Raw genomic sequence first — 60,948 nt, 5'->3', positions numbered from 1 at the left:
AAGTTTTCATTGCTACCATTTTGAGGACTGTGCAACATTTTGATCAATTTTTATTCCATTTTTTATGTGATGTAAAATGGTGCAAAGGTTTCTGACATTTGGGCGCTGTTTTCCGTTATGGGGGTCACCGGCAGCAATAACCGTTTTTATATTTTGATAGATCGGGCATTTTGGGAAGCAGCAATACCTATTATGTCTGTGATTTTATACTGTTTATTATGTTTTATATCAGTTCTAGGGAAAGGGGGGTGATTTGAACTTTTAGGTTTTTTTTTTAACCTTTTTTTGCCACAATACCACCTAACAATAAGACAAATAATGCTGCCATATCATGCTGCCACCTTTACAACCACATAAATAGCATCATTCTGGTAATAAAGACTATAGAAAGGCCAATGTTACCAATAGTATTGCTATACAAATATAGCGATGAATATCATATTACTGCCATATACTGATTATCATTACCCCCATACGGTGACAGTAGTCCTGAGTACATGCAGGGACTGGGGGACTGTGATAATTTAGCTTGCTCATGGACCAAATATTGCCATCTTTACCCCCATTTTTTACTCCCCACCGTGAAAGAGCTCTGCGTAAAAAATTGCACTTTATAGTGATGGTATTTAATATCCAATTCCCTGTACTGGGAAGTGGTAAAAAATTCCAAATGCAGTAAAATTGGTTAAAAAAATGCCTTTGTGACATATTCTTGTGGGCTTGGATTTTACAGCTTCCACTGTGCACCCCAAACGACATGTCTACTTTTTTCTGTAGGTCAGTACGATCACAGGGATAACATATTTATACAGGCGGTCCCCTACTTAAGGACACCCGACTTACAGACAACCCATAGTTACAGACAGACCCCTCTGACCTCTGGTGAAGCTTTCTGAATGCTTTACTATAGTCCCAGACTACAATAATCAGCTGTAAGGTGTCTGTAATGAAGCTTTATGGATAATCCTTGGTCCCATTACAGCAAAAAATGTTTAAACTCCAATTGTCACTGGGGCCAAAATTTTTTTTGTCTGGATCTACAATTATAAAATATACAGTTTCGACTTACATACAAATTCAACTTAAGAACAAACCTCCAGACCCTATCTTGTACGTAACCCGGGGACTGCCTGTATAGGTTTAATAATGTTTGTATACATTTACAAAAATTAAAACCTCATGTACTAAAAAAAAAAAAAAAAAAAAAAGTCATTTTGCCATCTTCTGGTGCAAATTTTTTGGGCGCTTTTTCATACTTTGGTGTGCGGAGCTGTGTGTGGTGTAATTTTTTGTGATATGAGATGCGCTTTCAGTGCTACAATTTTGAGGACTGTACACCCATTTGACCACTTTTCATAACTTTTTATTACATGTTGCAAAATGGCAAAAAAGTGGCATTTTGGGAGGTGGTTTGTAGGGCAAAGTGGTTGTTGTGAGGTGGATGTGCAACATCCCCCACCGGGGCCTAGCCTTTTCTTGGGGCCTGGAGTCAGCCGGGGCCCGCAGTACCTGAGTTGCTGGCGGTTGCGGCCTAGGCACACTAGTGTCACAGTGCTTGGTATGGGGAACCAGAGGGCTGTCCTACAGCCTGGCAGGTCTCCAGTAGGTGGTGTTGGCAAGAAATGATGAGGGAGAGGCTGCTATAGCGGATCTCCTTGGGGCAACCCTTTGGTGTCTAGAGTATTGGTCTCTGTGTGGTGGACAGGGTGCCGTGATGGTGACAGCCGTAGAAGCAGGGACCAGACGGAGGCAGACGTTGAACAAAAACAACTTACAGTTCTTTATTGGAACCGACAGGAACATCAGCAACGTGCCTTAACAGGATGGTGGAATGCTGGAGATGTAGTTGGAGGGAGCCACAGGATGTAGATCACCAGCCTGGATGCAAAGGGCAGGCTGGGAGGTAGCTGTGTCCTAATAGGAAGCTTCAGCTTTATCCTGGATTGCTCCAGGTATCACCCTTGAAGGTAGGATGATACCCCTTTCCTCACTAACTAGCTATTAGCTCCACTCTTCAGGCAGGGGCTAGGCTCACCTGCTCTGGTCTGGTGTGCTAGCTGCACAGACTCCTCAGAGTCTCTCATCTGAGAGAGTGAACTCTCTCCTCACACTGCACTCTCTTCTGAGAGAGAACTGACTTCTTCCAGAAGTTTCCTGAACAGGGATCTTGTTACTCCCCCTGGTCAGGTGGTGGCTACTCCTCCAATTACATCTCAGCTCACAGAAACAGAGTGTAACACATGTGATTGGCTGACACATATTACATCACAGGAAACAATTAACTCCTGCCTTACCAGGCAGGGTCTACCACTGCAGAGTTCATCTGTGTTATCTAGTGTTATGTAGTGACATGCTGTGAGGCTAATCAGACCCTACACAGGCTGCAAGCTACATGGTGGGACGTATTCGCAACCACTCCTCTGCCTTGCATCGGCGAGGGTGTTGCAGATGCACAGGTGGATTTGGGATCACCCATATGACAGCTGTCCGTGGCCACATATACACTTGCCTCTGTCCACAGCGCTCATCACCTGCACGACCCGGCCAGTGAGGCAGCATAGAACCCGGTTACATTGTGCATAGGGTGCTTACTGTGGGGTTATCCTGGCTTCACTGGCCGCCTTGTGCAGGTGATGAGCACTTCAGATACAGGCAATGTGGCCACAGACAGCTGTCATACAGGGGGATTTGGGACACTAAACCACAAGTATTTATAGTTGGTTTAGTGTCACCTGCCAGGACCTCTGTAAGTGTGCACATGTGTGTGAGCAGCCCCAGCAGCTCCTGACCTCGTATCACTGCTCTGCTGCTGTCAGCTCCGTTCTGTGAGCTGCCTCACCCCGTTCTCTTCCCACTGTTTCCCGGGCTGAAGAGGAGGAGGGGCAGGCACTGACACTGATCGGCTGCTCTTGAGAGCAGAGCCGATCAGCTTCAGGCTGCTGGAGCTCCGACTTTGATGAGACCAGGGAGATGGTACGCGTGCCGGCAGAGAGGGCTCTGCGTGCTCTCTCTGGCACGCGTGCCATAGGTTCGCCACCGCTGCTCTAGGGTATATTAACCCTAGATGTTCTGATTGTTCCTACCATATACTGCAATACTACTGGCTCATTGTAACATATCTGCAGAAACCATACGGCCTCGGTTCTGACCCGAAGACCCGAGGCTGTTATGGCAACCAATCGCCCCCCCCTTTCCTGGGCTCCTCCTAAGGGTGAAGACACACGTGGCGTTTTTAGGCCGTTTTTAGTTCGTTAAAAAACGCATCCGTTTTTTAAAAACACATCCGTTTTTTGAAAACACATGCGGTTTTGTCCACTAACTAAAAACGGCCCAAAAACGGCCTAAAAACGCCACGTGTGTCTTCACCCTAAGGGTGATGGCACAAGTGGCGTTTTGAATGTGTTTTTGGGACGTTTTTAAGCAGTCTGTCAAAAAACGCATGCGTTTTTGACCAGTTTGAATTAAGATAATAGGTCAAACCTGTCAAAAACGTGTGCATTTTTTAAATTTTTTTTTAAAAAAGGTCCAAAAACGCGTTCACGACGCCTTGTGTGCCATCACCCTAATGCAGGACAATGCTAGACCTCATGTGGCTGGAGTATATTAGCAATTTCTGCAAGGTGACGGCATTGAAGCTATGGACTGCCTCCTCGTTCCCCAGACCTGAATCTGATTGACCATGCCGAGGAGTTGTAGGGAGGTCATACACGTGGAGGCCACACACAATACTGAGCCTCATTTTGAATTGTTTTAAGGACATTACATCAAAGATGGATCAGCCTGTAGAGGGTTTTTCAACTTTAATTTTGTGGGCGAGTCCAAATCCAGGCCTCCATTGGTTTATAAATTTGATTTCCATTGATGATTTTTTGTGATTTTGCAGTCAGCACACTCAACTTTCTACAGAACAAAATATTCAGTGAGAATGTTTCATTCATTTAGATCTAGGATGTGTTATCTGAGTGCTCCCTAAAATTACGTTTTAAAATGCATTGTAAATGTCACGTGTGACCGCACCCTCGGGCCACGCTTGCGTGTTGTGTTTTTTATGCATTTTGCTTACAATCCAAAGGCTACAACCGTGATTACATATTCAGGTAACATTGTGTTTGCTAAACGTGATCGAACCATAGGGGCAGATTTACTTACCCGGTCCAGTTGCGATCCCACGGCGCGTTGTCTGACACTGATTCGGGTCTGCTGGGATTCACTAAGGTCCGTGTACCCGTGGCGCTGCTGCGCTGAAGTCCGCCGGAGTTCACCTTCTTCGTCCTGGTGCATGTAAGTGCTGATCTTGCGACACAATTTATTTTTTAAATTCCGCGTTTTTTCCGAATCCGTCGGGTTGTCCGACGGCCACGCCCCCTTTTCTGTTGCGTGAAAGCTGGCGCTGATGCGACACAATCCGATTGCGTGCGCCAAAATGACGAAAGTGCGGTGTTCAGATCCTTAGTAAATGAGCCCCATAACGTTACTTCAACATGTGATCACGGGGGAAGCCCTTGGATTGCGTCTCATAACTGAGGGTACGGCGACACGTGGCGTTTACATAGCATTTATAAATGCAATGCAAGCGCCCCTGGCCAGAGTCGGCCCAATCGCATATATTTCCATGGAAATGCATGCAATTAGTATCCAGCACTCTGTGTTTAAATACAAGCGCCATGTGTATGGTGCTTACATTGCGCTTTGAAATGCGCTAAAACAGCTGAGAAGAGGAGATTTACCTAATTACATTACTGTTAACATCTGTATTTACACATGTGTTAGCATTGCATTAGCATTTACGTAATGCAATGTAATTAGGCAAATGGTGGAGAACGTGTGTGAACGTAGTCTGACAGGTCTGAGAGAGCCAAATTATTGATAGTTCCATCAGATGCTTATTTTATGCAAAAAAATGGTAATTGGCTATTAAAAAATCAGACCTTTTTACTCCTTCATTCTATGAAAATGTACAAAATCGTCAGTGTCATATACAGGCAGTCCCCGGGTTACTTACAGGATAGGTTCTTTATACTTAAAGGCGCTGGCCACTTTACCCCTGGTTTTTTTGTATTGTGTGTGGGGGAAGGGGAGGATATTATACATCTATTAAAAATTGTGTTCCGCTTTCTTGATATTATCCCACATCATGACACTAGGCTCCCTGAAAGTCATGCATTGATGTAAAGGGAGGTCTAGGACAAAAGTTTTCCCTATCACACCTTGGAAGACATATTGCCCTTTTTTCCCAGAATCCCTAGCAAAGCATGTATGGCCTTTAAAGGGGTTGTCCACTTTCAGCAAATAATTGATATTGTTTGTGTAAGGAAAAGTTTGACAGTTTTCCAATATACTTTCTGTATCAGATTGCTCTCCTGGTACGTTTACTTCCAGTGGATTGAAATCTGTCCCTGTGTGTCCATCACATGACAAGGGGCGAATTTGTATCCAATGGAAGTATTTATGTAGAGAGACAGCAAGCAGAGATCTAGAAAACTGTGAAGAAAGTATATTTGAAAATTATATACCTTTTTATTACACAAACATTAATTATTTGCTGAAAGTGGACAACCCATTTAGGTCTCTGTACAGAAGCAAAGGAAAAATCTCCATGGGTAGAGATTAGCGGACCCAAACTTTAGGTTCAGCGTCCTTCATTCAGCAGCTTCGCCTTATCCGGAGCCACATGGAATCCACTTGCGTGTCTATCTCTACACCCCTAGCAGCTAGGCATAATTGTGATTGTACTGGAGGACACCTAGTGGACACACCTGCCATGAACAGCCAGGGCTTGTGCCAGGGGTGTAAAGCTGCCTAATTGGCCATCAAGCAACAAGTCTGGGTTAGGGTGCTGTCACAGAATCAAAGCACACAGGCCAGTTGCATATGCATTTGAATGCAAATGCATGTGATCCACAATCAGCTCCCGGTGTCTTGTATTATTGATCACATCCGTTTGCATTTTTAACGCATATGCGATCCGCCGTGGCAGCCCATGTGCGTTTTGATTCAGTTTCAAAACTGAATCAAAACGCTAACGTATGAGAGTACCCTTAGGCAGAGTAGGCAAACAGAGGATGCCCAAGGGTGGATTTAGACTGCCATGAGCTCTGGGCTGTATGAATATTATAGCCAGGGGCGTAACTTGAGGGGGTGCAAAGGGGGCGCAACAGGCTTAGGGGGCCCATAAGCTGTCACTTTCCCATATGAGAAGACTAGTACTATAAACCATACATTATAGTCGGGGGGGCCTGGCACAGACTTTTCACTGGGGTCCATCAGCTTCAAGTTACACCACTGATTATAGCCCCTACAAGTCTGGAATCACTCCCTACATATGGTACTAGAATCAGCTTTTTGGGGAATGGAGGATGTGTCCCTTCCAACTGCTTTCAATCTTCGGTTTCGAAACTGTTGGAGGACCTTTGAAGGTCCTGAAATGGCTCTTGTTGACATGTGTATTGAGAGCAGGTGCAACAACCCCCACTGGGGCATAGCCTTTTCTTGGGGCCTGGAGGCATCCGGGGCCCAGAATACCGGAGTGGCTGGCGGTTGCAGCATAGGCACGCTGTGGTCACGGTGCTTGGTATGGGGACTGTAGGGCTGTCCTACAGCCTGGCAGGTCTCCAGCAGGTGGTGTGTGCAAAAAATTGTAAAGAAGGAGAGGCTGATATACTGAATCTCCCTGGGGGCAACCCCTTTTACTGTCTGTAGTAGGAGTCCCTGGGTAATGTATGGGGAAGCCATCGGTGGTACAGCCGTATTTAGGGACCAGACGGAGGCAACGTTGTGCAAAAGTAACTCACAGTTCTTTATTGGAACAACTGCAGGCAACAAGCCAAAGGCCTGGGGTCAGAGCATGTGCTCTAAGGTCTCTCTGGTAAGACAGCTAGCTGGCAAGAGGTGCTCCTCAGTCAGGAGCTGGGGACTAAGAGGCTTGCCCCTTCCTGTCCAGCGGTTTTGTTATTCCCTGGTCAGGTGGTGGCTCACTCTCCAATCACACTCCAGCTTACAGATTGGAATACAATTGGATGACAGTAAATCAAAACACATACCTAGTTAACCCTTGCTATACAGGCATGGTCTACCACTGCTAATTGCCTTACAAGAACTGTCTTACCCTAAAAGTGAGTTGATCAGACTCCTCTAAAGGGATACTACAGGTAGAGGGCCTCAATCGCACTTCCTTGCCTACACGTTGGCAGGGGTGTTGCAGAGGAACAGATGTCCAAGGATTTCATGGGTGAAAACTATCCTCAGTATAAAATTTGGTGGGGGGTTTGGGTGTCCAAGGGCTTTTATAATCCAGTACTGAGGACACCGAACCTAAAGTACGGGTCCACTCATCTCTGAGTTTAGTTTCTTCCCTTCTATGTGTAACCTTCCCTATAATAATTATTTTTTACTTTAATTGGGTCATATTCTGCAGAACTGCGGTCTGTATTAGTATTATACAACACCTCTAGCCCTAGGACCCAGCACAGAGATGTGAGGGGCCGGTCAAGCAGTACTTGGTGCTGAAAGCATGTGTGTTTGAGTCTGTTTTCTAGTGCTCTATTTTAAGACTCCCCTTAGTCAGGAGAATAGAAGCCAGTGACTGCTCCTGTTGCTGCAATGACACCAGTCTCTCCAGGGAGATCAGGAGAGACTTGATCTTGGGGAACCCGTCAGCACCCCACTGAATAAGTGGCCACATAAGAATGGAAGGTTTGTGTCCTGCTGAATCCGATAGGGCTTCTGAAGTCTCCTTGTGTCTGGAGGATGTCTCTCCCGAATCCGTCCTAAATAGGGAAGAAGCTGAAGATCTTACACAGAGGTAACGCTGATCTAGGTGCCCATTGGTGGACGTGATTGTGGGGAGCTCTGTACCTGATAGAGTAGTAGCACAAACCTTATAGATGCCATTAACATACAACCGCCTGAATGTGAACGCTGTTACTACACAGCTTGTTCTGTCTGTGCAATGGGTTTTTTTTTCTATTTAAAGATGCATCAGAAGTGACAGCTGGAGAATATTTGGCTGCCCCTCCCCTGCCATTCTGGAAGCTGGTCACATTATGATCCCATGCCGTCATGTGTGGATGTGCCAGCTGTGTGTAATACATGCAGACGAGATTTTGGTGACATCATTTACGCTATGCACATATCCGGCATCGTGTCATAGTTATGTATTTGACCTTTCATCTATCTATCTATCCTTGAAAAAGGCTCAAACACGAGCCGAAATGTCGCTACTGCACATGGATCACTTTTTGTTTGACCTGGGCATCTAGAGTGCTGCTTATTTTGGACATCTATCTATCTATCTATCTCCTATCTATCTAGATGGAGTAAAGTCCAAGTCAGCACAATCTTATAGACTCTTAATAAGGAGGGGTGCAGCGCCCCCAAAGGTTCTGGCTTGATCCTCTTGTAGATAAATAAAGTAGAAAGCGGGCAGCACTCAATGGTTCAAATTTCAAAATAAAAGGTGAACTTTATCGAACAAGTGGCAACGTTTCGGTGTGTAACACCTTTATCAAGCCAAAGGTGTTACACACCGAAACTTTGTCACTCGTTCAATAAATTTGACCTTTTATTTTGAAATTTGAACCATGGAGTGCTGCCCCCTTTCTATCTATCTATCTATCTATCTATCTATCTATCTATCTATCTATCTATCTATCTATCTCATATCTATCTATCTCATATCTATCTATCTACCATCATCTATTTATTTATCTAATTATCTATCTATAAATGCAAGAGAATGACCAAATGTGGTCCTTTTATTCCATCCTAAGTGACAGTAGCGACATTTCGGCCCTGGAAGAGCCTTTTTCAAGTTATTTACGGAAATATATACAAATATACATGGTCACATGACCTACAAGGATCCACCCATCATATTTACATAATATTGTTTACAATGAGTAAAATACACCAAAATACATACAATATTAAAGTATCAACAGTAAAAACTGTGCTAGTGCACTTTAGCACTTTAGATGTAGAAGTTAGTTCACATTGTATACGCTGGTACAGCAAATCCATTCAATATAGGTATTTGCACATTGATATATATTATATGAATGTTTTCACTGCTGATACTTTAATATTGTATGTATTTTGATGTATTTTACTCATTGTAAACACTAATATGTAAATATGATGGGTGGATCCTTGTAGGTCATGTGACCATGTATATTTGTATATATTTCCACTGATTTTACCATGTAAGTAGCTTGAAAAAGGCTCTTCCAGGGCCGAAACGTCGCTACTGTCACTTATGATGGAATAAAAAGACCACATTTGGTTTACACTACAATAGGAGTGCTGCTCATTCTCTTGCATTTATGGTTGGAGGACTTGAGGCCTAGTCCTGTGATGCCTGCACTCACCTGGACAACACGTTGAATGTGCTGCTTTTATTTTCTTATCATAATTATCTATCTATTGATGGGGGAGATTTATCAGAAGTCTCTTAGAGCAGAACTGTACTAGTTGTCTATGGTAACCAATCAAAGCTCAGCTTTCATTTTCCCACAGCTGTTTATAAAATGAAAGCTAAACACTGATTGGCTTCCATGGACAACTAGAACAGTTTTATCTCAGAAACTTGATCTCCCTCTTTGTATCCATCTATCTATCTCATATCTATCTATCTATCAATCTCATATCTATCTATCTATCTATCTATCTATCTATCTATCTATCTATCTATCAATTTCATATCTATCTATCTATCTATCTATCTATCTCATATCTATCTATCTATCAATCTCATATCTATCTATCTAGCTATAAGAAGTAAAAATCGGGCAGCATGCTTTTTTTCAAGCCAGAACCTGTGGGGCGCTACATCTATCTATCTATCTATCTATCTATCTGATATCTATATGATAGATTTCTGATATCTATGTGAAGAATTCTACACGTCCAAGTCAGAGTCTACAAAAAGCACAGTCAAAATGTAGCACCAGACCGTATCACGTTTTCCACCAAAATTACAGAAATTATACCATTATTAAATATATTGATCTTCGGATCACGGAAGGCAATAGAAGTCTATGGGTCAGCTAAAAAATACTAATGATGAGGCTGAAAAACCAGGTGTGATATTTTCAAAGCAATGTTAAACCTTCAGTTTTTTTGCGTACACACAGACAAAAAACGGAAGTGAAAATGGAGACAAAACTGATCCGTTATCAGCACACACACACAACGCCAATGTAAAGGAGGAAAGTGGAGAAAGCAGTGGATTGATGAACCTGGATAATTTAACATTTCCCATCGGTAGACAATTCTGAGAACGCTTAAAGTGATTTTGATGAATGTTCCAGACAAATTTGTAACAAATTTTAATAGGATATGTAAAATATAAATAAGATGTTAATATATATAGAACCCTAAACATATTCCTATGCATTGGTATGAGAACTCTTGACATACAGCATGGCCAAAAACACAGCAGAACCCCTTTAAATATGGTTTTGCATCATTTTTTTATTTTTACATTGATTGTTACATTTTTGATTGTTTATAGAGTATCAAATTTCCTTCACTAATGGACTTAAAATAAATGTGAGGGTTTCTAAATATGGTTCTTTATTCTATCTTAAATTTTCCAGAAATGCTAAATTTTCTAATAATGTTGACTTTGTTCCAGTTTGAAGGAAGCAGTCAACACAGACGAGGTGAAACCCAAGCTCCAATGTCTTATGTCAAATCCAGCCTTCTCTATGGTCACAGTTCAGTGTGAAGACAGTGGGATACATTGGGAGACCACCTCAAGCCGATGCTCCACACCATGGGCATCAGAAGCCAGCACTACTTCAGATGTCTTCAGCATGGAAAGTTCATCTGCAGGAACCCCTCCTGGAAAGGTCATCTTCATAATGGATGAAGGCAAGCTGCGGAGGAAGAGGGTCAGGCCTTCAACTTCGGCAAAGTTTGCCCGGCAGTCGTCACATCATAAAAAGAACATTGAAAATCCCAAAGCATCTGCTGATAATATGGGGGAATCTTTTAAGCAAGCCTTGGAAAAAGCCAAACGTCATCTGTCCACCCACACAGAAGAATCTGGCACTGCTGATCCTGCCAAGGATACTGAAGACTGTAATGTACCCGAAACGGACTCAAGTTCAGATAATAAACCACCAGAAGAAAAAACAGAACCTTCTGCAACTGAGGCTTCAAACATTGTACCAGACAAGGTGGCAGAGGAGCCAACACCTGCTGCTGACCCCGGTAAGTGAAGGCCAACATGGTCGAAATTAAATTCTTTTAAAATTATCCATCAGTTTTGGAAGAGCAGATGGGGTGATCATAATGTCTCCTTTAAATGACATGGTAAATGACCTGTCAAAGCAGAACACTGTGGTCTTGTCTTATCTCATTAATCAAGTCTAGGAGTAAACACTTTTAGCCTTTCTCATCAGACACTGCAAATTGGGTGTCAGTCCTAAGATGGCTTCATTTCTCAAATTCTGGTAACCTCAGACTAATAGCCTGTTCCTTTGATGTACGTCATGTCTGTTGTGTTTTCACTGCAATTATAGAAGTCCCTAATTTTTACGTTTTTAAGGTACAAAAACATGAAACCTAAAACATTTATTTATAGGAAAGACCTTTTTTATTTCGATTTTTGGAGCAATTTTGCTTTGCAATAATTGCTGCAAGTGATATCAATATGTGTAGCTATATCTCAGATATAATGTGATTTGTCTGTAGTCTACCAGATATGCAGCTGATTTTCTCAATAAATTACTAAATAGTATCAGGGACCATAAGGTTAAGTTGTGGCAATGGATAGATGATTCATAGATGATTCATGACTATATGCTCCTGGTTGAAAACAATAACACCTCCACCTGATGTGACTGATATATCTGATGAAATACAGACGTCATACACTTATATTATGGTTAGTAATCCATCTTCTGTGGAACCCTTAGTATTGATTCATCTACATCGCATACAAGAATGACAGGATTACAATAGAAGAACACACCACAAAAGAAAGCCCCACTACTGACTACTGATGATGTCACAGCTTATCTCCTCCCCCTCCATGTACAATGTCCTCTATATAGATAACAATGACCTATCATTACATCACTACTGACAATAGATGATGTCACAGCTTATCTCCTCCCCCTCCATGTACAATGTCCTCTATATAGATAACACTGACCTATCATTACATCACTACTGACAATAGATGATGTCACAGATTATCTCCTCCCCCTCCCTGTACAATGGCCTCTATATAGATAATACTGACCCATCATTACATCACTACTGACAATAGATGATGTCACAGCTTATCCCCTCCCCCTCCCTGCACAATGTCCTCTATATAGATAACAATGACCTATCATTACATCACTACTGACAATAGATGATGTCACAGCTTATCTCCTCCCCTCCCTGTACAATGGCCTCTATATAGATAACACTTACCCATCATTACCTCACTACTGACAATAGATGATGTCACAGGTTATCTCCTCCCCCTCCCTGTACAATGACCTCTATATAGATAACACTGACCCATCATTACATTACTACTGACAATAGATGATGTCACAGCTTATCTCCTCCCCTCCCTGTACAACGACCTCTATATAGATAACACTGACCCATCATTACATCACTACTGACAATAGATGATGTCACAGCTTATCTCCTCCCCTCCCTGTACAATGACCTCTATATAGATAACACTGACCCATCATTACATCACTACTGACAATAGATGATGTCACAGCTTATCTCCTCCCCCTCCTCCCTGTACAATGACCTCTATATAGATAACACTGACCCATCATTACATCACTACTGACAATAGATGATGTCACAGCTTATCTCCTCCCCCTCCCTGTACAATGACCTCTATATAGATAACACTGACCCATCATTACATCCCGCACAAAACCCAGCGCTGCTGAAATTAGCAGGTGTACCATTCATGTAATTTGGAGCTGAGCTGCAGCAGCTCAGCTCGGACACTACATAGTGCATGATGGTGCAGATCCTAGTTTCCCCAGCAGCTAATATTACCTGTAGGAGTGCAAGACAGTGTTGGTCTGGCCCATTAGAATACCAGAGGAACATTTACCACGTTTTGTGTGTTACTAATATTGAACCACAAAGGTCCAGCCGATGAAAACCCAATTTTATTTCCAAGGGGGTTGATGGAGGTTGGGACCCCAGAATAATTTTGTAAGGTAGGCCCAGGGAACCCTAGTTATAAATATTTCAAGCCCCTTTTGGCCAACAAGCCAACATAAATTTATCTCAACCAGGAGAAATCCTGCTGATTTATGCCATTGAAAATGGTGCGTATTGCCTTTTTTCTTATACTGTAATTAATTTATTTCTAATTAATCTTCCAGAACCTGACAAGAAACCAACTCCATCAGAATTAAACGGTGACTGTGGAGATTCAGACATGTGTCCTACAAAGAGTGAGCCAGAAAAGCAAAAAGTGCCGGAGACATTAAAGCGACCTCCACAAAAAAAGATCACAAATCCCACAAAACCAAGGGGACGAATCCCAGAATCATTAGTAGAAAGTAAAACTGAAATCATATCAAGTAAGCATGATATTGACAGCTACCCACCATTCGTCCTTGTTGAGTTAAGCACTGTTTTAGAAAACATCAATAAATTATGTAATCCCCAAAAAGATGCTTTACCAGAAAATGAAAATAAGCCTCCCACCACACAATCAAACGTGTTTAGTATAGTTTCAGATGGGTCGGAAATACTAAACATCTTGGCACCAGATCTTATATCTACTGTAGACCAGGAGGCAAGTAAGGAGATGGAAGATAAACTAGAGTACTTGGAGGAGAACCCACTACTTATACCTAAACCGATCTGTACTGAGAATGTGTCGTCAGCCAATACTTATGAAGAACCTGCCCAAAATTTTAATATGTTAGCAGAAGAGAGCACTGAAAGTCTGCAAAATCGAAAAGTCGATAGATCTGTTAGCGATATAGATTATTTTGAAAAATTTACTTTAGTTGACAGCAAAGTATCAGTCAAGCCTTCCTTTAAGGCTCAAGACCAAGAAGACGTCACAGTTAAAGAAGGAGAACATGGTCCTCCAATCAAAAGTGAATCATCCGCTGATGATGATCATTACCTATTACAAAGCTTGGATGAATCATTCTATGGTGTATCATTGGACGATGACGCCAATATATTAAAGCAAGAGCCTCCTAATCTAGAAAAATCTATTACAGATGAGGATTTGGAAAAAAAAGATAAGGACGCAAAGACTAGAGAGTCTTTATTTAGTTCTGAAGAAGGAGTTTTGGCCAAATCATTTTTTTTCCCAACGTCTTATCCCGTGAACCCCGAGCTCCTACAAGAACCTCCCGCCTTGGCTTTTCTTTACACAGATCTTTATGAAGAAGCCAGAGGAGGTAAAAACAAAGAGGAACAGGACCTATCAGATGCCGAAAGTACCACTTCTGTACAGACTTTCCACAGCAGGATTTCAGATGATGATGGCACAGGAATTTATTTTGAAAAGTTCAACCTAAAGGATGAGATTCCACCGGGAGGTGAAAAATCAGATGATGAAGAATTCTACAGCGACGAAGGCAGTGAGGACGAATATTTAAGTTACGAAGCTTTGTCACAAGGGTCACTGGCTGATAAAGATACAAACCAGAAAGAGCTTCTTCTGGAAGATAAGATATCACCTTCTCTACCCGATAATGTAGATCACGTGAAAAACGTTAATGTCGATCTCAAAAAATCACTGGGTGATAAGCAAGAAGTGTTTGAATATAAAGAGCCACCAACAGATAATGGGCCTGTATCGGATGACAACGCTGAGGATTTAGATTATGTCGTTGTCTCTCCAGATGACCTTGATGAAGATGATATTTCCTTAAAGGAAATAACATTTGAAGATCAGGAATCAGTAGAGCATGAGAGTGATATGTTTTTGGATGCTGTGCAACACACAACACCTGAACACGAAGAATCTTGTTTCGAGATGGTAGAACATGAGCAGAAATCTGAAGATACAGTAGAGCCTCCTCTGTCTGAGGAAAGAAAGGCTCAGATTGATACTTACTGCAAAACATGTAAAATTCCAATAGTTGCTATCGATAAGATCTTTGGCGAGCACAAGACTCATGACGTCACTGCTTTAGACACTACGGTGAATGACATGACGGTGAGTGTTTGATCTTTTTTGGTTTGTGCTTGTTAAGTATTACAATTTTTTTTCCATGTTTGTTTTGTATATATTTATTAGTTGTTTGTGCTGAAGATTCTATAGACTGGTCTGGTGCATCTTTGTATTGTCTAGTCTCATCTTGTGGCATACGGTTATCCAGTGTCACATATTTAGTCATTGTTCCTCGTCAAGCTGTTATGAAGGATTGTACGGAAAACAGGGCATAGAACCTATATATATTTAAGGTTGTATCGCTTAAATCTATTAAATAGATAACATCCGGTAGCATTTGATTAAAATTACACACACATATATGTATGTATGTATATGTATATGTACGTATGTATATATGTATATGTATCTATGTATGTATATATATATATATATATATATATGTATGTATATATATATGTATGCAAAATGCACTTTGACCATAAGATGAGAAACTTCCAACCTTCCAAAAGATAACGTCCTCCGTGTTGTTCAACGGTAGGAAAGTCACTTCCAAAATGTACTTGTATGATAAAAGTTACTAAAGTATATGACAAATGTTAGTAAAAATTTTTTCTAAACAAAAAACTTTTACTAACTTTTATCACGTAGTTGCTTTTTTATTTTTTATACATTCCAAGCATTTCAAAATCAAGCATGATAAACCAACTACCAACCAATTACTCATAGATCCAGACACCGTAACTATGGTAATTTCGTTATATTGGCTTCCTTAGCCCATCTTTGATCTGGCTTTACAGACTGTTACACTGTCTCACCCTACTCATACTGCCTCAACAGAAAGTGCTCAAACTGCACAAGTACTTAGGGATCAGGAGGAAGGGTGAGACAGTGAAACGGCCCGCGAAGCTGCAGCACGGAAGAGCTCTGTTAACACCCCCAAGTAGCCCTTCTGACTCATTAGCATATTTTAAAAGTTGATTTTAGCGGGAAGGAGGCCACGGATAACAAATATAAGAAGATTTCCACATTCATGGTACCTGGATCTATGATTTAGATGGTGGATTTCCTTTTACCTGATTCTGGAGCCAAACAATAACTGAATGCTTTATCTTCAGACTAACCTGGAGAAACTCCTGGAGAAACTGCAAGAAAGTTCACTGAAGACAGAAGATTTTGTGACTAGAGTAGAGGCATTGTTTAATGAAGTTGAAGTAAGTATTGTCTTATATAATTTTCTTATTTGTCTATGAATTTTTTATGTGGTGACAATTAAATATAGTAGAGTACCGGTAATAGGGGAGAGATTGTGTTGTGCACCAGTATCTGAAAATACAGCTTGACTATAAGGAATGTTGTCTGTAATAAATTATACAGCTAAATACAATAAGGGAATACAGGTGATGGCTCATCACTGTATAACCTGCCATGCATACATTATCATTGTAACACTTCTAATATAAATGCTATATGACATTCCCTGCCAAATAAATGGAGACAGCACTGATAGCAAACAGCCTGCTTCACTCGGAAAGCGAAAGGCTGTAGAGAAGCATTAAAGGGGTTGTCCACTTTCAGTGAATATGTGTAAGGAAAAGTTCTACAGTTTTCTAATATACAGACAGTCCCGGGGTTACATACAAGATAGGTTCCATAGGTTTGCTCTTAAGTTGAATTTGTATGTAAGTTGAAACTGTATATTTTATAATTGTAGATCAAGACAATTTTTTTTTTGCCCCAGTGACAATTGGAGTTTAAAATTTTTTTTGCTGTAATGGGACCAAGGATTATCAATAAAGCTTCATTACAGACACCTTACAGCTGATCATTGCAGTCTGGGACTATAGTAACATCCAGAGAGCTTCACCAGAGGTCACAGTGGGCAGAGGGGTCCGTCTTTAACTAGGGGTCGTCTGTAAGTTGGGTGTCCTTAAGTAGGGAACCGCCTGTACTTTATGTATCAATTACATTACGGTTTTCTAGATCAGAGGATAGAAATCTGTCCCTGGTCATGTGATTTAAATCCCTGGTTATGTGATGTCACACAGGTGCACGGCTCGTTATATCCCTGGTCATGTGATGTCACACAGGTGCACGGCTCGTTATATTCCTGGTCATGTGATGTCACACAGGTGCACAGCTCGTTATATCCCTGGTCATGTGATGTCACACAGGTGCACGGCTCGTTATATCCCTGGTTATGTGATGTCACACAGGTGCACGGCTCGTTATATCCCTGGTCATGTGATGTCACACAGGTGCACGGCTCGTTATACACCTAGTCATGTGATGTTACACAGGTGCACGTCTCGTTATATCCCTGGTCATGTGATGTCACACAGGTGCACAAGCTGTTATTATCACACGGCTCTTATTACTCTCTGTGATAATAGCGGCACGTGCACCTGTGTGTCCATCACAAAACCATGGACAGATTTCTATCCACTGGAAGTAAACGTAAAAGCTTTCTATAGCAGGACAGCAAGCGGAGATCTAGAAAGCCGTGAGGAATTGATACAGAAAGTGTATTGGAAAATACTTTTAATTAACGCAGTTAATTAACTTTTTTAAAATTGACTTTTAATTACACAAACAATATCAATTATTTGCTGAAAGTGAACAATCCCTTTAGGAAAGGAGAGAAGAATAGGACTGTAAGAGCGATCTGCATGGAATGGGAAGGACACAGTGTAGAACAGGGTTAGCAGAGGCAGATATAGCACTTGCCATACATATAGGACATTTTCTAGTAAAATCTACCTAACATCTCACCCTCCTCCCTGGAAATCATTCAATAAATCTGCAACAGTCCGCAACAACTTTATTACCACAACTTATGCAGCGCCAGAGCCAAAAATAATTATCGGTGAACGTATGCCACTACACACTTCAAATCAATTTCTGGAAAAACACAGCTCAGGCTTCCTTTTATATGGTGGGCACTTTTTTCTTTTCTTCATTCTTTTTATTACACCTTATTTGTAAGAATATGCTTTGTACTAGTTAGTTATTATACTTTTCTAGTTTTTTTTTTTTTACTTTACCTAATATTTTTTTTGATGAGCCATTGACTGGCATTTATTTTCTTCCAAAAAAACTCATAAAGTGACACTATCCGTATTATCCTAATAGAAAAATTGTTCAGAAGCTGAGAAATATTTGACCGATGAGAACGAAAAAATGGTTCAAAAAGTGATTGAACAACACAAGCAGAAGAGAGACGGTTTAGAGGAAGTGAAGAAGATGAAGATGGATTATTTGTATGACCAGATGCTCAGTTTCCAGCAGAGTGTCGACACAGCAAAGGAAATTCTGGAGAAAGCTGCTAGAGAGCTCGATGATCTGGATCCTGTCATGTTTTTGAATGTAAGTCCTTTGTGTATAGGATACAAATCATGTACATTTACCACTGTACAAGGCATTGGTTCGGCCTCACCTGGAATATGCTGTCCAGTTCTGGGCACCGGTCCTTAAAAAGGATGCCCTGGAGCTGGAGAGGGTTCAACGTAGAGCCACAAAAATGATAAGGGGTGTGGAGGGTCTCAGTTATGAGGAAAGATTAAAACAACTAGATTTATTTAGTCTGGAAAAGAGACGACTTTCAGTGGAAATGATTAATTTATATAAATATGTGAATGTTCCATACAAAAAATATGGTGGTAAGTTGTTTCAGATTAAATCAAAATCAATTAGCCTGCCTCAGGCGGTGGAATAGCCTGCCTCAGGCGCTGGTCACAGCAGGGACAGCAGAGAGCTTCAAGAAGGGTCTAGATGCCTTTTTACACCTAAATAACATTGATGGTTATGTTATATAGAATTGTTTTCCCTAAATCCCTTCCTCATCCAATCACTTCCCTTCCTTGGTTGAACTTGATGGACAAGTGTCTTTTTTCAACCGTATAAACTATGAGACTATGATACATTAACACAAACCTATAATCATGTAACAAGGAGTTCCAAGTATTAATGTGGACATTTACACTGCTGCATCTCAATGGCTCACAGCCATATCAATGGTGCTCAGATCCAGTCTTATATCATAGACGACATCCTAAGTGGGGATCTCCAGGGTTATTTAGGAAAGTGTTGACATTAGGATCATGACATAGACATCATGGGGGAGATTTATCATCAAGTTTCTGAGGTAAAACTGTTCTAGTTGCCAATGGAAACCAATCGGAGCTCAGCTTTCATTTTATAAACAGCTGTGGGAAAATGAAAGCTGAGCTCTGATTGGTTGCCATGGACAGCTAGAACAGTTCTGCTCTCAGGCACTTCTGATAAATCTGCCTCTATGTGACCACTGTAGTCACTGATCAATCCAGTGAGAATGCACAAAATGTTAATGTTTTTTTCTAATACCATCATTTTAAGCCAAACTAGAACAATTTTGACTTCTGATAACTCTCCCCCACATCCCTGTATATTTTATAATTGTAACCCCTGCTAGGAATCTTTTTGGTCTCGGTGACAATTGGATTTTTGAAAATGTTGGATTGTCACCAGGATTAACAATAAAGCTTAATTGCAGACACCTCTGATAAATGTTATAGCTGTTTATTGTAGCTTCGGGCTAAAGTATAGTAAATTACCAAAATCCAGAGGTCCCTTTGAATCTAGGGGTCGTCTGTAAGTCGGGTGTTCTTAAGTAGGGGCTGCCTGTAGTGGATGTTTGGCTTATACATCTCTTTTATTTTTCTTTTTTAGATCCACAATGACATCAATTGCAGGTACAGTCCCTTGTACTTGTGCAGTGTGTGGAATATGTGCAGAGACCTGTATGTGAGATTTGTATGACAGTGTCCGATGCCTGAATAGGTTTTGTAACCATCCATTACCAAGTTGTAAATAATAACATTCACAGTTTTACTGAAATTTACTGCACAAATATGTAATAGTGAAAAAATCCAACTGTCCCTGAATCCATGGATGCAAATAGATGTGGGTAAAAAGTCCTCTTTAAAACATTTTAACACTGAAACCTGATGTTAAAGCTCGATTGTTGACTAATTTACTAATACTAATAGATACACAATGTAAGCATCAGGATTCAGGCCAGCGTGACTATTCCCCATGTATTCCTCATGCATTATGAACCAAACATACCTTGAGAATTCTGTAGCTACACTGATGCATGAACTGAGTGGTTTTGAAAAAAACTATAAAATTATGATAATGAGTCTCTGTCGCTCGTGTGACTGCCCCGCTGCTTCTCCTCTTACTCTAATTATGCACTGCTCCAGAGAATGATGTAATCACTGTGTTGTCCCTGAAAGGCAGAAGTAATCAATCGCTGCACAATTCCCCAGCTGCTGTGTATGAGTCATCCAGCTCAGGTTGATTAGTCCTGTCTGGACAGTTCATTCAGCTCCTGTGTATGTGGAAGTAATGTGTTTATGTACGGCAGCCAGGGTTTCCCAAGGTGCTGCATTTTATAATTGTTTTTTGAGAAAAACCTCTCAGTTCAGGGATGTATGTTTGTGTTATTCTCTATATGATATAAATATTACGGCCCAACAAACAGAATTTGTGAATTTAAAGCAAAGGTTTTTATCCAGAAATTTAGCCATTTTTCTTCTTTAAATGGACCAAAAAATGTAAGTATCTATGAAAGCATAGTGCTCTAACTTCAGGCAGGATCGTTACTAAAAATCTGCGGTCAATGTAAAGGAGAAAAAAATTGCTCTAAAAAAACTGCACCAAACTTTAAAACTAGAAGTGATGTCTGGGAGATGTTGTCATTGTGGCCATGGCATTATGGAAGAAATAGGAAATATAGGTGACCTCTTGGACAGTATTTACCCATAAGTTCTGTACTGGGATTATTTATACGATGTGCAGAGCCATGAGTATAACCAGTACCTACATCTATATGTATGGTGGTAAAATTGGTATAGTTTTACCCTCTGCTCTATGCAGAAACCCTTACTACACCTTTAGCTGTGGGATATGAATCAGATTTGGATAAATAATCATCTCCTTATATAAATATCCTAAATGTTAGATTTCTGAGATACAATAAGATGGTGCAGTATTGTATTGTATTGTATGAATGAATGGGGCACCTTGCCCATTGTGTGCCCGCTTATACATGGCGCTACCTATGTCTAATCATACAGGTTACTGAAAGCCATGGAGAACACAGTATCACTAGACAAGATGCCCAGCGCATTCTCTCTCTTTGATCATATCGCCACCAAATCTGCTAAGACGGATCAGAAGACAGTCAAGCATTTGCCAGGTAAGAACTTTTATTATATCCCAACGTAGATATCGGTATCTGTGAAATGGGGAAAATATACTATGGGACACATGAATGTGTAGGCTGTGAAGCTCCGAGCGAGGACATCTGCCATTTGTGACATGACTCCGGGGTGACTTGTCACTTTGAAACCATGAGCTTCTTAGAAGACAGCACATGCTAATTCTAGAAGACCGATATGTAAGATAACCTGTTTGTGGTCACATGATATTGGCCGCTGCAGCTGAAACACATTTATCAAGCACATTTCGTACAGTGTGTTCATGGTGAATATTTGTTAAGTGAGTGAATACTTTTAGGCTATTTCCAAGTTAAAATTTTTGCATGGAGTTACTGAAGCCAAGAATATCGAGTGAGTTCAATATTACCCAGCATGCTTTACATTGGCTGTATAGTGCAATAAATTATCATACAATATCCGCATGCAGTATGCCATATGTTCTCTAACCAAATAATGGTTGGGAAATTAGGTAATAGACAGTGCACTGGGCTGTATAATCATTCCCATAATGCACTGAAATTCTCATTTACATATAAATAAAAATACAGATTGCTCTTCATTCAAACCACAGATTTTTTTTTTTTAAGAAAGACGAGCTTATGATGCAGGAGATTTCACCTACATGATTATACATTTAGTTTATATAGTTTATATGTGACCAGGGGTGTAACTAGGAGAGGCAGGGCCCCATAGCAGACTTCTGACATCACATGTACACACAAACAGTGCCATATACAGACAACATATATGCTCACATACAGTATATACACATCACAGATACACAGACATGTACAGCATATATTCATCACTGTCATGGGTGCTCCTATGACTTCTCTCCTTGGTCACAGGCGCACCCGTGGGTCTCCCCTACAGTAGCCTCACTCTCCCCTACAGTAGCCTCACTCCCGTGTCCGCTTTCCACCGGTGGACTCCTCGGCGATAATTGGCGCTGGCTGGCTGCCCCTCCTGTTAAATTCCTGGCCCCTTCCTGTGTCTCCTTGTGCTTCCTGTCTGCAGCTCAGTCCCATTTAGTTGCTACATAGAAGAGGCAGCACTGCTCGTGCTAATTTTTTTAATCTCTTCAAATAGCTAATGGGTGAGGTGCTGGGTGTCAGGACCCAATATTAATTAAAGGAAATCTTTCATCAATATCCTTCATGATCCACTAGGAACACTTACTCATGGATCCAGTTGATTTTAGAAGAAAGGAGGCCATGGATAACAGATATAAGAAGATGACCACAGTCACGGTGCCTGGATCTAGGAGTAATGTCCCTGGTTTATCATAATGGATTTTGTTTGTAGATTTCCTTTAATTATTCTAAGAATAAGTCATTGATATTTTGGTACTTTAAGTATAACATATAACGTTCTGAATTTAAAGATGAATATAAAGAAAACCTGTAAAATTTTGTGTCCTATCTGCAAATTACAGGAAGCAACGTCTTATAGAGCAAGAGGAGCTGAGAAGATTGTACATATCGGCCCACATTTATCAAAAACAGTGCAGTGCACTATGTGCATTTTACCTGTGTAGTGTGCAGGGGGCTCCAGATTCAGGATTTCTGGCGCACAGTCTTCGTGAATCTGGCGCCCCCTGCACGCCCCCGACAGAGTGCACCATCTTGTTTTTTTTAACATAGCGTGTGTGACGCAATTCTGTCTGCTCTGCATGATAAATGTGGCAAACGACCCTTTCAGTGTTGAATTTGGTGTGCTGGCTGCACTATACCCGATGCAATATAAAGTTCTAAATTGTGGCCATACACCACAATTTTTCTTGCAGAGTCCTACAGAATTGCATAGCACAAATGTCCCGCAGACACCAAGTACATGTACAAGTCAGACAGAAAACTGTTGCAGGGGCTTTAATAAATGTGGGCCAATGTGTTATCTGCAAGTTGGATGTTATAGAGCAGGGGGAGCTGAGCTGAAGGGATTGATTTATGATGCCGCATCCCGTGCCACGCCTCCATCGTGTCAAAATCCCCCATAGCGGGCCAGTCTAGTTCTCTTGACATGATTAGAGGATCTGTAAATCCCTGTAATATTCCCTTATTACTGATGGTTGTTTACTCTATTTTTACCTTAGTGGAATATATTTCCACCACTACCCTGAGAAATCCTGAAACATCTTCAGAGTCCAGATATCCTGCAGTGTCTTAGTTTTATCGGCTATGTTGGTGGGTTATAGCTTTGGAGGTCTCATTAGCGGAGGTCTCGCTCGTATTTTGCTGTTCCTTTTAGCTGTTTATTCAGCAGTTACCCACAAGTGTGATAGTTATTATCCATTTTACTTGTACGCTGCGCCTCTGTATTGCTGACAGCTGGAGTTTTTCCCCTTCCTTCCATGTATCACAGGTCCCCAGACTATTAGCTTATTGAAATCTCCTTTTCACAACGCTCTTATACATCCCCGCTGTGAGATGACATCTGTTAAATAACCAGACATCCAAATTTTACAGCTTTTTCTTAAGGGCTGAGGCACTGGAACAATCCATTTACACCATGTCCTTTCATCATTACTAGACAGCTATAAAGCTTTATATTCCCTAATTACTAGGGTTTTGGGCTAATGATACCCCTGTGCCAGGCCTGGTGTTACTATAAGCAGAAGATAACTAATATTTTTAGAATAACAAATATCTAACCTTACTTTCACCTGTACGTGAGGTAATATGTCATCTATATAGAGGGCACTTAACTTCAGAATATTAGTTCAGACAAACTTTTATCCATTTATGCCTCATTCACTAGTGTACACGCACTGGAGAGAGAGGGTCGAGACCAGGTTAGCTCATTTTAATGGGTGGTGAGAACCTGAGATCCGGTCTCCGAAGGTCCTAAAAGCGGGGGCTGTGCGGGGAATCAACCCAAGGCCATAGAAAGGAGATGGTGATAGGAGGTTGGGGAAAAAAGACCCATTTTTAATTTATCTTAGTCATTTTATTATTCATTTTCATTTATCACCCTAATTCTTTTACCTTGTTTTGTCACTGTGTTGTGTCACTCACTCTCCACTTCCATTGGGCTGAGATACCTGCAATAGTTTCCCTAATAATACCTAGTCAAACATCCATGGCCTTACAGAGTCCGTATTCGGCGACCTGAAAAGTCGATCTCTACATGGCCCCTTCCTGACCTATGTCTATGGCCTTTCACCTAGCCAAACCAATTCCCTATAGACTTCTTATGTATGTGTCACTCATTCTTTACTTCCATTGGGCTGAAATTCCTGGAATGATTGCCCTAGTATTCCCTAGTACAGCATCGAAGGACTTTAAGAGTAAGTTAGCTGTGGTCTTAAAAGTCAATCTCCCTAAGGCCCCTTCCTGACCTATGTCTATGGCCTTTCACCTAGCCATACCAATTCCCTATACACTTCTGATGAGATGCAATGACAGTGAAACAACTCTGTCTACTGTTAGGTGTCTTGTCCTTTTGGAAGAGACCTTACTGATTTGTTTTCATTTAGCCAACCTGAAAAATTATTAGCATATTCCCTACCTATAACTTTAAAAACATATGTTGATGTTAATACCCCCTACATTGATATAAGCCATTTTTTTACTTTCCTGCAGTACCACAAACACCAAAGCTAAAGCCTCAAGAGCACAACTCCGCAACCAGCACTTCTATTACTGTCTACTGGACGATGAGTGAGGAAGACGTCATTGACTGTTTTCAGGTGTACTGCATGGAGGAGCCTCAAGGAAAAGGGGATGATAATGGTAAGTTTGGAAAGTTAAAGGGGTCGTCTACTTTTAGCAAATAATTGATATGGAAAAGTTATACAATTTTCCAATAAATTTTCTAATTCCTCATGGATTTCTAGATCTCTGCTTGCTGTCCTGCTATAGAAAGCTTCTATGTTTACTTACAGTGGATAGAAATCTGTCCATGGTCATGTGATGTTATTATTACACGGCTCTGTTTACTCTCTGTGATAATAATGGTTCCTGCACGTGCATATCCACCACATGACCATGGACACATTTCTATCCACTGGAAGAAAGAAGAGAAGATTTCAACAGAATGACAGCAGGCAGAGATCTAGAAAACTGTGATGAATTGATACAGTAAGTATATTGTATATTAAAATTGAATAAATTTGTATTACACAGACAATATAAATTATGGGGGATATTTATCAGGACCTCTGCGTACCGCCAGTGGCACAGAGGCCCTGAAATAATTGCAAATGCTAGCTTATTGCTAGCTTTTGTGATTATTTGCCCCGATCCAGTGGGGCCAGTGGGGCGTGAAGGGGCGTGAAGGGGGGGGGTGGCCGGCCGAGAGGAGGGCGCGGCCGGACGGGAGTGGGCCGGCGCGGCGCTTTACTGTCCCCGCGTATGCGCACTTGCTGCTGCTGGCGACTTTTCATACGTGAAAAGTCGGTGGCTGCTTTTTTTTTTCTACGCCAGGCCCTGCCTGGATAAGCGCCTGGATAAACGCTTCGCAGCCTCCCGCCCCAAAACATGAAGAGGCAGAAGTATCGGGCTGCGAATTTGCAGCGGCGGGAGCGCCAGCGTATGATAAATATCCCCCTATTTGTTGAAAGTGGACTTTCCATTTGACTGCACCCAGTGGCCGATGAATGTCCATGTTACATAATGGCCACTTGCATATAAAGTGCCACACCATCTCACTCCTCTTCTGCTGTAGTTATATGCTACTCCACAGCATAAGGGATAAGTGTATGATCTCTTGGGGGTCCTCCTTTTTACACCACCAGTCATAAAGGTAACCTGCTTAAAGGGCATCTATCATCAGGATGAAGGACTGTATGCAAATGAGCCTGAGGGGCTCCAGGCTCCATATGTGTTAATGGAGCCTGGAGCCCCTCAGACTCATTTGCATACAGTCTTTAAACCTGGTGGTAGATGCCCTTTAACCACTGCTCTGTTTATTTCTATGAAGCATCTGCAACAGCAATCTCTGTCACTCCCATAGATGTTAGTGTAGCTTGGAGTGAGCAAAGACTATCCCTCCATTCATAAGGGGCACTTGCAGGCCTCTGTCTTTATGATTGCTGGGGTTCCCATTCTCCGGATCGGAGGGGGTCCCATTCTCCTAATCAGAGAGGGTCCCGTTATCCTGATTGGAGTTGAGGGTCCGACGGCTGGGACTCCCTATCAGCTTGTAAACCCTTTTGATCCGATTATATTTAGAATGTGCATGGGTCGCCCATCTTCCTTGTATTATACGTATGGGTAGCAAATTCCTTTCCTTTGAAATTATCCATAGAGAAATAAGATGATTGCATAAATCTAATGATTAGAACAGCAAAACAAAAGACGCTTTATAATATTCCCTCCAGACTTCCCACCTTCATTGAGATGTATTGCTACATATTGTCTATAGTTGTCCTGTTTGCCTGGAATCCTGTGAAACACAATCTATTGGCTTGTTCTGTAATTCCATATTGATAGTAATGCGATTCATAGTTGCCTGTTGAATCATCTTCTTGCTCTAGGTCTGCTGGAAGAATACAGGGTCACAGTGAAGGAAAGTTTCTGCATCTTGGAGGACCTTGAGCCAGATAAATGTTACAGCGTCTGGGTTATGGCCGTAAATTACACCGGCTGCAGCCTACCCAGCGATAAGTCAATATTCAAGACTGGTACGTGCAACACTGATCCTATTAACTTTGTAACATTGCTGAAGGGGATGGGATACCTGTCTTTTCTAAGATTATAATTAGAGATATTGATCAACACTTCTTATGTTTAATATGTCATAAATATATGAAAGATCCAGATCCCACCTCTAACCCCGTTTCCTGCGGTCAGGTGGAAACCAGGCTATTTTTGATACTCCTATATACTTGAATGGAGATTGGCCGCATGTGCGACCCTATAATAAAAGGCCCTATAGTACTTTTGAAATTGGTATGATCAAAGTGAGGTCTTATTTTAACCTTATGTAAAACTGCTCCATGACATACATATATTACATTACAGTAGTCCTTCTTAGATGACAGGCCCTCCAATTCCATCCGATGAGCAACTTCCTTATCACTACTTAGTTGTGACTGCAAAATATTTGTCTGGACCTACCAGGGTCCTGTGTTGGCAGGTGGCCCATCAAACCTTCACTGTAAGATTCTTTTATATATTCATATGTACTGTCTCCTAAGACCTAGTAGTGCATACAAACAGCTTAATGTGAATATACTGTGAGTAATTCAAGGCAGGGGGGGCTCAAATGGCAAACAAGTGTGGGAGGTTATGTGACCGTACTGCTATTCCTAGTTGGGTGCTGAGTGAGAATATATGGCAGGCACAGTGTATTTTGGCTTCTGTTAGAATCTACTTTCACTATGTTATTACTATACTATCACTATCCATTTGGGTTTTTTACCTGTTGCTGAATATTTCATGAAGTTGTATGTATGACATATTTTATATGCAATGTAATGAGTTACTTTGGTGCAGTGAAGCCAACTTCATTATAAAATTTAACATGTAGGGGCAATAACAAAATGGATAAAGTTGAATTAGTCACTTGGAGAGTAACATCGAGGAATTATAAGAGTATGGTGCGTTTCTGAAATGTATAAAATAGACAAAGCTATGTTAAAGTGTAACTGTAAAGTCATAATGATTTTACTAAACCTTTAAAAACAAACAGAAGCATCCTATATTGTGCTGCTCAACCTTTTCTTTTCAAAGTTGTGGCATTTTCTGTTCTGAAAGTGTTTGATAAAATTATTTCTCACTACTGGTGAAGTGGGTGGAAACTAATATCTTCCTGTACTTGCCCTGAAGTTGAGTCCAATTGAATTTGCCCACAGATCCCATGATGCCTTGTTTTCGCTCTCAAAGTAATTTAGCCTTAAATACATTTAGATTCCCACAAGTAAATCCACTGAACACTTCTCTGTGCACATACAGGATGTATATGGTGACTAGACTGCTTTAATTTCATTGAAATCCCTACCCCCAAGAGCAGCAAACCTGTACAAATCTAGTGATCTGTTGGTCATTGATTATAGAGAGAAATTTTATGATGCTTATTGTTTTACATATTGATTCCAACAAATGCTGAGCAACCCATCATTTGTGACACAGCTCATTTTACCAGCAATGGCATAACCATATGGATTGCAAAAGATACAGTTTCGTCTACATCCTAGCGCTTGAGAAGGCCAACAAATAATGTGAAGCACAGTACTATGGATGATGTGTTAGAATTGGGTGGTTCATCACAGATTTTGTATTTGGCCCAGGAGTTAGTAAGTACTCTGCAGGATCAAATTTTAGGACCTGGTCTGCAAACATCAAAGTGCCCTTGTGAATGAAGCAATAGTGTGGTCCCAATGCAAAACCAGTACCAATGCTCCTAATCATGGGTAGTTAACATGGGAGGGTGCAGAGAATGTGTTTGCACCTATTAGCCACCACCCCATTCAATTAGGAATCTCCCCTCAACTACCTAAGTTATGCCCCTGACTACTATCGAGATATCATTTGGTTGAAGTGGCAATGGTTGTCATTTTGTAGAGGTTAATTAAAAATCTGGAATATACCTTGGAGAAGTTGCTCCTGACTGATCTATCTCTTGTATGGATGGCCATCTATTATCATTTTATATCTTGATAGATCTGTCGGAGGTTTCTCAATCCACTCTTTATCAGAGATTGAATTTCCTAGATGTCTTCTTGATTGTCCTTCATGTGTCCTCTTTTAGAACATCTTAGCACCCCACATTTCTGGCATAGTTTTGAACATCTCCTGTTATTATACTCTTCGAAATCGCCTTTCAGACAGACATCCAGTATTAAAGAGTCACCAGTTTCATGTGTCGTCCTGCAAATGGAAACCAACTGTTTTGCTTGAAATATTGTGGACACAGACTGGCAGCAAGTAGATACGTGGGATTTTCTTGTAAGCCCTACATGTAAGAAAAGATTTTCACGGATTAGGGGAGAACTTTCTCATGTTTAGTGGTTAAAAGTGGCTCCAAACATTGAGAAATGTGATAGGAAAACCAAAAGAAAAACAAGGACAATTGAGAAGATCCTGAAAGCCAGTGATATCCGATAAATATACCATCACATATCACAGTAAAAAATATTATCATCTATTGTCAGTAGTGATGTAATGATGTGTCAGTGTTATCTATATAAAGGTCATTGTACAGGGAGGAGGAGATAAGCTGTGACATCATCTATTGTCAGTAGTGATGTAATGATGGGTCAGTGTTATCTATATAGAGGTCATTGTACAGGGAAGGGGAGGAGATAAGCTGTGACATCATCTATTGTCAGTAGTGATGTAATGATGGGTCAGTGTTATCTATATAGAGGTCATTGTACAGGGAGGAGGAGGAGATAAGCTGTGACATCATCTATTGTCAGTAGTGATGTAATGATGGGTCAGTGTTATCTATATAGAGGTCATTGTACAGGGAAGGGGAGGAGATAAGCTGTGACATCATCTATTGTCAGTAGTGATGTAATGATGGGTCAGTGTTATCTATATAGAGGTCATTGTACAGGGAGGAGGAGATAATCTGTGACATCATCTATTGTCAGTAGTGATGTAATGATGGGTCAGTTTTATCTATATAGAGGACATTGTACAGGGAGGAGGAGATAAGCTGTGACATCATCTATTGTCAGTAGTGATGTAATGATGGGTCAGTGTTATCTATATAGAGGTCATTGTACAGGGAAGGGGAGGAGATAGGCTGTGACATCTATTGTCAGTAGTGATGTAATGATGGGTCAGTGTTATCTATAGAGGTCATTGTACAGGGAGGAGAGAAGATAAGCTGTGACATCATCTATTGTCAGTAGTGATGTAATGATGGGTCAGTGTTATCTATATAGAGGTCATTGTACAGGGAGGAGGAGATAATCTGTGACATCATCTATTATCAGTAGTGATGTAATGATGGGTCAGTGTTATCTATATAGAGGTCATTGTACAGGGAGGGGGAGGAGACACGCTGTGACATCATCTATTGTCAGTAGTGATGTAATGATGGGTCAGTGTTATCTATATAGAGGTCATTGTACAGGGAGGGGGAGGAGATAAGCTGTGACATCATCTTTTGTCAGTAGTGATGTAATGATGGATCAGTGTTATCTATATAGAGGTCATTGTACAGGGAGGGGGAGGAGATAAGCTGTGACATCATTTATTGTCAGTAGTGATGTAATGATGGGTCAGTGTTATCTATATAGAGATCATTGTACAGGGAGGGGGAGGAGATAAGCTGTGACATCATCTATTGTCAGTAGTGATGTAATGATTGGTCAGTGTTATCTATATAGAGATCATTGTACAGGGAGGGGAGAAGATAACCTGTGACATCATTTATTGTTTGTAATGATGGTGTTTTGTGTTATTTTCTTTTGGATTTGTATCTATCTTTTATGTGATGTAAATGAGGTGACTGCTGCACAGAAGTAGAAAGGATTGGCTCTATATAACACAAAAATGTCACTTTCCCCTGATGAAGTTGCCATTAACGACGGAACGCGTGGGTTTCTCTCGCCCTCACTCTCTCTGGTCTGTGGCTCTCTCCCTGCTCTTGCAACTTGCCATTTGGGTTCATATGGTATTTATTGAGCATTAGTTATTGTGTGATATTTATATATGTCTCGTTTACCATGGACCAATACTGATGTTTTGTGGAGAGTGAGGGTGTTGGAGGGCGATTATACCAGTTTTCACCCTCTAGTGGATGTTGTATATTATTATATACAGTTTTAGGGATTTTAAATGTTTGTCTGATATGTTCTGCTTATAGTTTAATAAAGATTTACATTTTTGGATTTATCTTGGATCTGCTATGAGCTTATCTCTGTCTTTGTGTATTTGGAATATAATCATGTATTCTCTGATCCCTGATATTGTCTACAGTTAAGTATCAGCTCTATTGTCCAAATAGATTTTTTTTTTTAGTTCCTAAAGAAAATATATGTTAAATATATATTTTATCATTTATCACTGTCATTCTATGGGGGAGATTTATCAGAAGAGAGCAGAATTGTTCTATTTGCTCATGGCAACCAATCAGAGCTCAGCTTTCACTTTCTCACAAATCTTTACAAAAGTTAAAGCTGAGCTCTGATTGGTTTTCATTGGCACCTAAAATATTTTTACGGAAGACATTTCTGATAAATATCCCCCGTTATGTATCTAATGTTTATGGTCAATGACAAATTAATGTAACCAGGGGGAGGGGGATAAAGGGGGGTTAAAAGGGCTTTATCTGTCTAGACATAACTTTACATCCTCCGTTTTGTTTGTTTTTGTTGCCCTGAGACCTATCCAGCTCTGGCGTGCTCTGACTTTAGTACAATTGGATAAAGATAACAACTTGTAAGGAAACCCCCTTTAACTCTATGCCAACATCTGTTCAGGGATAAAAAGTGAGGTCCCCAGAACTTCCCCTACAATGGTGTTGTACTTCATTCACTTTATTCAATTCTATAGCAGCACATGAGACAAATGTCCCTTGTTGTTGTCACACGACACATCTGATACTGTTGTTTATCAGATACGTTGGCTGCGATGCCGGGCCATAGCACATCCACTTGGCCACAACAGATGAACATTCCCACAGCGGCAAGTAGTAGATCATAGGGACACACAACTTATTATTCATCTTGTTTTCTTCTTGATCATTTCTCAAATTTAGATGATGATGATGAAATGATTTCGAATTCAAATTTCGAACATAGAAATTCAATTCAAGAACCTTTTTATGTCCAAAAAGTGTAACTGACCTATCTACAATAATCCTCATTAAAAGTTGATAATGGGGGTGTAACACCCGGTTCCCAGTCTATGTGGATAGGTCAATAATAGTATAGAGGGCTATACTAAAAACCTTTAAAGGAAATCTACCATCAAAAATTAAGACACAATGGGGCAGATTTACTTACCCGGTCCATTCGCGATCCAGCGGCGCGTTCTCTGCACTGGATTCGGGTCCGGCCGGGATTTATTAAGGTAGTTCCTCCGACGTCCACCAGGTGTCGCTGCTGCGCTGAAAAGCTGTAGTTCACCGGCTCGGGCTGAGTGAAGGTAAGTGCAAGCTCCGCGACAGATTTTTTGTTTTAAATGCGGCGGTTTTTCCGAATCCGTCGGGTTTTCGTTCGGCCACGGCCCCAGATTTCCGTCGCGTGCATGCCAGCACCGAAGCGCCACAATCCGATCGCGTGCACCAAAATCCCCGGGCAATTCAGGGGAAATCGGCGCAAATCGGAAATATTCGGGTAACACGTCGGGAAAACGCGAATCGGCCCCTTAGTAAATGACCCCCAATGACTGCGGTAATTTTTTATGATTGGCCTCTTTCCTTCTAAAATCAACTTTTAAAATTATTTTAATGAACAAGAAATGTTCTGAGGGGCTGTAGTTTCACTGGATGTTACACTGTGAAGGAGCACTTACCCCCTACCATACACTGTTTGAGAGAGAGCAGGAGGAGGGAGAGACATGATGCTGCACAGTGTAACAGCCTCGTAGGTCAGAGCACAAAGGGGCTCTGGTAACTCCGCCCAGAAACCTTCTGGCTCATTAGCATCATTATTAAAGTTGATTTTAGAAGGAAGAAGGCCATGGATAACAAATATAAGAACATTACTACAGTCATGGTGCCTGGATCTATGAGTAAGTGTCCCTGGTTTAACAGGCTTCATTTTGATGCTACATTTTCTTTAAAGGGTAAATCCAGATTCACATCAGTTTTGTCATGAAACTCTGAACACAAACAAATATCTGCTATGATTTGATGCCTACAGCTCCTATAGGGATCGACGTGTCTCCATATTCACAGACTTTATATGCAACGTGTAGTTTTTTTCCTGCAGCTATAGTTCTTTCTCTCGTTCCTCTACATCCTACTCATATAGATTTTGTTATTTATTTTGCACTTATTTCTCGTACAGCTCCTTCCACCCCCGTGATTAAAGCAGAAGAGTGTACGGTCTGTTGGGACACGGCCGTCATCAGATGGAGCACATCCCACTTGGAGTCTACAGAGTCCTTTACCCTGGAATGGTGCAAACAGTACTCATCAGAGGGAGAGGGGCTCAGGTAAACCTTCATAGCACATCAGCTCTGGCAATGGTTGTACTGCAAAAATAATCTGCAAAAAACTTCTCAAGTGTAAAGGTACTCAAAAAGTGTTTTTTCCGACTAATGACATCTATATTCATTTATCTGGGAGAGGGGGAATCGATGTCTGATTGATGGGGGTTTAACAATTCAAACCCTTAGTGATGACAAGTATATAATCCTTTAAAGAGGACCTGTCACCCCATTTATCGGCACTAGGAGCTGCTTACTAAAGTAAGCAGCTCCTAGTGCTTGAACAAACGCTGCAGTGTTAGAGTTACCGGAAACCTCCAGTAACGCTATCAAACACTGCGGCGGGGTACAGTGTAATTGTCGGACAGCTCGCAAAGCTGTCCGACGTATTCATGAGGGGGCGGGGTTGGGGCGTGACTAGGGGTGGTGACTGCCGCCTAGCGCGCGGCAGTCAATGCCGGCCTATGGAGCGAGCGGGGCGGTCCGGGGTAGAGGCAGCGCCTCGGACCGCACCCTCATGAATACATCGGACAGCTTTGCAAGCTGTCCGATGATTACACTATACCCCGCCGCAGTGTTTGATAGCGTTACCGGAGGTCTCCGGTAACGCTATCACTCTAACACTGCGGCGTTTGATCAAACACTAGGAGCTGCTTACTTTAGTAAGCAGCTCCTAGTGCCGATAAATGGGGTGACAGGTCCTCTTTAAGTTCCCCAGGCTGTGCCCCCTTATGTGAATGGTGTGCTGCTGCTTCATTCACTTCTATGGGACTGCCAGAAGCCCCATAGTGTGCATTCATATGGCACACCAGGGGAAATAGTGGCACAACATACCCATGACCCCTGGATGACACTTCTACAGTCCACTTATTTGGTTTTTCAATTAATTTCTATGACAAGTAAAGGCGGTCCCCTACTTAAGGACACGTGACTTACAGACGACCCCTAGTTAAGGACGGATCCCTCTGCAGACTGTGACCTCTGGTGAAGCTCTCTGAATGCTTTATTATAGTCCCAGACTGCAATGATCAGCTGTAAGGTGTCTGTAATGAAGCTTTATTGATAATCCTTGGTCCAATTACTGCAAAAAATTTTGAAACTCCAATTGTCACTGGGGCAAAATAATTTTTTGTCTGGATCTACAATTATAAAATACTTTACTTTACATAGAAATTCAACTTAAGAACAAACCTATGTTGTATGTAACTATTACCATTCCTTTCAGATCCGTTGCAGGAATTAAAGATCAACAGCTGAGGGTTTCCCTACAACCAGGAGAGAACTACTTTTTCTATGTTAAAGCCGCCAATGCCTTTGGGTGCAGTGAGCAAAGTGAAGCTGCTCTCATATCTACCAAAGGTGAGAACTTCTGCACTGGGAGCCATGCTGTACATCAATGTTAAATCTCAACCAACCATCAATAATATAAAACAATGAACCTTACACTGCAGCTGTATTATAGCACATTAATACCACCATTACTAGTTCCCATTGTTCCTTATAGGAGGGTAACGCAGGTAGATAAACTCAAAGAAAGAAAACTTTTCACAAGTTAAAAGTAACACTACGCATTTCTGTATCCGTTTTTGCTATGGATTCAGGGGGAAGAATTGGACACTTGCAATGCATTGATTTAAAGGAATACCATAAAAATCCAGCATAATAAGTCAGGAGCATTTACTCATTTATTCAAAGGCCACAGCTACTTTTAAAATTATGCTAATGAGCAAGAAGAGCTCTGGGGGTGTTACCAGAGCCCCTCCGTTCTGCAGCTTCAGACGACGTTACACTGTCTCTTCCGCTCCACACTGTTCTTCAGCACTTCCCTCTCCCTCTGTTTGATGTAAACTCACACAGTGGGAAGGGTGAAGTGCTCCTGCACAGTGTGACAGTCTGTAAAGCTACAGAACGGAGGGCCTCTGGTAAAGCTTCCAAGAGCCATTCTGGCTCATTAACATAATTTTAAAAGTTTATTATAGAAAGAGGGAAATATAAGAAATTACCATCATCGCGATGCCTAGATCTATGAGTTTGTCTCTGGTTTATTATGCTTGATTTTCATGATAGATTTCCTATAACTCCAGCCCTCTGCTGAATCAAGAACGCAGCTTAAAGTACGGTGTTTTACATGGGACAGAATATTGTAGTATGAGCACTGCAATCATTACGGACCGTCCTAAAGCCAGAGTTTCATGGTCGTGTGCATGGGCCATGAATGGTAACATATGGAGTTCCCATGGGTCTGTATCACATGTAGATGCATGTAGGGAAATGTTGCTGCTATATACAGTATTTATTCTCATGCTTGTGCATGCATCTGTGCTAGACAGGTTAGATTCTATGGGTCAGGTTATAAAGGTGCATGCTACAATATAGAGATACAGTTATATGGCTTTGTCTCTGCCTAAAACAGAAAACTAACTCTGCATAAAATAAAAGGTATCAACTAAGTGGACAGTCTAAGATGGTATCAAATCCATCATAACAGCTAATGGTAATACTGGGGCACATTTACTAAGGGTTCGCACACCGCATTTCCATTGGGTTTCCCGACTGTTTCTGATTAGGCTTCTAATTGGCACGCAATCGAATTTTGGCGCAATTGCGCCGACTTTCATGCGACACAAATGGGGGGAGTGGGGGGCGTCAGACTACCCAACTGATTCGGACTAAGCGTGGGATTTAAAATTCAAATTGTGTCACAAGACAATGCACTCACATACACCGGGAAGAAGAAGGTGAACTCAGGCGTACCTGAGCGGGGAAGAGACACATGCAGGATATCACGATCTTAGTGAATCGCGTCGGACGACGCACCTTAGGGATCGCGACAGGACCGGGTAAGTAAATGTGCCCCAATATATGTAGCACTTCTAAAGACATGTATGTCTTAGTTATTCCTCGCTTTGATGAAAAATTTGGGCAAAATTGCCATGTCCCTTTTTGGTGAGCCCCACCCCACAGTGGATTATTCATTTTGGTGCATTTGCTTTGTGAATGTTTTTAAAATTCTGTGCAACATTATGCATAAGAATTATGTTATCATACCAAATTATACCAACATTCTGCTACATGAACCTAATAAACAAGACAAACCCATGTAGTAAATATGCAAAATGTGATTGAGCAGTCCTACCTATCATCTATTAATAATACTGGCAAAAATGTATTACTTATTATTACTAAAGTGATTAATATGTTGCTAGAGCTAAATAACAAAGATTATTTTGTGCCCAAAGTTTTTATTATTTGTCGGTGGTATTGGCTTTCTCTTCTTTTCCATTTTACTAAATGGGTTATGAATATGAATGAGTTTAGGCATTAGGATCTTTTTTTCATCTTCACAAATTTGCATCTCTCTATTGACTGCTATTAAAACTCATCTCCCTTCATACATAATGCTGAGCTGCCATTCCAGACATAACCTTTAACCAAGAGGGGCCTGTTTGCATTTTATTTTCTAATCTTGCAGAAAAGTTGTAACTTTTTAAGTGTAAAATAACTTACTAACCGAGTGATTCCTGAGGCGTAATCTCATTTTATGATTTGATAACAGCTTTTACAGAAAAAGAAGAATGAACTTCTCATAGGGAGTTTTTGTCATTTATTTTGGCAGGTACCAGATTTCACTTACTCAGAGATACAGCTCACCCAGCTGTGGACTTGTCACCAGATGGAACTGTCATTAGTATTGCAGAGCAGAGCGAGATTGATGGGTTGGTATCTGCTTACAAATATTACATGGCTACATTTATTTATATGTGTTATTATTCATATAATTATTATTAGAAAAGTTCTTATCATTTAAATTCTCCCAATATGTTTTTTTATCATTGTAATTTTGTCAACTGCCGATTTGTGCAAAGGTTTGTAACTTTGTTGGTAACCTACTCCACTTTTCTCTTTAGCCTACTTACGCGAAATGTATAAAGTGGGTGCCGATGTGTTAGACAGGTTTAGTAGCATTTCCCCCTATCACACTGTACTTAAAAGGAGGGGAAGTGCGTCTGCACAGTGTAACAATCTGTAAAGCTACAGCACGGAGGGTCTCTGGTAAATCCCTAGAGCCCTTTTGGCTCATTAGCATAATTTTAAAAGCTGATCATAGAAGAAAGGAGGCCATAAATAACAAATATTAGAAGATTACCACAGGTTTCTTGGGTTTTGCATTAAGGATCTTAAATGTCTTACTACTTTGCCAGAAAAATCTGCCAGCCTTACAGAATAAAACATATTTACACATAAACTACAAGATATCAGAGAAGGGATGTCTATGGCTATGAAACTGCTGTAAAGCATGTAACTAAATGTGGAGCAGTAGCTCAGACCAACAGGCGTGGAAAAAAGATTCCGTGTCCAGCTTCGTCCAAGATGTTCCAAAACTTTATTTAGGGCATAATTTTAAAATCCCAGAGTGTTACACGGCCAACGCGTTTCAAACGTTGGACCCGTTCTTAATCATGGCTAAACAAACTGAATAATACAAACAATTTAAAAGCAAATGTGCATAGACAGACACTCCCCAAACCAGTGACGCCGTGTATGTCACTTCCGGAAATCCTCGAACACCGTCACTGGAGGAGGAGACGAACTGGGATATCAGGTTCGTAAACAAATGCATGTTAGCGTTAAAAAGGAGATAACATATATACAACAATAATATGGAATAACATGCAAATTCAAAAAGACATGCAGTTATCTAGATTAACAGTAAGTACAGTATGTTTTATATAGAAAGCATGTCAGATTGTCACTTTCGAATAATTGGGGATACACCGCAAAGTAAAATTAAATAAAGATCGTTGTGTTTATAATTACTGGTGCATGAGCATGTAATGTAGCGACGGGGGCAATCAAATTGGCCCCAACATCTCAAAGGTGAGAAAGAGGGGGGGTCTGAAAAAGAAAAAGAAAATATATATATATAAAAACAATCAGTCGTTACTTAAAATATAAACCTAGTGGACTGTAAATAGAACGCAAAAGAAGAGAGAAGAGAGAGGAGAAAAGATGAATATGCTGACATATTTGATGACATGTACAAGATTAAACTACATAATGATATAGTAGTTCATTTTTCATGTTGAGACCTAGAGGATGACGAGAGTCCAGTGTGAATATCCAGTAGGCTTCACGATCATGCAATAGGGCATTATAGTCACCCCCTCTTAATGGTTTAACAATTTTTTCTATTGCATATATCCGGAGGCACTCTGTTCTAGCATTATGTACGCGTAGGAAATGTTTAGAGGCTCCTGAAAGGTTTCTATTAAGTGGGTTCTTGATATCGTTGAGATGTTCAAGGAACCTGATTTTTAGTTTACGTGAGGTTTGACCAACGTATATTAGATTGCACTCCACACAATGGATGATATAGATAACATGATTAGAGTTGCAATTGATATGGCTTTTTATGGAAAAATCCTTGGTACCTTCACTGTTTTTAAATGAGGTTGTTTTTAATGCATATCCACATGTAATGCATCGTGCGGCTCCACATTTGTAAAACCCAGAATGGGAGAGCCAGGTGTTTGTTCTAGGTGTGGATAGGTACATAGAGGGAGAAATTGTGTTTCCCAAGGTTAAACCTCGTTTAGATACAATCTTGCAACCATCCATCAAGACTTTTTCCAGTATGGGGTAGCTCAGACACAGAAGAGAAAATGACAGGGGAAAAAATCATAATATAAAATAAGATGAGCAAAAAGTGATGTTTATTAGAATATCTATGATAACAGCTCCCTGCTGTCCTAGTAATCAACCCCTCACCCCCACCCCATTATGTCCTGTAGGGTCAGCGCCAGCACTTTGCATACCCGGGTCAGTGCTGGGGTCTAGGCCCACATAAGGCTGTGTATCTAATAAATCCATAGGGTGTGAGGCTTTATATAAAATACCCATGTGGGGACTCTACATAAAATAACCATGAGGGGGCTGTATACAAAACAACCATGGGGGGGAGGGGGTGTTTGGGATGAGAAACTAGGGAATATTTTAGGGAACAGGGGACTGTTTTAGTTTCTGAATTTTTAATGCCGCCATGTGAGTTCACTGCAAAGGGGCCCACAGAGGCTCTGTCACCCAGGAGCCTTCTGAAACCTGGAGCTAACGCTATAGGATGACAATCAGGTCAAATATGGCAGTGACATTATTAATATTACTACAATGCTAAATCCGAAACTAGCCCCCCAGTAGCCTACCATGTGTTATATAGATCACTGGTGTCTCTTTAAGTGTTCCAGGGACCATTGAGCCTCCTCAAACACCAAAATGGTACCAAATAAAATTTTAGACAGAAAAAGCAGTTAAAAAGAACTCTAATTGTGGCCTTTCTATACGTTGCACATATGATCCATTACTAAGACTGGTTACTAAACTATAAGAACTCCTATATTCTTCCTTTTTCCACCTTTGCAGAATTCCTCTAGTTCTCGGAGAGCTGCTGCCGGCTAAGGGACAGCATTACTGGGAGATGATGGTTGCAGAATGCAGTTCATATAGTGTTGGAGCGACATTTCATCCTTCTCCAGAAGAATCTGCCCTAGCCCAGGACAGCACATCATGGTGTATGCAGTGCTCCAGTTCCAGTACAAGGTAACTTACTACTGTATTGTAGCACCAGAGATACATATCACATCTACCACAGAGCATTGCGTCTCCGCGCTGTAATCTGTGCAGTCATGATGTGGACTGCAGTATATTGAGTAAAAATTTAGGCCTTGATGTCCAAAGCTTATTTTTTCTATTTTTTGTTGGATGAGTTGTGTTTTTCAATGGCCAAATTATTACCTTTTCTAAGCTTAAAGGGGGTGGGCACTTTTCCTCATGTTTTTATAATGTGTGTGGGGTGGAGGATATTAGGTAACTTACCAATATACAACAATTAAATGTTCTTTACCACATTCTTGATCAATGATATTCATGAATATAAGATCAAGGTCCTGGCAGGATCTTGTTATTGACAGTTAGAGATCACATGGACAGGAAACTCTGGCTGATGAGGTAAAAGACAGGAGGCTTCACTTTACATATCAAGAAAGCAGAGAAGAACATCTAAGAGATGTATATTAGTAAATTATCTAATATTCTGCCCCCACACTTACACACACGTTACAAAAAACATGATGTAAAGTGGCCAACTCCTTATAGTTAAGAAAAGGTAATAATTTGGACAATGAAAAACACAACTCATCCAACAAAAAAAGTGTTCCCTTAATTCACTGGGTCAGGACAATTACACCACAGAACTGCCTGTTAAGACATTGTTTCATAAACATTATTTCTTTTGTATTGTGATGATCTGAGAGCCATTCTTTGTATTTACATTAAGGGGACTTTATGGGGGCTTGATTTTTGTGGGATGAGATATAATTTCTATTGGTATCGTTTTAGGGTATAGATGACTTTGTTATCTCAATTTTTGAAGAGGCGAGAAAAACAAATAATAAAGCAATTTTTAAGTCATTTCTTTCCTCAGTGTTAACAATGCAGGTATAGTAACATGATTATTTTATAGTATGGTTAATTAGGTTTCTGTCATTACCAATGAGTTTTTTTCCCTTTTTTAACAGTACATTTTTAGTGGGGAAAATGTCCACTGATTTCCTAGATTTTAGCTACATACGGTTTCCAAAAAATACTGCCAATTGTAAACGCTCGTCGTGTGATGTCATATCCATGAAGTCACATGACATAGTTTTGACCACACCATTGCCTTTATGACTTACATATAGTTATACAGTAGGAAAGACCATGGGTGATAGCCACAGATTGTATCCATCCTCTGGTCAGGACATGAATGCTATCAGACACTGCCTTGCATTAATCCGGTACCATCTATAACCAGTCATATATTTCTCTTCCAGCTTTTCTTACAGGTTCCTCCACAATGAAATATGGAGTGAAGTTCATCTAACAGAGCCCCCAGTTCGGGTTGGGATCCTACTAGACTACAGGAAGGGCAGACTGTCTTTCTACAATGTCCAGAAGGGGCAATTGTTGTTCTCTTTTCAGCACAAGTTTACAGAGGCCGCCCACCCCACATTTGCCCTGGAGGCCCCTGGAGAGATTCACCTTCATACCGGAATTGAACTGCCTCACTTTACCAAACAGAGCTAGCACCCAACCCCTAAAGGTGTCCAAATGCCAAAAAGCCATAAGTCGTGTTTACTAGCCCCTGCTTGATAGCAGAGTCACTGTGTGTAGGGAGCTATGGGAGGAGTGCAAATACTGTTCATATTAGATGTAGCACAAACCTGATTTATATGCAAATAGGATTTCTCAGGGTTTTTTTTTTTTAAATTGTGGATTGGTTTTCTCAGTTTTGCTTCCAGGTTTAAGTAGGACAAGTCGGACGTTATCAGCCATGGTGGTAGGATCGGAGTGAGTGGGAAGGATCTGATCTATGTAGAGGGAATTGCAAGTACTTTCCAATCAATAAAACTTAGCAAGACTCTTTGAAGAGAGTAGATTCAAGCAATTAGATGTCTTAATGTCGATATCTCCTGTTATCCTAAGGAGGAGATCATTAACACTTAGCAAGGTTAAACTGGACTATGCAGCAATTCTGACTGAACAGAAACTTACAGCTAAACTTCACGACGAGAAGATATTTTCTGAATAATAAGGGAATAAAATATCCACTTGTTAACACTTTGTTGCCTCGCTTAGAGATTCCCACATCAGAGCGGAAAAAAATGAGGGTAAATGTTCACCAGGTGGATTTGGCAAGGGTTTTACAGTTCCCAAGTTGGTCCTTCAAATGACCCAAATTTACCCAAAAACCTATAGGACATGACCGTCCGGAAAAAAAACAACATACACATTTTCACGTGGAATTTGATACAGAATATCCTGCATCAAAATCCTTTGTGTCAAGAAGCCCTTAATGCATAAGTAGGATGTTGTAGGACAGCGTACCCCAAACTTATTTCACCGGAACCGGCTATCCAGGTAATGGTGGTTTATGAGGGTTTGCTGCAAATTTCTAGTTCACAAACGCCGCTTTTACCCTGTGCCTAACCCTACCGCCTTATGTGACCACAAAGCATAGTATACCCCTTACTGGCCACCTATCAAAATATAATGCTAGTTCCTTTGAAACCCACACTTGTAATCATCCCTTTTTTGTTGCCCCCTTCTTATAATACCCCACCACCATCTATCATGCCCTAGTTTTGTAACCCCCCCATCCTCCTTTACTTTTTATTCAGAAAATAACAATAATAATAATAATGCCGCATTCACACGTTCCGCTAGGCGTCCGTTCATAACGCGACACTAGTGCACAGAGGGTGGTCCTCGGCCCCAACGCACATGCGTGTGGAACGTGTGACCTCGGCCTCAGAGACTCTCTTTTTCCTGTTCCCTCGTGGCAGTCTTCTCTGTTGTGGCTGATGCACGCAGGCACAATGTGATGACATCTTTGCACCTTCCATCTTCAGAGCCACAAACAGCCATGGCAGAGAAGAGTAGGACTGCTGTGGTTAACGGGAAAAGGTGAAGATCTGATTTATTATTATGTTTCATATAATTCTGTGGTTGTGACCCAAGACCAGGTGTTCCACCTTTTCCGTAAACCACTAAGCTCCCTCTAGTGGAGGCAACAGGCAGACAGAATTTTGACATTCTGTCTATACAAGGAATTTGGAGCTCTGTATTAGAAAAAGAGATCTCCAGCCACTGCAAAATATATTAGGAAGTTGATTGGTTGAAAATGTTGGACTTATTTCTACTGAAATTACATAGTGTAAATCAATGATTTCATTCTCCAGCTGATACAGTATATTGTCAGATTGTTATGTTTTATTAAGTTGTTAGGGGCATATATAATCCACAGCTTCATCAGGCAATATAAACTATAAACTATTTAATGTATATTATTTTGCTTTTAAAAACAAACTTGATATTTTTGTATAACCTACAACATTTAAAGGAGAAATAACTATTGATCGGCAATTTATTAGCACAGTGGAGAAAACCAATATAATATATATATTTTTTTTAGGAATCCAATATAGAAGAAAATATATTTTTCAAATACAATTCAGAAGAATTTTATTGAAGAAAATAGAATTCTAGACAAGCTTGTATTTAATAGAAACTTTTAACCAGTTCGAAAGATTTATATAATTTTAATTAAAATCCTTTATGGTTAAAATTACTAAAGGGACTAATAAAAACTTGACAAAGAGCACAAAGGTTAGATAAAAAAACATATATATATATATATATATATATATATATATATATATATATATATATATTTAACCTTTTGATCCCTTGCACTTCACAGGTGGCTTCTTGTGATCCCCATGCTTGTTGTAACAACAATCATGTGTGTCACATCATGTTATAACACTGCAGTCAGTCAATGGACTAATTGGTAATACAGACATGTATGGCAAGTGCCCGGTTAGCCCAATCATTAGCCCAGTGTCTTTTCTTGTTTTTTCAGACTTTTGGACTTGTATGATTTATCTTAGTGGTTAATATATTAGGCAGCCGTGTCTATAAAGTGTTTGTGACTTTTTTAAAAAAAAAAGTCGCACACAAGTCTCAAACTCTTCAACTTCTTTTAAAGTTTTACCTACACCTGGTCGGGACTGGAGTTTATTTGCGACTTTTTAACCTCGATTTGTGCCAAAATTGCATCTTTTTCATACATTAAGTTCTAGATTTTAAAGATATGTCACAGTGGTGGCGCGGGTGCCAGAGGTGGCACTCAAAGCTCTTTCTGTGGGCACCCAAACCATTGACCCAGTACAGAGTTCACAAAACAAACTCAAAGAATCTTCCTGCAGTCTCAGGAGACTCAAGCTGCTTTCAGCGCTACACATACAGGCAGTCCCTGGTGAGGTAGAGGATAGGTTCTGTATGTTTGTTCTTAAGTTGAATTTGTATGTAAGTCTAACTGTATATTTTATAATTGTAGCTCCATACAAATTTTTTTGGTCTCTGTGACAATTGGATATAAAAAAGGAGAATTATTCTCACCGTTAATTCGGTTTCCATTAGTCCACCATGACGGCCCCAACTGGAGGATGGCCCTTGACCTCTGTAGGGACAGGAAGCAGAGAGGTTAAAAGCCCCTCCCCTACACCCACACTCCAGTGGCTACCAAATAACTACACCGGCTGTGGATGCAACCCATTTATTGTATGTTATAGTCACACACAGATACAACAGGTTAAATAATAAAGACTAAGACTACTCTGTCTTATAAAAATAAAAGGGGACGGGAAAAATATATGGGCCGTCATGGTGGACTAATGGAAACCGAATTAACGGTGAGAATAATTCTCCTTTTCCATGGCGTCCCCCATGACGGCCCCAACTGGAGATGTACCAGATTACCAGTACCTTAGGGTGGGACAACTGCCTGCAAGACTTTCCTACCGAAAGCCTGGTCCCTGGCGCTTTGGATATCTAATCTGTAGTGTCTAGCGAATGTTAACTGGCTAGACCAGGTAGCTGCTTTACAGATATCGACTAGAGAGGCCCCACGTTTTTCAGCCCATGAGGCTGCCACCCCCCTGGTTGAGTGGGCCCTGACAGTCCCAGGAATGTCCATATTTTCGGCATCATATGCCTCTTTGATGGTAGTCCGGATCCAACGGGCAATAGATGCTTTGGAAGCTTTCTTCCCCTTATTCTTCCCTGTATACTGCAGAAGGATGTTGTCGTCCTTTCTCCAAGGTTTAGAGATGTCCAGATAGTGGAGAAGACATCTCCTCACGTCCAGAGTATGCCATGCTGACTCCTTACTGTTCTTAGGGTTCTGGCAAAAAGAAGGTAACACAATTTCCTGATTGCGATGAAAACTGGAAGACACTTTGGGAGCGAAGGCCTTATCTAGAGTTAGAATCACTCTATCTTCCAGAACTCTAAAGGTAAGGTTCTCTAAGGGAGAGAGCCTGGATTTCTCCTAACCGTCTAGCTGAGGTTATGGCTATAAGGTCAGCTTGAGGGTTAGGTTTCTAAGGTCCGTAGTCTCTAAGGGCTCAAACGGAGGACCTGTCAGGTGATTCAACACCAGAGACAAATCCCAGTTTGGGATATTTTGTTTTAAGTGAGGTCTCAATCTGGAGGTAGCTTTTACGAACCTCTGGATCCACTTGTGCTCCGCCAAGGAAGTATCAAAGAAGGCACTAAGGGCTGATACCTGGACCTTGAGTGTACTCGTCTTCAGCCCTTTATCAAACCCAGATTGCAGGAAATCCAGTATCTGCGAGATGTTGGGAGACAACTGGTTAGGAGGGACTGAGCCACAAAAAGACACGAATTTCTTCCATATTCTGGAGTAAATTCTGTGGGTGACCACCTTACGACTAGCCTTCATCGTGGAGATCACTTTGTCCGATAGCCCCTGGGCTGTCAGTATCTTCCTTTCAGGATCCATGCAGCGAGCTGGAGAGCCTGCGGATTGGAATGAAGGACTGGACTCTGGAAAAGGAGGTCTGGACGGGGTGGTAACAGGAATGGATCCGCCATTGCCATCTTTTTTAGCCAAGGAAACCAGTTCCTTTTTGGCCACCAAGGCGCTATGAGTATAACCTCCGCCTGGTCTTCCCTGATCTTTTGTATGACCCGGGACATAAGAGGTATCGGAGGAAAGGCATACAGTAACAGCCCCCCCCAGGACTGGCTGAACGCGTCTCTTTGGTTGAAGGGAACTGTAGGTTCCAGGGAAAAGAAACGCGGGAGCTTCGCGTTCTTGCTGGAGGCAAACAGGTCTACTGACGGATGTCCCCACCTCCTTGTTATCTGAAGGAAGACATCTTCGTGAAGACATCACTCGTTTTGATCTATCTTCCTCCGACTGAGGAAGTCTGCTGCCTGATTTTCTTCCCCCTTGAGGTGGATGGAGGAGAGGGATTGAAGGTTGTCTTCTGCCCAGGTGAAGATTTTGTTTGAGAGTGCCAGGAGACTCGGATTTTTGGTTCCCCCTTGGTGACGTAGGTAGGCTACCGTAGTGACGTTGTCCGAAAAAATTCTGACATGCTTTCCTCTCAGCATTTGTGTGCTGGACCTCAGGGTTTCCAGAACAGCTCTTAACTCCCGATGATTTGAGGAACGGGTTTTCACTGAATCCGGCCACAGGCCTTGGACAGGATGACCTGCGACAATCGCTCCCCAACCTGACTGACTTGCGTCCGTCTGTATAGTTGTCACTGGCCAAGGATGCCAGGGTACTCCTTTTCCCAGGTTTGCTGGATCTGTCCACCAGTCTATGGACCGTAAGACTGAGAGGGGAATCTCCACCTTTTGATTTAGGTGACAAGGATCTTTGTCCCAAGAGGACAGCACCCAGTTTTGTAGTGTCCTTGTATGACTTTGGCTCCATTGCACGCACTGGATGCATGCAGTCATGAGCCCAAGGATCCTCATTGCTTCTCTTATGGAGCAGCTCTTCTTTTTCTTGAACGCATTTAGCTGGAGAATTAAATTTTCTCTCTTTGCTGGAGGGAGAAAAGACATCTGTCGTGTGGAGTCTATTAGAACTCCCAGGAATACCACGTTCATGCTCGGTTCTAGGTTGGATTTTTCTGTATTGATGATCCAGCCTAGCCGCTGAAGAGTCTTCATGGTGATATCCCTGTGAAGAATCAGCTCCTGACTTGAGGCACTTACTACCAGAAGGTCGTCTAGGTACGGAATGATGGATATTCCTTCTTTTCTCAGAAACGCTACCACCTCGACCATAATCTTTGAAAAGGTTCTCGGTGCAGAAGATATCCCGAAGGGAAGGGCTTTGTATTGAAAGTGAGCTTCCTCACCTTCTGGTGACAGGACTGCGAACCTGAGAAACTTCTGCGAGTTGGGGTATATTGGGACGTGGTAGTAGGCGTCCTTCAGGTCTATTGTACACATGAACGCCTGACGATGGATTAGCGCTGAAGCGGAAGAGACGGTCTCCATCTTGAATTTTCTGTATAGGATGAACCTGTTTAGCCCTTTCAGGTTGCAGATCATCCTGGACTTCCCGTTCGGTTTCTTTATGAGGAATAGTGGAGAGTAATATCCTCTTCTCTGATGTTCCTGGGGTACAGGGATAATCACATCCAGATCTAACAACTTCTGCACTTCTGTCCAGAGTTGGAGTGACAGGTCCCGAGAGGGTTGTCTGGTAAGGACGAAACTTGTGGGAGGAAGAGCGGTCAATTCTATCTTGTAGCCGTCCTGGAGGATGGACAGAATCCAGGGGTTTGATGTTATCCGGCTCCATTGCTGATGAAAATTCAACAGTCTTCCTCCCACTTTGGCGTCATTGTTTCCTGAAACTCGTAGCGGAGTTACTGGGGTTGAGCAGAAACCCCCTGCCTCTTCCACCTTTAGGGTAGCTCCACCTTCCTTGTTTACCCTTGCCCCTAAAGGATGGTTTCCTCTCTTTGGGGTCACGAAAGGAAGGTTTCTTCAGACTGGTCCTGGATTCTGGGAAGCCTTTTTTCTTATCCGCCGCCCTCTCCAGGATGGTGTCCAATTCGGGCCCAAACACATACTCGCCCTCGAACGGGATGCCGCACAATTTAGACTTCGACCTGAAGTCTCCGCTCCATTGGCGCAACCAGAGAGATCTTCTTACGGAGTTGGAAAGAGCCCCTTCTTTAGCACTAATCCTCACTCCCTCTGCCGAGGCGTCAGCAATGAAAGCTGTGGCTGCTTTCAGGGTCGGGAAGGTATTAAGTAACAGCTCCCTTGGGGTTCCATCCCTTACATGCTTTTCCAACTCCATTACCCAGTGGAATAGTGTGCGGGCTACGGACGTTGTAGCAATGTTGGATTTAAGGTTCAGCATGGAACATTCCCAGCTCTTTTTTAATAGGCTGTCTGCCTTTCTATCCAGCGGATCTTTCAACTGGGTAGCATCCTCAAAAGGCAAATCGGTCTTCTTGGTCATTTTAGTGACCTGGATGTCCATCTTAGGAGCCGAGTTCCATAGCTTGGCTTCTTCTTCATCAAAAGAAAGACGATTTCTGAATTCTTTTGAGAGAGAAATTTTGTTTTCCGGATCCCTCCATTCTTCCAGAATCAGATCCCTGAGAGTATTATTGACCGGGAATACGCGCCGTTTTTTGGCTTTGAGCAGACCAAAGAGTTCATCCTGAATGGACTGCGTCTCCTCTACCTCTTCTATCTTCAGGGTATCTCGCACCGCTTTTAAGAGGGGTTCCAGGTCTTCAGAAGCCAGCAGATATCTCGATTCCATCCTGTTTGCAGAGGTGGAAGGGAACGTATCAGGTTCCAAAGAATCCCTGACCGTAGCACCATCAGAGTCTGAAGCGGGGTCAGAAGATGAATCCACTATTTTCTGGCGCTTTTGAGGTGGTTCCTGGGGGGCAAAGGAAGCCAAGGATGAAGACACAGATGATCTGACTTCCTCCTGGATAAAGCTGCGCATCTCATCCATGAATGAGGTCTTTTCTTCACGAATCAAATTATCCAGGCATTTTTTGCACACAGGTTTTTTATATGCACTAGGTAACTTTTCAAAGCACATGTTGCACTTTTTATGAGGAGTTTTCTTCCTCTCAGAGGAGGATTGCTCCTTAGCACGGCCTTTTTCCTTTTCCTTGGGATCCTATCATGGAAAGGAGAGCCCGGATAAGGAACTGCTATAAACGGGACGTGCGGGTGACCCACCACCCTATCCCTTTAACCCCTACTCACAGGAGGTGGGGATATGAGGTCCAGACCTGAGGCCTCTAAATTGCAGGGTTCCATGCTCCTAGAGGAACTACAGTAACCAGCCAGCCTAGAATGTAATAATAACAATTGAAGGCTTGTAAATCAGTACTGTAATGGTTAAAGGGTAGGATGATACCTGGTACCGGTAAGCCAGGAGAGATCCAACAGGGTCTAGAAGGTAAACGTGGCCCATATCAGAATACAGTGCAATAAAATATAGTATGTGCCAGCATAATATACAGTTATACATATCAGGGTGTTTGAAGCCAAAGACCTGACCTGAAAAAACGCCAAAGGGAACCTTTAACTCGTAAGCCGCAGGTTAGAGGTGTGCTCCGGAATGAAGATTAGACCTCAGATCAACATAATTACCACGCTAGAGCAATTTAAACTTACCGCCCCGCGATCCTGTTTCCGGGTCGCGCGGCTTTGACGTCACTTCCGGTTTCGTCACTCCACCGGAAGTTGACGCCGGGGTCGACCGGAAGTGCGCGGGAGCGCCAGAATCACATGTTCCGGGTGTCGTAAGCTCCAGGAGCTGCGGGCAGAGCCGGAAGGACAAACACAGATCCACACAGGCAGAGGAAAGGGCCGCAACCCGATCGAGGCCCGGAGCTGTGCTGGGTAAGGGATAGGTCCCGCGCCATGGTGTCCCCCCTCACTGTCCCAACTAGTGGGAAGCGAGGAGAGAAACTTCTCTCTACTCCCTGCCCTGTGTAGGGACAGGAAGCCACTGGAGTGTGGGTGTAGGGGAGGGGCTTTTAACCTCTCTGCTTCCTGTCCCTACAGAGGTCAAGGGCCATCCTCCAGTTGGGGCCGTCATGGGGGACGCCATGGAAAAGTTGGATTTTCATCAGAACCAGGATTAACAATAAAGCTTAACTGCAGACACCTTTAATAACTGGTACAGCTGATTATTGCAGCCTAAGGCTAAAGTACAATAAATTGCCAACATCCAGTGGTCCGTTTGTAAATAGGGGTCGCCTGTAAGTCGGGTTTTCTTAAATAGGGGACTGACTGTAATTGTCTACTTGGGACTGCAGGAACAGTGACAGTTGTTTATAGGGCTGCATTATTTTTGGAGGTCCTCTTGCTGGCCCCACATTTCTTCATGCACAAGGGGAGCCTGAAGAGAATCTACACTGATGGTCAAAATTTACCTTTCTTCTTTCAACTGTATTGGTGTCGTCAAGAGACCGAAACGATTGAAAGTTGTGGCAGAACAGTTAGTAATAACTTACTGCTCAAACTACTTTGATGGCACTTTGTGATAAATATTTGGGTTTCGGTTGTAAGTTGGGCACTTGGTCCCTAAAAGGTTCCCATCACTAATATTTCAGGAGTAACACTGAAAAATTCTTGCGCTGCTAGTTTTGCTAGGTGAGTGGAAAAGTCACATATTTAGGCTTTAATATATCAAATGTGCCCAAAAAAGTTACAAAAATACAAGAAATAAAGGAGAAATTCTAAGATAAATGACCCCATTTGACTGTAGTGGCTGTTGAGGGCAATGATTGACTGTAGGGGTCACTTGTACAAATGTACAGCATTTCATCATTGCAAGAAGTATACAGTAACCTTGTAGAAGGGTGGAGAATGATGAGGATAACAGGGAATTGATGCATTTTTTCTTAACCACTTTATGTTAATCCTATAAAGTCCCAATTCGCAATTTAGAAACACTATTGCTCTAAGGATGCTCCAATGAAAGTCAACAAGAGGAAATTTTAATGAATGAAATTTTCTTACACATTCATTGAATAGTGCAATGTATGGTGCGGCCATCACAGATTTGGATCCACAAATTGTTGGATCCACAAAAGGACATGAGGTGTTGTATTAGAAGACTGTAGCAGAGTAGATGAAGTTCTTTGAAAAGTGGGTTGGTTTACATTGGCTGTGGTAGCCTGGCTAGCTAATGTTTCCTAGATGTATCTAATGGTGGAATTCTCACACCATTTGGAGGTTAGTATAGAATGTCTCAAGAAAAGTGTTAAAGGGGTTGTCTAGCAACAAGTGCCCCTATAACTTGCTAGCCTCCAATAATCATGGGAATGTGGGTCCATTATACCGATTTACTATTTATGGCAGTGATGGCAAACCTTTTAGCGGCCGAGTGCCCAAACTGCAACCCAAAACCCCCCATATTTATCGTGAGGTGCCAACCAAAAATTAAAGCAGTGACTTATTGCTCCCTGTGCTCAACAACATTCGATCATATTGGCCTCCTGAGGACAAGATGGAAAATTTACATAATTTTAGCTTCTTTCCAGTGTCTTTCTGTACACAGAGAATTGTGGGGCCAACAGAAGGTCTTTCAAAGATAATTTGCCCCTGTCTACTCATTCTCCCTCTTCCTACAGTCCCAAGTAGTGAAGTACTTAAATATATGACTGAAAGCAGCATCTTTTAAGTTGCTTGGAACGGCAGGAAGTTTGAGTTCTGTCTGGTGTCCTGGGGCAATGGCCCGGGTGCCCACAGAAAGGGCTCTGAGTGCCGCCTCTGGCACCCGTGCCATAGGTTCGCCACCACTGATTTATGGCATTGATGGAAGTAGCAGAGTACTGTGCTTGGCTACCTCCATCAGCACCATAGAGATGAATAGAACAACAGGTGCATGTACAACCAGCTTCTCTGTTCATTTGCGGGTACAATAGACACGGATTCTCATGATCCTTGGAGGTACCGTTACTGGGACACCCACCAATCAGCAAGTTATACCCTATCCTGTGGGTAGGCGAGAACTTTATTTTAAGATGCCAATAACTTATCAAACATTGTGGACTGTGTAAAGGATTTGCTGCAAATAAGACTCTAGCAGAATTAGCGAATCAGTCACCCCTCAAATCACTATAAAGCAACACGGCAGTGTAGGATACCTTTGATAGCATCTTCTTTGTGGGCTCAAGATGCTATTGAATTGATGAAAACAGCCCCTTTTTATTTGCATAAAAAATTATGTCACAAGTGCATCATGGGTGGAGCCACTACGGCAGGAGCACTAGTTGTGTCTCTTAAGGCTTGGTCTGTATGACAGCTACAGGCATTTCTGGGGCTTAAAGCAGAGATATTTCTAGGGGCTTCTTAAAGCCCAATTCCACTCCTGAATGTGCCGGATGCAGTTGGAGAGACATGATTCAGCCTCCTGCTGGTAAATGTCAAGGAAAGAAGTCCTGTCTCTAGTTTTATTTTCAAGAAGAAATACTATTTAATCATGGAAAAATCTCCTAAAATGTATGTTGTTAGCACCAAAGCCGACCAGAAAGAAATAGGTAAGTTGAGCTGTATATTGATAAAAAATACATAGACATTAGTTAAAACTATACCAGTGTCAATTATATTACACTTTCACCAAACATTACTGTAAACATTACTGTTGTATAATTAAACTACCGTAATTAAATGTATTAAATTTAATGTATTCAACATTTTTCCATCTTCAGGTTAGTTCACACCTATAGAATATGTGGTTAATGTCAGTTTTCTCTGAGGATAAGGAGTCACATAGTGGCCGCCAAAAGCAGAAGAAACCCCATCTTCCCCTAGTGGGATAATAGCCACAGAATATTGCAGGTAATTTCTCTCTGCCTCTACATAGGAACAGTCACCCGTGACCTTATTTCTATTTGAGAAGCACTGAAGTTGCATTTGGGTAATATCACTAGTGTCGGACTGACCCACCAGAGAATCGGAGGATCCTCCTGTGGGCTGTGGCTATAATCTAATACTAGACCCCAGAGATACATCAGAATAAAACCTAATTTGGAGGTCAGAAGGGATAATTCCTGGAGGACTGACCCCCAGAGAAAATGTATCTGACATTGAATGCCACAAAATTACTGTAGGTTGAGAGTGACCAAAGTAACTATGTAGACATAGCATTAATGGCAAAGGAAACTGATCCCAAAACTAAAATGTACGAACAAGGCCTTACTCTGGATACCTGATCCACTGCCATGACAGGAAGTGTACGGATAAATAAAGAACATTTTCAGTGAACATCATGTCTTCTGTGTTTTCATTCTTCAGATATTTGACATTGCAATGAACGTGCCCTTAACTCAATTCAGGCATAAAAACGTACAAAGTCCCATAAACCTGGTAGTAAAGCTACACTAACTGACCTTACAGACACCAATCAATTCCAAATATCTTATATAAAGGCCTTACAGCTAAGTCTTCCTGAGGAAACATCTGTGGAGGCTATTTGTGTCCTGTCATATCAGCTGTCACCATCAATTCCTGTACTGACTTCTGCCCAGTCCTATTTAGTAGTCCTAAGAATGCTGTCAGGTGAGGTTTCATGGCCTCACTTACTTTAAAGTCTAGACTTTTACTGCAACTAAAACAGCAATGAGGCTTTACAGAATTATAGAAAGAATAATAAACGGTGTTAAAGACAAGTAAAAAGCATCAAAAATAGAGTCTGAGAGAAATATTTATTAAGTGCTGCCTTTAGTGTTGGAATTACCAGATGAGACGACTTACTCTGTCCCACACATTCTACACACGAAGAAATAATGTCAATTCTCTATTAAATGTCAAATGCTTAACCAAGGAGTACAGCTCTGACTTAAAATCCCAAAAATAAGCAAAGGTGGTGAAAAAAACACTGGGTTAAGCAGGAATTAAGTAGTGTGGTAAACACACCTTTATTTCTAATATTTGAGGATATTTTCCTCTTTTGTGGTAAGTAATCTAACCAACATCTGCGAGGAGGTAAATAATCTAATTAGCATTTATGGGGAGGTAAGTTATCTCATTAGCATTTATGAGGTGGTAAGTAATCTGACCACAATATATGAAGAGGTAATTAATCTGATCAGTATCTGTGAGGAGGTAAGTAATCTGACCAGCATCTGCGAGGAGGTAAATAATCTAATTAGCATTTATGGGGAGGTAAGTAATCTAATTAGTATTTATGAGGAGGTAAGTAATCTAATAAGTATTTATGAGGAGGTAAGTAATCTAATCAACATCTGTGAGGAGGTAAATCTGACCAGAATATATGAGGAGGTAAGTAATATGATCAGAATATATGAGAAGGTAAGTAATATGATCAGAAAATATGAGGAGGTAAGTAATATGATCAGTATCTGTGAGGAGGTAAATAATCGAATTAGCATTTATGGGGAGGTAAATAATCTGATTAGCATCCATGAGGAGGTAAGTCATCTGATCAGCATCTATGAGGAGGTAAATAATCTGATTAGCATTTATGAGGAGGTAAGTTTTCTAATCAGCATCTATGAAAAGGTAAGTAATCTTATCAACATCTATGAGGAGGTAAGTAATCTGATCAGCATCTTGGAGGAGGAAAGTAATCTGATCAGCATTCGCGAGGAGATAAGTGGGTAAATCCTTATTGAATGGTGGCTTAGTGTTCCAAATTCACCTGTATAGTGAGGTAAGTACAGGCAGTCCCCGGGTTACATACAAGATAGGGTCTGGAGGATTGTTCTTAAGTTGAATTTGTATGTAAGTCGAAACTGTATATTTTATAATGGAAGTTCTAGACAATTTTTTTTCTTTTGCCCCAGTGACAATTGGAGTTTCAAAATTTTTGGTGTAATTGGACCAAGAATTATCAATAAAGCTTCATTACAGACACCTTACAGCTGATCATTGCAGTCTGGGACTATAGTAAAGCATCCAGAGAGCTTCACCAGAGGCCACAGTGGGCAGAGGGGTCCGTCTGTAACTATGGGTTGTCTGTAAGTCGGGTGTCCTTAAGTAGGGGACCGCCTGTAGTGAGGTTGCAGCTGGACATGTTTAATGTGGAGGGGGTGCTGGAAATTGTATTAATAGAGGCTGCTGCTTGATATTTTATTTAGGGAAGGCTGCTGAATATTTGTAATGATGGGAAGTTGCTGGAAATTTAATTAGTGAGGGGAGGCTGTTGCTGGACATTTTATTAGTGAGAGGAGGCTGCCAGACATTTTACTAGTATGGGGAAACTGCTGCCGGACATTTTATGAATGTGGGTAGGCTGCTGAACATTTTATTAATGGTGGGGGACTGCTGGACATTTTATTAATGATGAGAGGCTACTGGACATTTTATTAATGAGGGGAGGCTGTTGTCAAACATTTTATTAATTAGGGGGGTTGCTGGCAGTATTTTAATAAGGGGGCTGCTGCTGGACAGTATGGTATGTTATATACGGTATGTGACAGTATATGATATGGTATATGAGTATGGGGATGTGTGTATATGGGTGTGGCAGAACAGGTTTAGCTATATGGGACCCTGATCCAAAGTTTGCATTGCGACCACTGGTGTCTTGTTATGCCACTGGTAAGTATTTTCCAATTCTTGGCTTCAGAAATATTACTTGCAAACATTCTGCCTCATTACAGCTAAAGGGTTTCAGGAATAATAAAAAATTTTGTACTTTAACCACTAGATGTCAGTCTAACATTATTAGACTTTATTACAAGTTTGTAACTCCAATACTAGTCCAGAGGATATGTGGCAACACATAGGTGGGGACTTCACTACGAGAATAGGGAATGGGATGTGTCCCATTAGGACTGAGTGGTAGGGTGCACATGTGTGCACTTCATTCACTTCTATGCCACTACTTAAATATAGCTAAATGCTGTACTTAGTTTCAATTTGGCTGTCACACAGAGATGGTCTGAGTGACATTGGTCAATACCATCTATACCAGGGGTCGGGAACGTTTTTTGGCTGAGAAAGTCATCCATTTAAAATGTAATTCCGTGAGAGCCATACAATATGCACATGCCACCCAGTAGATAGGTAGCCCCAGCACATGTTCCAGTAGATAAGTAACCCCGGCTGTGCCAATCAGAAGAAAGGTAGCCTCAGCTCATGCCCCTCAGCAGATAGGTAGCCACAGCAAATGGCCCAGTAGATAAGTAACCCCAGCCGTGCCAATCAGAAGAAAGGTAGCCTCAGCTCATGCCCCTCAGCAGATAGGTAGCCACAGCACATGGCCCAGTAGACAGGTACCCACAGCACATGCCTCCAGTAGATAGGTAGCCCTAGCACGTGCCCCTCAGTAGATAGTTACAGTACATGCCCTACAGTAGATAGGTAGCTAGAGCACATGCCCGCCAGTAGATAGGTAGCCACAGCACATGTCTTGATTAGATAGGTAGCCACAGCACATGCATCTAGTAGATAGGTAGCCCAAGTACATGCTCCCAGTAGATGTGGTTCCTCCGTCTCTATAAATTTCCTTTTACTGATTATGAAATTTTTTCTTGGGATTAAAGGGATACTATCATCAACTCATAACCACTAACCAACCTGCTAGGGTAGGGTATGGAACATCCCTTCGAGTAACATCCCTTTTATGGTAAAACTCTTCTTTTACCTATTAAAAATTCATGTGAAAATAAGCTGAGAAGGATCCTTAGAGGATGGAGGGAGAGCATCACTTCTGATAGTTCTTTTGCTCTTTCATACATAGAAGCAGGATTCTGGAATCATATAAAAGATGATCGGCTGCTATCTTCATCTCGAGCCCAACAGGGGTGACCTGATACCATTCTCGAGATCCGTAGAGGGCCCCACCAATCAGCAAGTTAGCCCCTATCCTGTGGATAAGGCCTAACTTGCTATGACTTCAGAACACCTTTAATCTGCCGTCCTCACTTCTAATCCATATGTGTGCAATATGGCTGAGACATTCTTCCCTGCTATTGGATGGACAGGGGAGGAGTATCTCAGACCACCAAAGCACACTGCGCTCCTATAGGTTGAGAATCCCCTTCCTGACATGTCAGCCATCCTCAGGACGCCCTCTATAATATGGCTAGTACAGCTGAAAATGGTCCACTATTCAAGTATGTAGCCCCTTATTACCAAAGTCCCTTGAAATATATATTTTTTTACTATTTTTTATAGCTTTGACATCTTATTTTCATGTAAAAACATTAACATTTATTGCTCAAAACAAAATATGTTGTACTCCGGAGTACCCAGCCACATGTAATAGAGATCACCAAGACAATTGTTCCTGAGGAATAAGACGTATGATGAGCAAATACCAGTCTAGTCTGCTAAACCGCTTAACACAATTCTTGTTGGAACTACTCTAAGTAACCCCTGGAAACTTTGGCCAGAAGTATGTTGTTTTTCAGTTAAAACTGTTAAAATTGAAATATTGAGTTATGAAATAAAATCTGTTACAAAGACATTTGAGATGTGGAAACAGAAATAACTTAGTAAGAGGGAACTAAGAATTTAGTAAGAGGGAACTAAGAATGGAAACGTGAGATTTTTGTGGACATGTTTACAGGCTTTACTGAATCTAGAATGGTGCAGACCATAGGGGGCATTTAATGAGACCCCCGTTTCATACATTGGCCTTAATCCTTGGTCTGTGGATGTCAGATGCTCCACAACGCGGCGTGGACTTCTTTACAATTGTAGTGTATCATGGGAAGCCAGATACTACTTTTGTAAAGACAATGGCCCTCTCTACCAGCCATGGTCCACACCTCTTCACAACCTCCACCCATTTCTGTACAAACAGTTGTAGAAGCGTGATGACACTGCTGCTGCTGTTCTCTATGGATAATGCGGCACAGACGGCATCAGTGCTTAGTCAACGGCACTGCCCAAGTCACACAGAGGATGCAAACAGTGATAATATTGTACTGCCTACATTTAGTAATAAGCTGTATGTGCATCTCAAAGACTGTTAAGGACCGTGATGGTGCATCCCAGGGTGGGAGCCGAGTACAGAACTCTAGGCTATCACCTTCCCCTCATCCAGGCCTTGTTTACTGCAGCAGAGGACGTTTCAGCACACTGCAGGAGAGGGGAAGTGCTTCTTGTAAACTGTAACAGCCTGTGAATCTGCACTATGGAGGGGGTATGGTAACAACCCCAGGAGCCCTTCAGACTGATTAGCATAATTTTTATAGCTGATTTTAGACAGAATGAGATTATGGATAACAAATATAAAATTATTACCACAGTCACAGTGCCTGGATCTATGAGTAAGTGTCCCTGGTTTGTCATGCTTGATTTTGATGGTAGATTTCCTTTATTTGTTCTTCTTTATTATACAAGGCAAACTTAACACAAACCTGTCACCAGGAATGTAATTTCTAACTTGTATCAGGTTCCCATAACCTATGCTATGCTGGGTACTGGCTGCCTAAAAAGGACTCCCTATGTATAAGGAGGCGTTCAGAAGCCAGAAAAGCCGGCTCTTTATAGTGAGCAGAGCCCAATGATCCGACTCACTATAAAAAGCTGGACTTCCCATCACTTCCAACCAGCTCTCTCAGGTGTGAGAGAAAAATGCATAAAGATACAGGCTGCTGCAGCTGCCTCCCCGTGGGACTTAGCACATGCTGCTGGCAAGGAGCCAGATAATGTGAAATAGAGTTTTCTAAAGTAGTTAATCATTAGCTAAGATTAAACTTTTATTAGATCTATTAGATCTAGTATATAGTTCTACATTCATCACCAAGGTCACAGTATATGTGTGTATTCATTATACAGTATATATGTGAACTAGTGTGCTCTGTAAATATGTCAAATCATTTGGCATACTGTATATATGTGTACAGGGAACCTGGTCCTGTTTCTGTATGTTGTTTGGTGCTGTATTTATATAAAACTCCAATTCACTGCACCAGCTGACAAAAATCCAGGTCCAAGTGGTAGCCTCCGAGTAGCAGCAAACACTCTGGCTCTGCCCCAGCCATCTGTTGCTGTCTCCCATCATCGGAGGAAAGAGACCTTGACCAGTGCCCAGCCCTAAACATTGCATCTACCTGATCGCTGCTAGAATCGCCGTAGAGGGGACTCAACCACCGCTGCAGCCTCCCGCCACCATTTTTGCCACCAAGATTGCCTCAACACTGCAGGGAGGACCAGCTTGTGGCCTCCCATGTTTGGCTCCATCACGTCTGACTGCTGTCCATGTTACGCAGCAATGTGGAGTTGCCACATGCAGCTGACCGCCATCGCAAGTCAGTGGAGCACAATGGAGTCGCCGCAGTGACGCACTGGTGGACCGCTGCCACCTCCTCCTATGAGGCACAACTGGGCCTACACCACCATCCCAGCAGACACCATGCCGGATCACAATATAGCTGGCTGCTACGGAGCCTCAGAGTGTCCGCAGGTCACCGCCACGGTGCCACTCTCCCGTCCCATCCCTTCCCATGCCGGTACCTGTGTCGGATCGTCTGTACCAGGAAGCACAGTCTCATGACTGAGTTCAACAGAGCACCGGTTTCTCCAGGCTGACATTGCTGCCAGTATGAAGGAGACACCGAGTTGATGAAATGCAGGTGAACCTACCACAAATGATACAGCCGGCAGGAGGCCACACACGGCGTCAGTTCCAGGCAGTTTGAGACTCGCCATGTACAGTAAATTACCTAGAGACTACCCTGCTCCTAGCTTCATATTAAACAGTCTTAGGGCTAGTCAATTGATAATAAAATGCTTCAAGGTCTCAGAAATTACTACCGACTAAATCACTTGACTTGCTTATAAGGACACATTTATTGGTCCAACATCTTGACCACCTGGACCCTCATTGATTAAGTAAATAGGGGACCCTCGCAACTCAGAATGAATGGAGGAGTTAGTTGCTCTGACAGTTCCACAGAATGTACAAGCAGTCATTTGTGGGTACAAAGGTTCCCCTACATGATGAACAGTGTTGGGTCCAGCTGACAGATGCCCAGCAGTCTCCAAGTTATCCCCTATCCTAACTTAAAATTGCCCCTTAAAAAACAATATATATGAGGGGATTGCTAAGAAAAGTTACACATATATTATAGACATTTGTTCCTATTTAAGGTTTCTAGAGAAAACACATGGTAATCTCACCGTCAGTTCGATCCTTCTCTCTTCAGCTGTTTACATCTTGTCCATATTGAATAACCTTGACCGTATGTTGTCATTTCAGATAAAAGACGGCTAAATGTTTATAGGACCTTCACACTAGTTCACAATAACACTTCTAAGCTGGCAATGAAAGATGAGACAGGCCTCCTTAGTCATGTTCAGGCTGTTTTACAACGTCAGCATTTGAAGTCAATCACCTATGGAGAACTCTAATGTTACACAGAGACATCTGTACAAGACATCCAATCCATCAATAACTCAATAAGCACAACCAAGATGGGGTAAAATCTACTTCCAGGTCCTCTATAAGACACATTAGCTGCAACATATTTACACGTTATTTTGCTTTTAGCAATGGTCCTGATTTCAGAAGGAAATAATCATCCACTACGTTTCTATATCCAGATGGATGTGCTTCCCAGATGTGGGCCCAAATCTGCTCCAGTGAATGTAAATGTAAAAAACAGTAGGACATAGAATACATTTATTCTATGGAAAACAGTTGTTTTCAGTCTCCAATGAGATGAGGTAGACTTTGTCCTTAATCACGATTTCCGAGTACCATGTTGTCTGCTAACTATTGCTCTATACAATTCTGGCTCTAAAAACCTGGTAATTGAGCTTCCTGCCAACACCTGAACATCAAGGGTTAAATCCGGCTGCATAAGACCATGCTCAGTCAGTGTAAAGCAGGTTGTGCGATGGCCGGATTTCCCGGACCAATCACAGTGCCAGTGGCATTCATCATTGTTATATATGGAGGAGTCCTTTCTTTCTCCAGGGAAGAAGGAGCACCAGGGGCGTAACTTTAGGGGGTGCAGAGGTTGCGATCGCACCTGAGGCCAAAAGGTTTAGGGGGCCCTTATGGTGTCACTTTCCCATATGAGAAGACCGGTACTAAAAACTCTGGCACAGACTTTGCACTGGGGCCCATCAGCTTCCAGTTACGCCACTGAGGAGCACCTTGCCT

At 41.7% G+C, this 60,948-nt stretch overlaps 1 protein-coding gene across 1 annotated transcript; it reads left to right on the top strand.

The window, feature by feature from the left end:
- Positions 1–7,560: 7,560 nt before the first annotated feature.
- CMYA5 (cardiomyopathy associated 5) lies at positions 7,561–42,090 on the top strand. The gene is made up of 14 exons (XM_072137657.1): positions 7,561–7,801; positions 10,634–11,214; positions 13,365–15,169; positions 16,243–16,338; positions 18,257–18,490; positions 19,832–19,854; positions 21,244–21,365; positions 24,969–25,118; positions 26,864–27,010; positions 33,299–33,446; positions 34,666–34,799; positions 37,057–37,156; positions 39,858–40,034; positions 41,306–42,090. The coding sequence occupies exons 1-14, from the start codon at positions 7,686–7,688 to the stop codon at positions 41,556–41,558; spliced, it is 4,086 nt and encodes a 1,361-aa protein (XP_071993758.1). The 5' UTR covers positions 7,561–7,685; the 3' UTR covers positions 41,559–42,090.
- The last annotated feature ends 18,858 nt before the right edge of the window (positions 42,091–60,948 follow it).

This window comes from Engystomops pustulosus, chromosome 1 (genome assembly GCF_040894005.1).
Source record: "Engystomops pustulosus chromosome 1, aEngPut4.maternal, whole genome shotgun sequence".
In the NCBI taxonomy this organism is placed as follows: Eukaryota; Metazoa; Chordata; class Amphibia; order Anura; family Leptodactylidae; genus Engystomops; species Engystomops pustulosus.
Note: the sequence above shows the minus strand (reverse complement) of the source record. Positions and strands in the feature narration are given on the sequence as shown.

Bases quoted from the DNA above. Each gene is read 5' to 3' on its own strand.
- CMYA5 (XM_072137657.1), top strand. From the start codon at position 7,686: ATGGAAGGTTTGTGTCCTGCTGAATCCGATAGGGCTTCTGAAGTCTCC. The intron at 11,215-13,364 runs GTAAGTGAAGGC...TTAATCTTCCAG, and splicing joins AACACCTGCTGCTGACCCCG to AACCTGACAAGAAACCAACT. The intron at 16,339-18,256 runs GTAAGTATTGTC...TTATCCTAATAG, and splicing joins CATTGTTTAATGAAGTTGAA to AAAAATTGTTCAGAAGCTGA.